General features: G+C 41.4%; 2 long non-coding RNA genes across 9 annotated transcripts; one reads left to right on the top strand and one right to left on the bottom strand.

Moving 5' to 3' along the window:
- Positions 1-15,528: 15,528 nt before the first annotated feature.
- Positions 15,529-30,416, bottom strand: LOC120401919. Of its 5 annotated transcripts, XR_005596835.1 has the most exons (6): positions 30,344-30,416; positions 30,103-30,197; positions 21,873-22,080; positions 20,454-20,626; positions 18,404-18,484; positions 15,529-15,622 (listed from the first exon to the last, which is right to left on the bottom strand). It is a non-coding gene; the product is annotated as an uncharacterized LOC120401919 (long non-coding RNA). The 5 variants fall into 5 exon arrangements; XR_005596838.1 differs by lacking the exons at positions 30,103-30,197; positions 30,344-30,416 and adding an exon at positions 29,547-29,815; XR_005596837.1 differs by lacking the exons at positions 30,103-30,197; positions 30,344-30,416 and adding an exon at positions 29,329-29,415.
- A 281-nt stretch (positions 30,417-30,697) lies between these two features.
- On the top strand, positions 30,698-43,733 carry LOC120401921. 4 transcript variants are annotated; one of them, XR_005596841.1, is made up of 5 exons: positions 30,728-30,812; positions 31,304-31,390; positions 32,126-32,210; positions 40,150-40,220; positions 43,407-43,733. It is a non-coding gene; the product is annotated as an uncharacterized LOC120401921 (long non-coding RNA). The 4 variants fall into 4 exon arrangements; XR_005596840.1 differs by lacking the exons at positions 31,304-31,390; positions 32,126-32,210 and adding an exon at positions 36,171-36,439 and having other exon boundaries at positions 30,698-30,812; XR_005596842.1 differs by lacking the exon at positions 31,304-31,390 and having other exon boundaries at positions 30,718-30,812.
- Positions 43,734-72,089: the final 28,356 nt, after the last annotated feature.

Here is a 72,089-nt window from a genome sequence, read left to right as displayed (position 1 = left end):
AAATATATTATTTCATGATCACTGTTACTCGTATAAGAAGGAAATGTTTCTGCCAGCGAGGCCTTGACTATATTTGAACAATAGACTACCATAGCTACAGTGCTCAGGGGTGTGGAAAATCCAGGCCCAATCCTGAGTGGAGATCATTGCTCAGGGAGGTGAAATTCCTACAATGATAGAAAATAACTTTCTATCTCCATAATCTGCATCTACACTAAGGGGCTACAACAGCATAGCTATGGTGCTGTACTGATGCTGCTGTAACACCCACATGGGTTAGAGTGGTATGGAATTACCTTGTGGTGTTGTCAGCTCTCAAGCAACTGGATCTGACCTCACCTGTCAATGGTATTTTTGCCCAGTGCCTCTGGCACTAGGGGGCATTAACATAATAGTTAATGATACATGAGTGCAAAAATTAAAAGTACTACTTACATGGTACTTTAAGGAACCAATGAACCCATCAGGCAAGACCAGGGCCTGCTTTTTGTTAGAGGGAACAGCAAAGTGAATAATTCACAACTTGTATTTTATTTAATAAATTTAACCTTTGTTTATGGAATAGCTGTAAACTGATTAAGTATCTTTAGGTACATTCATGTTTATAATGATTCCTAGAATACTTTTTGCATTTATTTTATCAGATGCAGCAAGTGAAAAATACAGACCATTTTTATGTACAATAAGAATGTTATATGACAAAAGTTTTTAAAAAAAGATAAAGTGAAGAAATTAAACAAAATAAATCATAAAACCTTAAGCAGAAGAATGCTTTCTAATCTGGGTTCTTTTTCAGTATAAGAAATCAAGTGTACCACACATAGCCCACATACAAACTTTCACCAGTCTAATTAAACCAGTGCAAACCACTGTGTAGACATTCTTAATTCTGTCTACATGGCATGTTTCAGTTTATCTTAAATTTGTCCCTACTCAAATTAAACTGTCAGTGTAAATCTAATTTAAATTGAACGTGTCCACACAGCCTTTTGCACCAATTTAACTAAACTGGTTTAAAATTGCATGTTAGGTTACACTGGGATAACTCTGCATATAGACAAACCCTAAGTACTTGTCATATATATCATTTTTTTTAGATAAGTCATTTTTTCCATTGCTAAAACTTCCTACATTTTAGTAAGCTGTCTACTGTCTAGGGAGAAACAGAGCTGAGTGAAAATCAAATTTTCATCTTGTAGAAAACTCCAATATTTCACCATGTGCTTTCCTCCTGAATTGGCATGAAAAGTTGAAATGTCAATATTTTTCACAGCATGACATTTAAAAAAAATTATCTGGAAATTACAAAACACTTCATTTCAGCATTTTCAGTAGAAACATTGCCAAACTGAAACATTTCTGTTTGTTTTGTTGAAATGGCCTGAAACAGTTCAACATGAGCTGGGTCAGTTCAATGTTAAAAACATTTCCCTAAAGTGCTACATTTTCAAGCAGATTGTTTTCAGACATACTATGGGTTTCAGATATGTGGTATTTCAAGTTCAAGGAGGAAAGCAGCCAAATAGGGCACACTTTCTCTCCCTGTCAACAGATGCAGGGGGAAATGGTCAGTTCACAGTCATCCTTTGGGGCCCATGAAGCTAGCAGATGCAGGAACCTGCTGATTTGGGGACCCTAAAAATGTCCCGGCTAAAGTATATCTCAACTTCCTCTTTTAGATAAGAAATTCTCTAGCTCATTCCATTAAGGAGATGATCCCAAAAATATAAACCAATCACCAGGGTTAAAAATTTACTGTAGTGCTTTTCTTTAAATGCATTTATTATTCACTCACCTCTATAGCTCCCAGGGCTGGCCCCTGAGGCCTGTGAAATCCATAGCCATGGGTCCCTCAACCGTGAAGGGAGAAACCACCTCAAAGGATGACAAGATAAGGGGAAAGGATATTCAGTTCTTGGTCTTTTGTTGAGACTGAAAACAAGGTTGCCAGTAGTGGGGGTTTCTGTGTTTCTGGTTTGTCCAGTCAGAACAGAAAAAAACGGTTTCATGATCTACATATGTCCAGAACAATGGACAAGGTGGAAATCCCCACCTGCCCCTGCTCTCCATATTCGTGCCTGACAAACTGAAATGAACTTTCTAAGCTCTGGTCTGGCAGGCATCAACATTTTTGACATTGTGCCTGCTCAAAAACTGAGCTGAAATGCCACGAAAGCGGGCAGTGGGTTCTTGGTAGGATCCTTTCCAAATAAAAGTGTTTTACTTTTATTTCTAGTGTGTTTATCATGCTTTAGATCAGTCCATCTTAAAGTAAGGAAATCATGTTGTATTCTAGCAGAGAGGAGAATGGTGGCAGTTCAAAGCACTGTGAATGCCTGCCAGATGGTTCAAAACACATGTAAAACATGACACAATTAAAAAGCTGTCACTAGTTGATTTAGTCTCAGAAGTCTGAGACTATTTTTTACTTGATATTGATGCAGGAAAAATAGACCAAGTAATCAGCTCTGTGCACTATTTACTGCTGTTTTCTCATAATTATAGCACTACAGATAATATTTTTTTTTATTTAAACTACAGAGTGAGTCATTCAACCCATTTCAGCATAATTATTTTTACACTAAGTTCAAAAACCCCAAACAAACTTGTTATACAGGAGGTGGCTATCTCATATGTTCTGTGGCTTGTTAGGCTTACAGGGGAGAGGGATAGCTCAGTGGTTTGAGCAGTGGCTTACTAAACCCAGGACTGTGAGCTCAATTCTTGAGGGGGCCACTTAGGGACTGGGGTAAAAATCAGTACTTCATCCTGCTAATGAAGGCAGGGGGCTGGACTCAATGACCTTTCAAGGTCCCTTCCTGTTCTAGGAGATAGGTACATCTCCTCTTATTATTATATGTTTTGCAGCTGGTCCACCTGATTTCTGCAGCAGAATTCTGCAACAAGCCGAACATTCTGACAGCAGGGTGAAAGTTATTTTAAATTCCATGAAAATTCTCTTCTTAGTGATTACCCTCCATCCCATTTATGGTATGCTTCTGCAACAGTTGTAATCCCAGGAAGAATTAGTATTTGCACAACAATGCATGTTAGCAGTTTTCAATCTGGGGGTGGAGCGGGGAGGGAGAGAAACTGGGATGGAGGGGGGCTTGAATAGTTTGAGCAGTAGGTTTGGAGATCACAAGAAGATTTTTTGGCAGCTGAAAGGGAAGGAGGTTGACTCAGGAGTCATGTTACATCAGGAGGTTTGGAATTTAGGAGTCAAATTCAGGACTTTTGTTACTGGAAGCTCATTGTCATTGGTAAGCGCATTTCTTACTTTCTGGCCAGCCTTCCGCCCACCCTCTCCTCCACATCCTTAGGGCATAGGTTGATTGCTTCTTATTCCTGGGAGGTCCCCATGACTCCTTCCCCTGCCACATGGTCAGTTTGTACAGTGTTGTCCAATTTGACTAAGCAGGTTGTTCTTCTGTATTTGTCATTCTGCTGATGCTTTCTGGGCTAGGCAGAGTCAGTGGAATATCAGTCCCAGTGGTGTTTCCACGCATAGTGAGAGCTGGGAGCACTCAAGTAGGCATGTGGTGGGAGGTAAAGTACTGTCATGGATTAGAAATTAGCTAAGAGTCAAAAAAAGAGGGAGTAAATGATCAGTGTTTAATATGGAAAAAATGTTAATACTGGGATTCCAGTAGATCAGCATTTAATACATTAATTCATAATCTAAAGAAAGGGGTGAATAGTTGGGTTGCAAAATTTGCTAAAAATTTGAGTTGATCAAACCTGAAGAGGACTATGAAGGGACTATTCCCAGCCAATGGGAGCTGCAGATCTGGCGCTCGGGGTGGCTAGTGGAGCCTCCCTAGCCACCCTTGCTCCTAGGGGCCACAGGGACATGCCGAACACTTCCAGGAGCTGCTGACCAGAGCTGCCAGGGTCCCTTTTTGACTGGGCATTCACTGGATGCCTGGCAAACCTAGTCACAACCCACAAGTCATTAGGAAGGTTGTAGGTGAGTAGGAGGAGTGTTGGAGAAAGAGCCTGCCCCAAACTCACAGCTCCTGTCCCGTGAGGCTGGGCCTGGCTCCCCACTTCGGGTGCTGCAACCTAGTGCATGGGGTTGCAGTGCCACTCAGATATGGCCGCACTGCTCCTCTCTCACATCAGATGGGTGGTTGGGCCAAACCCAAGTGGCACTGTGACTCCATTCACCAGGTCTCAATGTCTGGAGCAGGGAGCCAGGCCAAGCTCTGTGGGACAGGAGGTGCTGCTGTAGGGATGTGCGTGTGTGTCACGGGTGGAAGCTCACTCTCCAAATCCTTCTCCCACTTTGGGGCCTCTTCTCCATGCTGGGCCAGGATTAGAGTTGTGATGAGAGGAAGGAGGGTGCTGCTGTGGGTAGTTGGTATCCCTTCAGCAAGGTGAGGAGAAGGAGGAGGAGGAGAGGGATGCTGGCCTCTGATTTTGCACACTCTCCCCACAGTGACTTTGGACCTCAGGTGAGTCTCAAAAAAAAAAGACAAAATGCAGTTGGTGGATTGACTCAGTGAAAAGCATGGGAATCAATGCTCCAGCTTACAAACTGAAGAGAACAGCTTGGGCTGCACAACATTGTCACAAAGGACCTTTCTTGGTCCTGATCCCAATTAAGGAATCACAGCATGGATTACTGACTACAAGCTGGTCAGAATTAGAAAAAAGGGGGTGGGGAGAAGAGTCAAGAGTTTGTCTCCATTTTTTGACCAGCTATTGATGTGGTTGAATTTTTTTTTAAATTGAAACCATTTAGTTTTGAAGGAAAAAAACTTTATTTGGGACATTTCCAACCAGCTCTATCGATAAGCTCAAGGAAAACATCATCTTCTCTTTGGGTAGTGGTGGTCAAAAAGAACAGACAAATAATATTAAGAGAGATAAATAAATCAATAGTGAAAATATTTAAAGTACTATTATATAAAGCAGCAGTATACCCTCATCAGCCTCGTCTCAGAAAAGAAGAAACAGGGGTCCAGAGATGAGCAGTGAAAATAAGAGGCCTGGAGAAAGTTCCATATGTTGAGATATTAGAAAGGTTTAAGGGTTAGTTTAGAAGAACTTAAGGTGACCTTCAGTGAAATTGAACTAAACCAAATTTAAAACCAATCAAAATAAAAAGAAACTTTTTTACCCAATGCATAATTAGTCTGTGGAAGACATTGCTACAAATTACTACAGCCATGAGCCCAAGAGGATTCGAAAAAGGATTAAGCATTTATATGTATGAGGCCATCCACAGTTACATAAGAAAGTATAAACATTTGAAAGGGATATAAATCCTCATGCTTTAGCACATAAGTCAAACACTAACTAATGGGGGTTAGAAACTCCCCCTCTGGACTTATGTCATTATAATACTTTATTACTGGGTTTCTTGCCCCTTTCTCTGAAGCATCTGGTTCTGATCTAGCAATGCCTATACATCTGTGATCAGAACTCCACTGACTCTTTAGACAACCAGTCACAATGCTTCCTCCACCTGCAGTGCCAAACTGTGCAAGGAATCCCAGGGCAGAGTAGGGATGCATTTTTGTGCAGAGCCATGAGCGTTCACAAAGCCCTGAATATTTTATGAGAATGAGACAAGTTATCATCTTCATGTCTTTTACCTACGATCTCGGAAGGTGCAGTGAACAGCTACATATACCTGATGCTAATTAAAAGTCATTTATTATATGGAACTGATGTAGCCCCTTTCCATGAAAGGTTCCAAGGAACTCAACAAAATATGTAAACTCACCTCTGCAATGAAGCCATTTCTGAAGTCAGAAGCAGCAGCATTTATGCAGCACACAACAGGACCAGTTAAGGAAAGGAAATGAAGAAATAACAATGTGCAGAGAGCCCTCCGCTCTAGTTATCCCTTCCTTCTAATGCAGACAGCTATATGCACCTCTCTCAGGATCTGTGGGTGAAATCAGCACCTAAATGAAGAAGAGTTGGCTGAAATGTAACCATAGCAAAATAGATATTATACTAGTAGGAAGAATTTGTTACCACCATGATATGACCTCCTATTGAGAGCAGCTATATGGTGCTCAGATGGAAGTGCGAGCAGGACAAGAGGCAATGGGTTCAAACTACAGCACAGCAGATTTAGATTAAATCTCAAGAAAAACTTCTTAACTGTAAGAACAGCAGGGCAATGGAACAGACTGCCTAGGGAGGTTGTGGAAGCTCCTTCATGCGAGGGTTTCAAAAGGAGGCTGAATAGCCATCTGTCTTGGATGATTTAGACACAACAAATTCTGCATCTTGGCAGGGGGTATTTTATTGTTTTTATTTTTTTTAAATCACTACTATTTTAGCTCCAGGTAGAAGGTAATAAGCTGTGGCCTTACTGTGTGTTTGTATAAAAGTTACCATTTACCTATGGATTCTTTTCAACCACAAGCCAAATATTATGCGCTGCATATTAATATACACTTTTTAGTACTAATCTGCATGAGCATGTATTGCCTCATGTATTATTTCCTGCTAGATTCATCCACATTCCCTTCCTCCACTTGCATTTGTTTTTTCTTCACCAAGTGTCTTTCCACACAGTGGAGAGCAAAACTATAACAATACACTCGTGCCTTCACCTGAACCCTGTTGAGGAGATGCACTTATACTTGCACTTCCCTTATAATCTACCTCCCAATTTTTCCTTTGCTCTGGGGTAGAAGCGTTCCTGCTGCAGCTATGGTATGTGGTGAGAGGCCCCTGTAAGGGGAGTCAGGGCCTAGGCTACCCATGACTGCCTTCTGAAGGCCTGGGAGTAACTGACTGCCCCGGTCTGTTTAATGGTTAATTGGTAAACTAACACCTGGCCCTAACAAAGAGGTTACCCGAGCTCAGTTAGGGTAGGTACTCTCAGGGACAAGGGACTCATGGAGAAATGTTCCCGGAGAAGGGAAGAGGAGAAGGAACTTGGAGAGGGACTTCCCAGGTAGCTAGCAGTAAGAGGGGTAGCTGGCAGAATACCCTGGGAGAGGCCTTGACTCCAGTTGAGGAATTCAGTGTGAGCTAAAGTGTCAAGTCATAAGACTGAGTAACCCAGATATTGCAGTGGGGTAGCTGAGCAAAGGTTTTGCTTATACTTTGAGTTGGTCTTTTTTGTTAATAAATGAGACCTGCAAAGGGAGTGCTATTTGGTACATGAAGGCTTGCTTGGACTTGTTTATAGCCTGGTGAGGGAAAATCAAGGCAAGGCTCACCCAGGATGCCACACCCAACCACAAGGGGTGCGCAGGGATGGCCTGTGCGATAACAAGCATACCTTCCCCTGGTGTAGCTATACTGGCTGGCTCATGCGGCTGTGGAGTCAAAACTCTGCCTCTTTCTACCCTCGGGCAGGGGTGGGGGAGGATGTAACATCTTTTATGGGGCTGCTCTCACTGCTGCACAGCTACCCAAGATACGGGTTAGCCACCCTGGAAAATAAGATGTCACTCTACATCCCCCTATTTCCCTGTGTGGCTGTGCAAGGCTGGTCACAATTGGACCCTTACTTTTCTTTCTCCCTACGGCTATCTCCTATTCTCTCCAACACTTTCACCTTACCATTCCCTTTGTCTCCTTTCTGCTTCAGGCCTTCTCTCCTGTTCCCATCCATTCTGTGCCCAGAATACTCCCCTTGTCTTCATCTGCCAAACACCTTCTCTCTCTCTCCATATTCAAATACCTCCTTACACTACAATTTCAAGTATTTCTTCATTCTCTTTAATAATCCCTACATCTCCCCCTCTCCGAAACTTTCATCCTGTGTCCTGAGTTATTTATATTGTAAGTTCTCTGGGGGCAGTGAACATGGCTTATCTAAGCTGTAAAGCAACATACACATTGATAACATTATGTAAATGTCTCATCATGATGAGATTAGGTTCAAGTTCAAAATAAAACTTGAAAAAGCTCCGCAATCAACATATAATAAGTAAGGCTATGGTTATGTCACAGAGGTCACAGAAGTTACGGAATCCATGTCTTCCAAAGACATCTGTGACTTCAGCCCTGATGGCTGGGAGCTGCAGGGACCCACTGCCTCCCACAGTGGCAGGGATCTGTGAGGTACCCTCACTGCCTGATGCAGCGGGCCCCCAAGCTCTCAGCCACCATGGGCAGAGGGGGTACCTCACAGTTCCCTGCTGCTGCGGGGGACCCCAGCAGCTCCCTGGCTGCCACCGCGGGATAGGGGAACCTCGGCAGTGCAATAGTGAAAGACTCAGAAGTTGAAAAAGTGAAGAACTCTCTCACCACATTCAGAAAATGGACATACATGGCTGATGAATAAACTGATGCAAATGGGTGTCAAGTATTTAGTCACTGCATACGTTATCTTGATGTCAATGGTAGGCCAGTAGATGAATTTCTAGATATTCATTTTATAGAAGAGACATCGGCTGCATTTCTGACAACCCATGTCTTAGAAAAGTAAATGTTTGTAAATTGAACCTCAAAGAGATGGCTGTTTGTGCATTTGATGGAGCTGCAAACTTTTCTGGAAGACATAGTGGAGTACAAGCTTTGCTCACAGAAAAGTCTAACTCTAAATTCTCCTTTACACACTGCAGAGGCCATCTACTCCAACTAGCACTAGTATGAGCCGCAGAATGTTCAAAAGGCATTAAAAAGCTATAAATGTAATATCTTCATTATACTCTTTTTTTTCAGCAAGAGTCCAAGAGGACGCAATGTCTTGTAAAATATAGAAGATACACTGGAACTGAATTTCAAATTAGTCCAACCTGTGTAAACCTGCTAGCTTTCTCATGAGTGATCCTTGGCTGTTGTCTTAAAATTACTGCGACCATTATTATTGGCTTTGGAAAGTATCTGACAAGATGGGACGGATCTAAGTAGTGAGGCTGGTGGACTACTTTTGCTACTAAGTTCAGAGAAGACAATCACCATTGTCTCTGGTAAGTCTACTGTTGAAACCACTTGGGTCATTACACAATGCCATTCAGGCATCTGCTACAACAGTAGTAGATCTCTGTCCAGCAATGGAAGCTACACTTGGATCTATCAGAGAGAGATCCATTGAAAACATACAGGAAGAAGCAAAGACTTCATTCAGAAATTGACTAATTAGGGCACTTATATTGACTCCTTAAATGAAGAGGATATGAATTGTTTAAGCCAGCTGAAAATGTAAAGTACACAGATTTGATTCTTACATCTCTACAAGAGCAATTTCTGGATTCTATCAGCCTCTACATAGCTTTTACAGATGTCTGTCTTATAGAACACCCACAGTTGAGTGGAGTGAAGCACTACCTGAAATAGGGCTGCCATGTGATCAGGACAGAATAGAGAATTTGAACACATACAACGAACGAAGATTTGACTTCAACTTTTTCTTTATCATCACTACTGGGTCGACCCAATTTTTGTGCTATGTTTCCTGGGATGAAAGAAGTAGGAATTCATCTCTTTGTACTCCCAGTCACAACAGCTATAGCTGAGCATTCTTTTTTCTCATTGAGTAGAATTTTGTGTTCTGAAAGAAGTCACCTTCTGCGTGATCGTGAGTATATCATGAAGGACTGGAAGTACCAGGCACATGAGAAGCCACCAAAAATGAATGCACTGCATTCAAGAAGTTCATTAACAGAGTTGTGCAAAATTATAACAAGAAACAAAGAAGGATGTAGAAGTAGTGCTTCATAGTAGGCTTGTGTAGCCAACTTTAATTTGTGTGATGATTTAAAAACACGAGTTTAATTCTAATAAAATGGTCGTGAAACATTTTTCAGTTTCTACTATGGTGCCATACAGACCACCTTCGCCCTAACGGTCTCATCCCTCATTGGTCCTCACCCCCCCCATCTGTATTTTTAAACACCCCCCTAATTTTAATTCCTGGGGAAAACACTGGGCAGGGGGACCTCCGCAGCACCCCACTGCGTTGGTGGCAGGGAGATTCCCACAGCTCCCCGCCACTACGGAGGAGGACAGAGGGACACTGCAGCTTCCCTCTGCTGCTAGTGGCAGAGGGACCCTGGAGCTCTGAGCCCCCACTGGTGGTGGGGGCCCCAGAGCTCCCAGCTACCCCAGAGCTGCCCAGTCCCTTCCCATTTTACCATGGATATTTTTAGTAAAAGTCAGGGACAGGTCATGGGCTTCAGTGAATTTATCTTTATTGCCTGTGACCTGTCTGTGACTTTTACTAAAAATATCCATAACAAAATCTTATCCTTAACAATAAGAGAGCCAGAGACTGCATGATAGTCTATAAACAAACCTTCTCTTGAGAATACCTACCAATGAGCATTCTTCACCTCCTTCCTCCTGCAATTGCATTTAAGTACACAATGCTTTCTGAAATGATTATGCTTAAAAAGCTCAGATATTTTAAAGATTCTGAGCCAGATCCTCAGCGGGGGTAAATGGGTGTCTCTCTATTGAAGTCAGTGGAGCTATGCCAAATTGTGGCAGGGGAGGATCTGAACCTCAAATTGCTGTTTTATTTTGTTCATACTGGGCCATTTTAGAACATTACAACTGATTCAAGTGGTTCAAAATTGTTTGCAAATATTGAATTTGCATGATTCAAGGACTTATTTTAAAAAAGAAGAAAATAAACTTGTTTTTATCCCTACCTGCTGCAAGCAAAATGACATCTTAAGAGTACAGCAGCATCTGTATGCTAGCTCTCTATTTTGATTTGCCACTCTGTTGGGTACAAGACCTTTTCCTTTGATGCAGCAAAAGGTGGAAATAAGCCTGATGACTAACGCTGCACAACTCCAAAGTTAACTCTCATCTCCTGTAGCGCTGCTTCCATTACCATCCCAGCAGTATCTTTCCTTCCTCTGCTGTATGCAGGTAGCGGGTGATTTGTCAACATTTCTTATGCTAATCACTTTTTTTTTTTTTGCTCTCAGATGAAAGTTGACAGTGTGAGATCTTCCACTGGGAAGTCAATATTTAAAAAAAAATCTGGAGAAAAATAGTTTGGCTAGTTTTTGAATTAATAAGAGGAAATAAGACACATTTGTGCTCCATTTCCCCTCAAAACAGATTTAAAAAACAAATATTTTTAAAATAAAAGGTTCACATTCTAGTCTAATGTGATTAAGCTTCCCCCCCCACACTAAAAGACAGAAATCTAGCAGCAAAAACATTCTCTGCTATCCAGTAAATTGTTTAGTCATATAGATATTTACTATGTATAACAATTACATGTTGGCCTTAAAAATCTCCTTCAGACTTATCAGGGGCTCCTGTAAGATGTCACCCTTTAAAAAAATATTCAAGATGAAGCAACATTTTCCAGCTGTACCGTATTGAGTATTTATAAAATATAGCCTTCGTGTTACTGCATTCCTCATATTCCCCTTTCTTCATTACCTGTTCTTTTCCATCAGACAGGCAAGTAGTTAACTATTGCTGCTGCTAATGATGTCACACTCAGATAGGAAAATAATCCTATTTCCTGTCTTTCACCCAACGCACGTTACAAGTTAATAAGCATGCGTCCCGATAGGGACATTGGGACTCATGACTTTTAAAATAAAGTGTGAAGGGATTGACCCACTCAAGTCAATGGTAGTTTTTCCACTGGCTTGAATGGGAGCAGGACCAAACTCTATATGGTGCATATTTGTCTGTTTTTTCACCTTGTTATACTTCCATAAATACAAGGGCATTGACAAGAAAACTAGATGAGCCTGGAGTCATTGTGTGGCTCCAATCCTTAAAAAACTCAGTATGTCCATTACTTTACTTCCATGAGTAGTCCTGTTGAAGTCTAGTCCTTCACGGGGCTAAATTAGTCCATTTGAAAGCTAAGCTCTTCATTTTAAAGTTGTAGTCAATAAGCCTGTAGGCTGACTATAGCTGTACTGAAAGCATTTCATAATTCTAACCAGTACCATGATTTATTAAATATAGCTGCATAGAATTCTGCCACTCCATCCTCTGGTTGAAGAGTTGAAATATAATTAAATAATTCATTGGAATTCCTGCCTGAGTATAAGATACAGAATTAGGTTGAATTAAGTTGGATATGTAAGAGACAATTCCTTTTAACTTTGGTTGCATTTATTTGGTTGGAAGTTTGGAGCCACTACCTGTAATAATGCCATTGGATTCCCGTGGGGAAAAAATGGCTCCTCTTTCAGATGGTCTATCAGTGAGCTCTAAGCAAAGCCAAGGAGCAGGCCTAGGAATGGTCTCTGAATTCATGCAGTGTTGCCCTTTCAATCTTGCAGCAAAAAACTTCAAACCACCTGTCATGGAGTGGTTTAGCTTTAGCTTTCCAGCTGCCTATGACTTTGAGTCTCATGTGAGGCTTAAAAACAATGTCTCTGTATTCACTGTTAGTTGCAAATCCTAGAGAAAGAAATTTGCTTGTAGGTCACAGGAGTGGAGCGGATGTTTAATTCCCAGGGTTTTTTTTTTCTTTTTTTTAATGCCATAGCAGTAGATTACATGGTTCTGTCTGTTTACACAGACATAGCACTTTCAACCTATTTAAACTTGCTTTGTGTCATTTACGTCCAGGGGAAGATTCTGAATGTGTTCTCCTTTCGGCGAGGAGCCCAGCTGAAAATTTTTGCAGAAGCTATTTCTGAACTGTCAAGGTTACTGTCATCTGTAGCAGCCTCTGATGCTATCTTGGGCACTTGTATATTAAGCCCTTTATGGCAGATTGTATTTTATGGTGATGGCCTCACTTTTGTGACCTGTCTTAAGAAACAAGCAGTATAAATAAGAATAATAATGACTTGTACTTAAATAGAAACCTTACTGCAAAGAACTTACAGGATTTAATTAAAGAACTCACATCACTCCTGTGAAAGAGATAGGAGCAGTGTATATAACTAGTTCTTGCCTGTGCTCTTAACACTAGACACACCATCACCTCTCTGAAATGAGATCTAGGACTCAATAGGAAAACGGACCAAACATTCACCTAGGAGCATCAATTCAACTGTCCCACATAGGATGCATGAAGTGCTGTGCCACGTTAGTGTAATGGTTCAGTAGCACATCATCAGGGTAGTTAGTAATTTCTATTAATACCAGAGCTACATTGATGCTGTGGACCATAGTGTTATTACTTATTTGCATTACATCATTCTGAATCTCTATTGCTGCTATAGTTATACAAGGGCTGGCAATGAGTTTAGCTTCTATCATTCATATTCAGCCAAGAGCTTTCCCTAGAGTGCCAGTGTACTGAATCAGAGAATGAAAATGCATTGTGAAACATTTAGGAGAGAGTACCCATATTAAGCAACCACCTGTCTTCAGAGACAACTCCAAAGTATCTGTGAAACATCCCAAGTACAGTTCTGCTCCATTCTGATTGCAAGATTGCCTTCATTAAGCAATCAATCTTTTTGGTCCATTGGGTGGTCACTGAAGACACATATCGCTGTACTTTTCAGGAGTTAAAAAAAGCTAATTTAAAGAATGTGTGGTCCTGAGTGCCTTCTCTACTTGTATGAATCAGAGGTAAACTATAATGAATTTAGTGATGTTACACTCATGTTACAACTAGAGTAGGTTAGAGGAAAATGAGGCTCTGTGTCTGTTTTTCTTTATAACCTCCTTTGCCTGTGTTTGAATCAGATACTAACTATTGGAATCTCTACAGAGAGAGAGAGAGAGTGCTTTATATAAACTCCTCTTACATGTGTTTAACTCAGTAACAGTAATCATTGTTATACATGTATATTAAAGGGGAAAATATATCCTCCTTGCTAAAAGCAGAAAACACTATAAAGCAGGTATAGTTAGTAAGATATAGTTGAATAAATATTGGCTAAAAAGCTTCTGGAACATTTGACCATAATGTACACATCATCTCAGGCCACTTATTTTCTGAATTTACTCATGCTTACTTCAAGGAATCAGGAGTTCAAGAAAATTCCACTTGTTTCTATGAGAAAAAGTGAATGGAGGAAATTGGGCAAAATTTATTTTCAGCATACCTTAAAAATTCAAAATACCCTCTTAGTTCTGGTCAGTGCAGTGCTAGATCTGTCCCAAGAAGTACAGTGAGAAAAGGAAGCCAGGAGAAAGAGACAGAAAGAGAAACGTGAGTTAAGCTGCAGGCCCTTTGTAACTTTTTATGGAACAATGAAATTTCAATATTCAACTTGTTCCATCAAGATCAATGGCCTAGGCAGAGAAACCAAACTGTAAATTAGTTATGTTTGCAGCGACATTAGATGTGAGTGAGGAACATGCAGCTGGACAAGCAGCAAGTAAACTCCAAGAGAAATTGAATCTGCTTTGGGGCTGACACATGGCAAATGAAATAATGACATTGACAAATGTAGAGCAATATGCATTGTTCACAGAAATGAAAATACAAGTACAAAAATTAATGGAATGAAAGTAACCAAGAAAGCAAAGGCGAACTTCAGAAAAGGCTTTGATGCCATCCTTAATCCTTGCTCTATTTTGTCATGTCTAGATGTTGAAGGGGAAAAGAAAAATAATTGGGGGAGTAGGAAATGCTAGAATTATTCACTGGAATATTGGTGAAACAGTGCACTTTAAACAATCTAGTGTAGTTGTGACTTGAGTTTGCTAACTGGTCATTGTCTATAAATACAAAGCCAGATTCTACAACCTTCATTTATGACTAATCCCATTGTAGTCAATTGGCTGTAAAATACTCAAACTGAGAGTAAAGTGAGAGAATTTGGTCCCAATTCAATGGGAGGTTGGATACCTAACTCCTGTACAACCCACTGAAAATACCAGCCTAAAACATCATGGTTTGTGGTGTGAGACTTGTAAAGGAGCAACAATTTGCTTTTGTTGGGGGCGGGAGGCAGAGTAAAGGTAGCTTTTGAATTGTTGCCTATGCTAGGCACTGAGGATGAGTGGGGGTATTGTGTTTATTATTTAGTCACCCACCATCAATCTTATTCCCTAGCTTCTCACGTCCACCCAGTAAGACCCATCCCAAATATTGTTTAGTTCAGCTAACTGATGGATTTCTTTAGATTTACTGGTTTCAGAGTAGCAGCCTTGTTAGTCTGTATCTGCAAAAAGGAGTACTTTTGGCACCTTAGAAACTAACAAATTTATTTGAGCATAAGCTTTTGTGGGCTACAGACCACTTCATCAGATGCATATAATGGAACATATAGTAAGAAGATATATATACATACAGTGAACATGTTAGTCTCTAAGGTGCCACAAGTACTCCTGTTCTTTTTTAGATTTACTAGCAGTAGAAAGAACCACAATGATAGCAAAAATTTGGGTCATTATGGAATGATAAAATACTAGTTTTACCCTGGGAAGATAAGGTGATTGAGTGGGGCAGAAAGGATTGGCTTTGTAGTGGAAATCAATAAGCATGTGGGGTGAGAAGAGTCTGAACCAAAACCTCCAATTCAGATTTTGAAGGAATTTGGACTCCAAATCCATGTCTGAATTTGCAACTGGCCCCATTCCTTATACTGAACTGGATCAAAATCCAGGATGTGAACAATGAAGAACACTCAGATCTGAATTGTGTGGCTTGATACCATTTTTAATAACAAAGAGAGAGGCTTAAACTTGAGGGCTCCAGTCTACTTGAGCCAATGTCCTGGGTCCCCTATTATTAACTTCAGGAAGTTAGAGTCCTGGAAGTGGCTTAGATGTTCAGACATTTGAGACACAGTCACCTCTCCTAATTGGAAAAAAAACAACACATCAAGCAAAATCCATCAAATTAAATAAAATTGTGGCATGTACACAATACAAAAGTGACACCATCATTGTGGTTGATCCTTCCCTTGAAATGTATGATGATCCAATGGGACTAGGAGAGAGAAATTTGTGTTATTTAAACAAGGATGTAGAGAAACTATTCGGCACAGGAAAAAAATATGTATGTAGCTGAGTGACGTCAACTTGCAAGGGGACAAAAATGTAAATTAAGGGGAAAAATCAGAGCAGACAGCAAGATATCTTTTGTTCAAATGAAATCCTGTCCACTTGGCTAATAAAGGGGAAAGGGAGCAGTCCTACTTACTTTGGGGTGGGGGAAAGGTGGTTTCTACCTTAGGGGAAAATGTTTTTTGGAAAGTCTGTGGCTTGAATAATTCCTGCAGAAATATACACCCTTACTTACTAGCAAGGTTTGTTTGTTTTTTCCTTCAGTTTGAATTGTGGCAAACACTGTAGCAAATAAGAAGAGTTATCAGAGTGCCAACTGCTTCCAGGACAGAGGAAAGTCTTTAAATACTTTGTAAATAAAATTAGATAAATACAATTTCCAGATGTTATAAACACAGTATCACTTTCTGTAACAGTTTTCCAGCGTTCTGCCTTCCTGTTTACAACCTTACTAACCTATGGGGAAAGAACCCAAATGTCCGGGCAGCTCAAATAAGGAATACTGAAAAGGTCACATTTAGTTTAACACAGCATCAAATAATTCAAAGGCTATAGCAGACAAAATGGGACTTGACAATAGCTCATTACATCAAGAATTTAAAGACATACTTCCCACTTTCCCAGTAATAGGTGGCAAAATCACCTGCCTAAGGCATTTTCTATCTGTTCTCTCTCTCTCTCTCTCTCTCTCTCTCTCTCTCACACACACACACACACACACACACACACACACACACACACACACACACACACACACACACACACACACACACACTCATAGTCTTTGTGTGTACTTTAGGTTGACATATTTCTTTACAAAACTGAGCCTGGAACAGAGGGACAACCAGCATATTTGCTTTTATGATGTGCTACTGCAAAAATGAAGTGGATTATTTAATGTGTATAGACCTTTCCTTTTAATACTGCTATAAAGTGGAATGAGCCATTCTGGTACATAATATATTTATGACCTATAATTGTACTTGAAGATGTACATGCTAAGAGAGGTTGATCCAATCTTCAGGGCATCAGCTGAAAGGTCTCTCCCCCCTCTTATACTGCCTTGTACAATTGGAACAATTTGAATTTCTATGTTTGAATATTTTTGCCTTTTTCTGAAGCTTTGGGCATAGGAAGCAGCTAGAGGGAGCCTATCACATTTAAACCATTGTTCCAATCCAGTAATGTTGAATTCTGTGCTCTAGTGATGAGGCTTGTTCTTTTTAATCATTGATGAACATATGGACATTTTGAGATTTGTTTATTTGAACATATCCCAATCTCTTTGATCAAGAAATCTGACTAAAAAATCTCACAAGACCAAGACCTCTTGAGATTTTCAATGCCTCTTAGGTTTAGCTGGTAGTGAAGTGCTACAATCGTTTTACTTGTAGTATTTTTATGCTTCTGGAGCCAACCAGGAAGTAGAAGTGCATAGTGGGAAATAGGGAAGAGCTAAGTTTGTTTACTTTCCACACCTCAAAAAATGGTCCAGGATTTAGCTTTGGTGAAAGATTCAAATTGTTATTTATTTTATCAGAACCAATGTATCTATCGCTACTAATACCTAATAAAGTTGGGCAAACTCCGACATAAAAGCCTCTTAAACTTAATTGATTCCAGAAGGTTTAGTGTAGCTGTCTGTAGGTGGAAAGTGAAGTCAAAGCACATTCTCTTTTTCTTTATAGAAGCAGTAGGTAATCAGATATTAGTCTTGACATTGTTATTATTGATGAACTCATAATTATGAAACTTCTAAGCCATTTGGAACAGTGGTCTTTGTCTATATAAGTTGCTCCTGAACCTACAGTAGAGGTGGTAAACTGGGTTAGATTAAATAAGAATTGACCTGAACTCAACCTTTTTTAAAATTCGAAAAGGTTTACCAAATCATTTTGTGCACCTCACACATCCTGCTTTTAACTGGAGGTAGCTATGCTGAAATGCCATACAAGAGTCTGTTCCTGAGAAATTTCAAGCCAATGTTGCAGTTTTAAGAGCTTCTTTAAGTTACAGACAATCATTTGATCATCAGGGTGGTTATCAGAATCGAACATCTTAATTTCCAGAGATTCTTTGTCACTAATTTTGATTAAAAAGTGAAATCTAAACTAGAATCCTTTCCCTTCCTCTTGTTCTAGGGTAACTCCATTTTACAGAACATTTCTTTCCCAACATTGCACCTTGAATCCCTCTGCCTGCTTCCCCCTCCCCCACATAGCTGCTATTCCCTTCCCATCGTTAGCTCATCCCTTGACTACTGGCTTTATTAAAAATCTAGCTTCTTCAGCCTGCTACTATGGCCATTGCTGCCCTGGCCCAGTACAGTTATTTCGTACTCTGTACTATTTCCCCTGAGTTGTGCAATCTGTCCTGCAGTGTTCTGAGAGAGCACACCAGGGCACAGGATCACCTTGTAGACTCACAGGCCCAAATTGAGCAAAGCCCTTACACACATGCTGCTAAGGCCATTGGATGGGTAGAGGAGTAGGAGCAGAAGAAAAGGAAGACCTATCCAAGGCCTTCAGCTTTTCCAGTGTTTGCTTGCTTTGCGTTCCAGCAGTTCACGTACCTGTGTGCACATCCAAATCAAACAACAATTGCACTCCTCTATTTAGAGAGCTTAATCCACCTCCAACCTGCATGTCGTTTTCTTAAAAAAAAAAAAAAACTGATTATGAGCGCCTCACTAACAGCTCTAAGCATTGCTGATGTCTGTAATGAAGTAATTATATTTTAATTAAACACAGCTTCTACAAAATATTATAATGATGTAAGAAGCATTTATCTCTTGACTCTGTCTCCTTGAACATTCATTTTATGGCACTGCAGAAAGAATGTGGCCTTTGCAGCACATATCCTCCAGTGAGCCCAACTGATGGTTCTCCCTTGTGGCAAAGTATAACATTACTCTGTGTACTTAATGATGCTTACAGCTGGAATGAAATATGTAATCAGTTAAGTATGTAATGAAAAAGGTGACACAGAGAGTGGGAGGGGGAGTGAAGGGAGGTACTGAGACTCAGGAGCGGTGTGGTGGGGGGGATGTGCTCCAGGTTGGAAAGGACGGTCCCAGGGGTTCTTAGCTGCTGCTAGGCCCATTCCAGCCCTTCTGAGTCCTGTTTCCTGGCCCAATCCCAGGCCCCATGGGGGCCGCTTGAGTCCCTCTGGCTCCTGTTCTTGCCTTCATCCACCCCCCTCAACAGTGCTTGAATTTATATGGGAACAGAGCCCCCATGCTATTTCCATTGCAGAAGTGCTAGTCTCCCCTACCTGTCTCCCCAGTTTGGCCACCCCTGGGATGACATCTTCTCTCTTGAAAACCAAGCTTCTCGGTTATTTTGTCTAGGCATAAATTTTGCTTCCCCACAAAATATTCCAGGGATGCCAGAGGAAGCCCCATTTTTTCCTTTTCTTTCCACTCTTTCTGGAAAAAGAGACTTACTTTGCTGAATTTCTTTTAGACCAACACAGAATTACAAGTATGCCTGGTCTCCTCCTTCCCCCTGGGTCTGATATACAGGAGTTAATTTTGTTCATGCAATGCAGCAGCAAGCTGTTATTTCCAGTGAAAATGAGAGCTCGCAGACTAAGTGCAACACACTACTGTTTTGTCACTGTGTAACCTTTCGATGGGAGTGAAATTAGCTTGTCAATATACTTTCCCCCATCACATAAGGGATGGATAAGCTAAGGGGAAAGAAACAAGAAAGCCTGAAAATAATAATAATAAAACCCTCTGTTCAGTGTGGAATGAGGAAAGGAAGATGATCAACATCCACAAGATAGCAGGATAATTAATTTTAAGACTGGGGTAATTCTTCTGTCAAAGGGTCCCTCAGGCTTCACTCCATTCCCAGCCCATTGTTGCAATGTATTTCAGGTCAGGTTGTTGTGTGAATTAATAGATCATTTGATTTAAAGAACAGTTGTGTGGGTGCTCACATTTCTAAAATTGACCAGCTAATCAGACATTCAGTTTGTCTACCACACCCTCTCAGTCACTTGTGAAGTTACCTGTTTGTATAGAATATGTAAGGCTTTGTGTTTGTCATGAGCATGATTTTCATGATCAAAGTTATTATTTGCAAGGTTATTATTTGCTAGCTTGCTACTGAGCAAGACTGATTTTTTCCAAATGTGCCTCTCTCTATTTCCAAGGTATTGCTATGAGGGAGAGTGACTAGGATTTTTGAATGCTATCAAAATATTTTGACTGAGACTACAGGACATTTTTCTCAAAATATTGGGATCTGGGGATGTCTTGCTTTTTTTGCCTTGCATATTTTGCTATGCTAAAGCCATTCCCCCTCCTCTACCCATTAGCTATGACATACAACCACCCTTATCAATATGGAAAGAATAGCTTACAGCTGAGAACAGCTGGGAACAGAACTGCTGGCTTAGCCAGAGGGTGGCTTCCTTTTGGCTCACCTGTATCATTAGACTACAAGGGTCTTGGTCACACACTGTGCAGAATGAGACTACAACAAGTATTAAAATATGAGATTCTTGATTTATTGGTTCATCCTAAAGTCTTATGACTAAGTTGACAGACATGATATTTAGCAGCCTTTATCTTTATAAGTGTTCTAATATGGTGTCTCATCCTACATACTCACCTTCAGCCCAGTCTGCTTTACTGAGGGTTATCTTGCTACCAGAGATGAAGCTTTATCTGGCTTCAGTGAACCTAATAATCTTCTTTGACAGATGCAGGGGAAGGTAGACGAGATTGTCATCTCAGCAAAGGGGGTGTAAGGACCATCTCAGTAACAGTGGGGAGCTAAATCTCCTGGGAAGAAAATAACATATACAGTCCTATGATGACTAGAAGTGTGCAGCGGTTAATAACAAGCCATTTGACATTCCCAGCTGTTTCAGAAAGAGAGACAAAAAGTCCTAATTAGCAGTTGGGTCACTTGCTGGCTGCACACATTTTTATAAGCGGATACAATATCTAATTGTTAGACTTCTACAGTGTATTTATTGGAGACTATGAGACTTCTTCATTTAATAGAAGATAGTACTTACTTAAACCAGATCACTGTCACACGTTTGGTCATTTGTGGTAACAAATGCTGTAATAGCTATGCTTGGATTTAAAGTGAAATTCATTACTCTGGGGCCACACCTACTGCATCCTGGGTAGTACCTCAGTCTAGTACCTTTGAGGAAAAATAGTCAGTTCCTTCTAGCTTGGAAAACTGAGTCCTACAATATAAATGCCTATCCTCATTCTTGTTAAAAAGAGTTATGATTTCTCAGCATGTATCCTTGGCTGGCAATAGGACAACAACACATTACAAACCAATGGGGAGCTGGCAGGGTAGTGGAGAAAACACTTATGAATGTAATATACAATAAATGTTTGTCCATCATTTTTGGTTTTCTCTTGCTATTATTTCAGTAAAATTACTGTGTGGCAAAATGCAGATTCCATTACTGCACAGCTTCTTCTGTTTGATCCAGCTGTCAAGTCCATAATGTATTTATGACATCAGTCTGTTCTAATAAGAACAAATGTGATGTTTAGGATTGTTGTGACTTCATTGCAAAATTAAATAAGAAGAAGAGATGGGCTGGGATGGAATAAATAGTTGTTTTCAAGTGTAAACACATTGTTGCTAATCCAAAAGTGTGTCGGGAATGATTACGAAGAATGAATTGGAAATAGATTTGCCTGAAATGTTTGAGAGTCTCTCAAGCATAAAAATCTCCACTGAGGAACACTTCTCTCCGGTAACCAGGTGGCAATCAAATATACTCTGTTTTCTATAACACCTATTGCCATAATATAAGTGCCAGCCCGAGTCATGTAATGGTGTTATGTCTTTGGCAGTTTTCAATACAAATAATAACAAAATAAAATAACAATAAAATATTAGCAAGGCCTTACTCAAACATTGTTCACCTCAGTCGGTGACATACATGACAGCCCATTGGTAAAATACTCCCCTTGCCCTCCCCTCAATTTCCCTCTTACCAATTTAATACTTTTTCTCTCCCCAGTCTTAATCTGTTGTTCTTTCCATGCCCACCTTCTTGATCCATCACGTTTCCCCCTTCCCAGAAGCTTCTGAGGACTTTTCTAGGTGTCTCCACTTCCTGGCAGCTGTTCCTCACAGAAGAAGCAATGGTGGCAGGATAGTGATTCTCCAGCCTCTGCTAGGAGTAGTGGTGGCTGGTAGCTTTGTCCTGTGGCTTCTGTTAGCCTCTGCTTTCAGGGAATTATCCTGCAGGTGTGAGCTATTGGGAGCAAAATAAAAATAGGTCTTCTTCAGGAGGTGAGCAGGATTCCTCTGACTGGTAGTAACCCCTGGTTGGTGTGAGAGGACTGGGCACCAGACTTCCTCCCACTATTGCCACCTGAGTCTGGGTAGCATTGATTGGGGGAGAGCTGAGCTGCAGTATTCTCCTCTCAGTGGTACCAGCAGTAGCTTAATCCAGATTCCTTTTTTTTTTTTTTCCTGTTTCTCTTCCTTATTCGCTGCTGGAGTGGATATGGGATGGATGCAGACACTGCATAGTGTGTTCCTCCCTGCTAGGTCCTGTTATGGGGATGAAGTAGGGGAATTCCCCTTGCAGCATTTGCCTTGGCCACAGCAATAGCAGGCACACCTACAGTGTGGCAGCTGCCTCAGAGCTCAGTATCAGCTCCATCCTACCTCAGAGAGAGCTGAAAAGGTGAACAAGCAAACCTTAACAATTTTGTGCAGGCCTGTGAAGTAATTTGTAGGTGGGCCTGCAAAATGGTTCTTTCAGATACAACCTAAACTTCACTGATTTATTTTACATAAAAATGTCTTTTGACCAATTCCTCACCCCAGCCTCTTGCTGAAGAAATGGAGCCCCCTGATTCTTCTTTTCATCCGTAGCAATGGCTTTATTCTTCCAAGGTTTTCTTTGCATGGAAAAGGCTAGAAAATTACTTGATAAAGTATTTTTAAAGAGAAAACAAAGATGGTTCTTCATACTGCCTAAAGGCCATGTGTGCCAACCAATGGTTAGCACAAGCCCCCTCTAGCTTATCTCCCAAGGGACACCCAATTACCCGATGGAGGTACTGATCAATGGGAAACTGAAGGTAAAGGGAGAAATTGTTTTTGCTGTTTCTCAGACTTAAGAATATTTGAAGGACTCTCACTTCAGAAATAAATGTCCCAATTTTACATTCCCAGACAGTTATTTTAAGACAATGAGGAGGGAAATAATGCAGAGGAATGTTATTTAAAAATATTCTGTTTTCCTTCCTAGTCTCCTGTAAGAGGTTTATCCTGACTTGTTTCTGGTCATCCCTCTCTTCTAGAATAACAACGAATATATATATTTTTTTAAATGTAACTTTTGCAGAGACACAAGCATCTCGCCTGGAATGACTATAATAGATCACAAAAGTATAATGAAATTAGGTAGATAAAGGCATCACTGTAGGCAGTTTCTACGCTGTTCTATCTTGGGTGGTTTTTAGTTACCTTAATTGAAATCAGTCAGACCATATTATGTACTAGGCAGTGGCCAAATTTCTTTTGAAATATAAGCTCATGTTTGAGTTACTTCCCTTTGCTATTGTATATCTTAGCCCATATTTTTGAATCTATTTAAACATGGTCAGTGAGAGTTTGGGGAACAATTATCCATGGAGGAAAAGCAGAGGGAACAGAGAAGCCTGAGGGTCGTGAATGATATTATTATTTACTATTTGTAATGCAGTAGATCAGGGCCTCATTGCACTAGGTGTCTCACAAGCATAGACCAAAAATAGATAATCCCAGCCCAAAGAGCTTAATGCTTATGTAGAAGACAAGAGACAGAGGGGCACTGACAGACGAATGGGGGAATACAAGGAAACAATGATACAATAATGGTTCACCTGCCAAACACTGAGATGTTCATTTAGGATATTTAGCTTTACTTTTGTGATGGAAATCTCATGAAAACAGGGTTGTTAGTGAGACCTGCAGTATTTCCTGTCTTTAGCTGGGCTGGAAATAGAACAAGACTTACCAATTTCTCTGTATTTCTTGTTATGAGTCATCCCTCTGTTTGTAGGAAGGCAGCTATAACTATATTTTGTTCATTAAATTATCTAAAAGAGGGTTTCAAGGAAAATGGATACTGGATGCACATACACCCATCCCAGATGTATCAGGTGTTCAGTATACACAACATCAATTAACTCAATGCACTTTTTGGGGAGAAGTCTTTATTGTTCCTTTGACATACATTTTTAAGTTTCTTTATTACTGATGCTAGCTCACCTAGCAAGGGCAGACTAGGCCTGATACAGTGGTCTTTGACTTTTAATCTTTCAATGAGGATTTTGTGAAATATTCCTGCCAAAAGATAGAGTTGGTGATGAATTTGAAATGGGCTGGAGGGACAGGCCTTTGGAACTCACCTATTGGGCAACTTTGCCTGGCATCTGTGTACAAATTTCCTGACTAATACAAAGTATTTATTCTCATTTTCCAATGTCCCTCCCTTCCCTTCCCTTTATGTTTTAAATTCCATTTAGTATTTCCCTCTGTGGTATGTGTTATGTCCATTGGTGCAGAAGTTAGGAGTAAAATTTTCCAGTGTGCCTAAATTCCATTGTCAAGGTGACTTAGGTGCTTAGTTTTCCTCAGTTTCATTGAAAGTCGGTGAGACTTAGGAACACTAAGTCTATCAAGGTTCTTTCATTTTAATGCTACATCCTTTGCAACACCTGCTGGTAACTGCAATTTCATTTCCAGTGTTCTTGTTTAGGGCAAGTGTTTTTGCTGGTGAGAGTACAGCCACCAGCCTTTTCATCTAGTATCATTTTAAACAGAACAGAAAACTTAACTCTCTTCCAGCATACACTGAAAATAATTATCAGAAAAGGTTTCAGTCTTGAGGCCTTTTACAATAACATACTGTAAAGGATGGTGCATAGCTGAAGAGAGAGGATGCATCTTGTGTAAAATTAAGACTGAGGATAACTATCAATTATGTATATGGTATGGCTAAGATTTTCAAAGGATCTCAGAAGGTTTGGATGCTCCGTTCCAAGTGGGAACTAGGGATAGATTTGCAAGGGAACATGGGCATGGTGATGCTGAGCGTCACCATGCCAAACTTTTAGACAACTAGAAAATCACTGGGATACATGAAGCCTGAGTTTGGTGCCTAGACTCCCTATACAATGACTGGGAAGAGATAGGCACCTCAGAATGGGATCTACAAAAGCCAGTAGACTAGGTGGCTTCCCGCATAAGGCTAACCAATGGGAGTTGCCAAGATGTCCTAAGCTACGCCCCTCAAAGCATTTGGTGCCAACGTCCGAGCTGAAGGGAGGTGCTTCCCTCTGCTTGGAATTCTCAGCTGCAAACCCTCTGTTGAGGTTAGCTGGGTATCCTGACCACTGGGCTAAAAGTTATGAGGAAGGTCCTCCTCCTACCTTTTGTGTAGGCTCCCATTTAAGGGGCCTATATCCAGCTGGTGAGCTCTGAGTATTCCTACCAGTTGGGCCCACTATGCAAGTTAGGTGGAAGAACACCTATCTTCTGCCAGTTTGTGCATCATTCTAGGGGTTAAATGCCTATTATGAAGACTGCAGTGTGCATGCCCATGGGCAAAAACATTGGCACCTAGGGAATTTACTGCAAACATTTAGGTGCTGATGAAGTTTAGGCACCTACAGGGTTCTGCAGCAGATGAGCAGGGGTTTTATGAATCCCAGTAGAGCTGATTCTGGGCTTTAGGCACCTAAATCATTTTGAGAGTTTAGCCCAAGGTGTCCAAATCCCTTAGGCCACTTTGAAAATCTCATCCATTACATTCATTCTTTTCAGGAATGCAAAAGTTAATAGTAAATCTTTTTCTTTCATGCAAGGGCCAATAGGAACACCAGCCAACAACTATTTTCCTGTAGTCAGCATTTCAAACATAATTTGAAGGACACAAACAGAACATGGTGGTTTGTTCCAACAGGCAGGCGGCTGTGCCATAATCTCCCTTAGCACAGTCTCTAAACTGCTCTTCTCTCAAACTGAGCATGTTCATGTATGCTGATTTTTCAGCAAACATGTAACCATTTTATTTCTGCTGCAACAACAGTGCAGCTTCCAACTTTCCTTGCTTCTTCCCAGCTGATGGTTTTTAGATGTGTTCCTAAAGCCAGCACCCCAAAAGGATGATCCTTTCCCTCTCTTGTTTCTAGCATACAAAAGAATTTGTATTATGTATTAGGATAGTGACTCCCATCTACTCTTGGCAATTATACCAGTTTAGTAGGCCTGATCCAGGAAACATTTATGCACATGCTTAATGTTATGCATGTGAATGGCCCCATTGTCTTACATAGGGCTACTTACATTCATAAAGTAATGCATATATCTAAGTCAGCGGTTGGCAACCTGTGGTGCGGGCCTTGCCACCGCTTCCCGCAGCTCCCATTGGCTGGGAATGGCAAACCGCTGCCACTGGGAGCTGTGGGTGGGCATGCAAATGTAAACAAATGGTCTGGCGGCCCACCAGCTGATTACCCTGACGGACCTCATGCAGGCCGCAGGTTGCCCTTCACTGGTCTAAGTACTTACAAGACTGGGACCTATGATCTCCTTTATAGCAGCCAGTGCCAACTGCTTCCCATTCTGTGCAATTGAACCTTGGACTGCATCATGCTTAGATTTTTCTAAGGTGCAAATCGCTGATAAACCAATTCCCAGATTACAGATTAGAAGGCAGACAAGCAGTGCAGCAGAGCCCTGCAATAAGGTTAGCTATTAAGCAGGGCGGCTGAGACGCTGGAGTACCAGTCATGGTATTAGTATTATGTGAATGATTGCTCGGGAATTCCTGTGATATAAAAATATCAGGGCATTGCGTGGTCTTCAACAGAAAAGTTCAGGTGTGAAATCCTAGCTCCACTGAAATCAATGGCCAAACTCACACTGACTTCAGTGGAACCATAATTTTACTCCAGAAGCACAGTTAGAAAAAGTGCCAGTGTTGTTTTCAGAACTTCTTATCAATGTTTTTCAGCAGTGTGAGTGAGAGTATAGACATACTGTTGTGAAACCAAGAAAACCACAATTTACCTAATGCAAAAGGGGGAAGGCAGCACTTAACCCAAAACATCTCAAGATACTTGATTTGCAGCTGGCCAAAAGTTATCAGCAATACCATAACCACAGGCTTCTGCCTGCCTCATAATCTGCATGAAAAATTGACTCTCTTTGAGTTTGGGGAGTTCAGCAGCTGTGGATTAAAGTTCTAGCATAAACAAATACAAACCTGTGGCTGAGCTGGACCCAGGCAGACACAGTGTGGAGTGCGTTGTAACAAATCTGTGCTTGCTTAGGCCCCAATCCTGCTAACACTTAGGGCTTGGCTACACTTGAAAGTTGCAGCGCTGGTGGAGGCTTTCCAGCACTGCAATTAGTAACCGTCCACACCTGCAAGGCACATCCAGCGCTGCAACTCCCTGGCTGCAGCGCTGGCTGTACACCTGGTCTGGTTGGGGTGTAACGATTGCAGCGCTGGTGATCCAGCGCTGCTCGTCAAGTGTGGACACACACCAGCGCTGTTATTGGCCTCCAGGGTATTAGCAGATATCCCAGAATGCTTTTATAAATTACTCTCTTTGTTTTGTTATGCAGCCTCTCTTTGTTTTGTTGTGAACTCGGAGCTCTGGAGCTCTGTTGATCCCGGAGCTGCTTATAACACAGCTCCTGTTTGCTTTGATCAATCTGTACCTGGCTGTGAACAATGAAATGAGATAATGAGGCAGGCAGGGAGTGAGTGTTTGCTTGACAGAGAAACAGCGGGGAGTCCATTTGGATGCAGGCTGTTTGCAATTAAGAGTTAAGACTAAGGGGCCGCGAACATTTTCTGATTTTTCAAGGCAGGAAGCTAAACACACAGTGTTGGCTCCAAAAATCCACTCTCTCGCTCTCCCCCCACTCCCTGTCACACTACACCACCCCCCTCTTTTGAAAAGCACGTTGCTGCCACTTGAACGCTGGGATAGCTGCCCATAATGCATCACTCCCAACAGCGCTGCAAATGTGGCCACACACCAGCGCTGTCCCTACACAGCTGCACGACCAGCGCTGAAACTCCCAGCGCTGCAACTTTCAAGTGTAGCCAAGCCCTTAGAGAACACATGAGTCGTCCCTCTGCAGTCAGTGGAATTACTTATATACATAAAAGTAAACATTTAAGGTGCTTAGGGCCTATGGAGGAGATCTGTAGTTGGTGTTGTCATAGTTCCATTGAAGCCAATCACGCCAGCTAATGAATTGTACCTTATATATAAAACCTGTCTCTGTGTCAAAACAAACAATGCCTATGGCAGTTTTTGCTCTTTTCTAGCAGTTCTATGCACTGTCTAGTCTCTCAAGGAAATTGTGCTCTCCTGATATTTTTGCATTCAAATATATAACGTATCTTCTCAACAGTATATGCCGAGATTCACACTAACAACAGTGGAAGTTTTCTCCATAAATGTCTGCACGTTCTGTTGTTTTTATTTATCCTGTCCTAACCTTTCACCAGATGATGCTCAATGAAAAGGTCAGTTATTTTGTAAATCTGTTTTCTTTTTTTTTTTTTCACCCAAACAATTTCTTAAGAGATTTACTCCCTCTCTTCCTCAGCATCATATGCTCATTTATATTTTACATAACCTGGAAAATCAGGAGAATAGATTACCTCACTTGGTGGTTGCTACAGTGCTTTCAGAAAACAAAGTGAAGAACACAGCATATATGTACTTTGGCCAAACACTCCTGTCCTAACACTATTTTCAAAGACTATATTCAAAGAGTTTATGTTAGCATTATATTCTTAAATTCTGCTATTCAGGAGAAAGGAAGCAAAGGGCTCTTGTCCTGGAATATTGGTTTCCATATTTGTAGAGTCAATTTTTGCAAGATGTATGTATGGTGTACACCTGTGAAACAGATGGCAGAATTGTTTGCTAAGTCTATCGCTATATAGATACTTCTTATGCTGTACATTTAAAATAAGAAGGCAATTTCTGAATTACGATATCACTCATCTAATTTGTTGAATTCTGCTTAATTTGTCTCATTTTTAACTTAAAAAGAGTTTTCACAGCTGAAATTTTAGATTAATGTTTTTAAGTTAAACAAGTCCAAAAAAAGCATCTTAAATATTTTATATTTTTGCATTTATATAGTTTGAAAATGGTTAAATTATATTTTAGGGGAAATTGGCTATGCAAACACTCTCTCAGGCCAGTGGTATACAAGGAAGAAGGCAGGATCAGAGCAGTGATGATCAGACCTCCAAAGATCCAGGTCTACATTTATTATATTTATATTGGAAACCTCCTAAGAATAGGTTTTATAGTAAGAGCCCCACTTCTTCTTGGCTTTAGCTGAGCTAGATGCACCATTCAATTAGTCTGTCGCAAAGTATTTTGGTATTTCTATTACCACTCTACCCACCCATCCACCCACACTTTGGATACTTAGAATAATTTCTTGGGGTCCACAAACTTACTTGGAAATCTTGCATGTTTTCCAATGTCTGCAAGTCTTAGTATGGAAATCTTGCTTTATTCCAAGATCAGGGGAAGGCAAACTTGTCTGCCATGGGTGGAATAGATAGCCAATTACAGATCCCAGTAGGATATTATAACTAAAGGATCACCAGGTTAATGTGGTCATTTAACAGTTCAACATAAAACAGTTTTCAGCAGCTGTATATCTGTGGCTCACCTGGTCACCTTTTGAAAAAGTGCCCTTGTTTCTAAACACTTCCTCTGGCTTGGAAGGATCTCATGTGCTGCGTATGCTTACAGCATCACTGAAGAGAAGCTATCTCTGAAGATAGAGGCAGCAGCCAAGTGGACAACTAGCATGTGCCAATCCACACAACATAAGGTAGAGAAGAACTGTTAGCCAAGGCAAGAGGCCAAACTGTCTGCTATTACAAAATGTGTCTCATGGTCTTTATCATCCATGCAGAGAAAACTTTGGATTTTAAGGCCTGCTCCAAAAAAGCCACACACTCCACACTTGCAGAGTCCTCAATTTATTTGCATCAGAAAGTTGACCTCATCCCTGTCAGGATATGAAGCAGTGGCTCTAGGTAATTCAAACCTAGTGTTATGCCACTGAGTCAACCCTTGAAAAAGAAGTGCTTGTTGTAGTAATCTTGAAACAAACTGAATTTATGCCAGGGATACATTATGAAAAGCAGTTTAAGAAATGTATAATAACATAGCTTCTCCCTTCCCCCCCTCCTCCCCTGCCCATTTGTGTGTTCATTCACCTGTTGCATGTTCTCTAATTGCTAGATGTGTCTGAGGCAGGGACTGTTCTTGGTGAAGTGGGACCCTGAGTCTTTTGTGGGGTCCTTAGGCACACCTACAACAGAAATAACAATAAGCACAGGCAGTTTTACAGATTCATGTGTGAGGCAAAAGTATTCTCTGAAGAACAGAAACTGACTCCTACAGCGAGAGACATGGATTTGTAAAATCCATGCTTCAAGATTTGTCAGCCTGTCTCACCACCTGAGCAGCATTTCACAGTGCTGTTTGGCAGGCATGCGATGTGCATCAGCCTTCTAAAGCTCTCTTTCCCCTGCTGCTTTATATTTTAAGAATAGTCAAACCACAATAGGTGCTGCAACTTTTACATTAATTTGTAAAAGTCCACCTCCTCTTCTGAAAATGTGGATATCTTTTTGCTATTCCTTTCTCCCCACCACTCCCTCTTCAAATAGCTACAGGCTTGAACACAGCTGCCCTACATTTCCCATGATTTCTCTCCTAACAACTGGCCCCTTACCAATTTGTTTCCTTCCCCTGTGATGCTTGCCTTTATCTTCTCCTCCAGAAACCCTTACCTATGACTTCACTCCACAGCTTTTCTCTTGGGAGCTCTTGTAAAAATTCTGCCCTCTAACTGAAAGGAGGGCTTCCCTGCCTCTGACGGAACTAACTCCCTCTCCGGCTACAGCTATCGCAGCCTGTCAAGGTATGACATATTCCCAAGGGATCATAAAAATAGTTGAGAAGGGCAATTTTTTTTTGCCTCTGGTTCCATCTGCTAATTCCAAGTATATATTTTTCAACAAAATATTTCCCAGTGGAGGGAAAGACCTTCACTTCACTCCCAACCCCCAACCTCCATACACAGTTTTCACTTCAGATTGTACTGGCTGAACACGGCTCTACTAACATTACCTAGTATTCAATGTGTGCTACACACACCTCTCTGTGCTAGAGCAATGGTGCCAGCTAGGAGATATAGTCCTTTAGGCTCATGCACTAAGTTCTGGAGATCCTAATTCAGTCCCTGGTTGACAGGCATTGCACTCACATGCTCAGTATATTTGATCATGTGGACTTAATATAATCTGGTTTGCCAAGTGGTGTTCCTCTCTCCTTTTTTATGAAAAAGCGTTTGTATTTAAATGCAGACAGTAATGCATAGATTCTTCAGCCCTCTCACCCTTTTTTCTGCAGAACACACATCCCTCAAAGGCTAAAGGGAATTTTTTTATAAAAATGCTGGCAGCACGTCAGTGATGAGAAATGGAATCAAAGAAGAAGGTTTGTTCTTCTGTGGTAGATGATATTGTGGTAGAGGACTGGAGTGGAAAAACTGGATGGGGAGGGAAAGAAATGAGTAGTGAGATGGCTTATACAGGAATGGGGTTTCATTGAAATGTAAAAAGTTTCATTGGGGACTTTATTTCTCTGCCACCATGTTCACACTTTTAAGAAAAAACCACAGGTGTGTTTATTCAGACAAAGATGGAATAAATAGACGTTTGGATCTTTTGGGATTACTAGTGTATCTTTCTCTATTTGCATTGCATTTATGTAGTAGGTGGAAAGACTAAATAACTACAGACCCTGTAGCCATTTATGAGAACATATTTCCACCAGTGTGATTTTCTTTTCTTCAGTCAAAGCTGGAAGGAGATATTCCCTCAGTGTGAATTTAAAAAACTTGGCAGTAATGTGACCCGGTGGCTGTAAACAATTCTGCCACCTGTATTCAAATAGAATTTCTGATGTCTTGTTTTCATCTCTGCCACTGGTGTATCTTCCCTTTAGACAATATTTAATCAGACTTTTAATGAAAATGATAATGTTTATTTATGGGGTACATTTCTATGTGGCTGAGAGAGGGTTTTTTTGTATTATTAATCGAACCCCAGGCTGTTAGTGTAGCTAAATCCCTGCAAACTATATATCTACAAAAGCAAGGTGCTTCTATAGCCATAAACAAAATTTGCTAATATAATACAGACTAATAAAATGCAATTTATTTCATTGGAGGTCTTGGTGGGGATCACAAAACCGATAACGAAGCTAGGAAATGCTCGGCCAAAGCAGGATGGATGGGATTGAAATTTTTCCACAGGTATTTGCAACAAAAAGTGGACATTTATTCCCAGGGCTTTCCTTTTTCACTGTGTAACATGTTTTCAGGCACGTTGGGCCAGACTGTAGCCTTTTATGGGCTAACATCTATTATAGAGATGTGCAGTGTAATTGTAGTTGAATGGGGCAGGCGAGGGGAAGGGGAGAGATATGGATGTTCTTTTAAAACAAATACAACCCGGCTGCTGTGCAAGCTGGAGACTCTTATCAGCCCAGTGCTGACAGGTAGATGGGGATTCTGCTCTGGTGCATTCAGGGAAAGCACTGCATTTGATTTCCAAATGTTTATATATAGCTATATAGCTCTCTAGCTATCTATAGCTTCTGAGATGGTGGATTCTGAAGAGCTTTTAGTCATTATCATCACTTATTTGGTAAGTACCTAGGGACTTACCAGAAAAGAGGGGCTAATTGTACCAAGCACAGTACAAACACAGAGTAATGGACAGTCCCTGCCTTTAAGAGCTTACAATCTAAAAAGACAAGACAAGCACTGGGTGGGAAGGGCTAGAACACCCAAGCAGGGTAAGGAACATGATGGTAGCAAATGGCATGGTCAGTGCCATGACTTAGCAACATCTCTCCTCGACCTCCCTCCCCCCCCACTTTTTTTTCCAGAAAGGGATCAACAAAGTGGAAAAACAAAAGAAGGGAGAAGGATGAGGTATGGGGCAGAGTTGAAGAGGGGAGCATGGCTAGCACATGCAGTGAAGCTCAGGTGAACAGATGGCAGGAGGGGAGACAGGAAGGGGGAGAGAATGTCCACAGGGAAAACTGTACAAAACACTTTGATAGCATCAGTCTCCCAGGGTCCCTGCTGCAAAACTTGCTAAAAATGTCAGGGCTTCTAAACAAAATTTGTGCTGCCTGTGAAAAGAGGCAAAGTAGAGACTTGAACGTGGGTTTCCTATATCCCATCTGAACACCCTAACTGGCTAGTCTGAGATGTATGTGTGTGTCTGTCTCTCCCTTCCCTTCCTTCTCTCCCAGAAATCCCAGCCTGGACCCAAGAAACCTTCCCAATGAAAGTTATGTTGAAGCCAATGTTTTTGTGAAAAGCTTCTGTTTTAATGAATCTGCATTTTCCAAAGAAAATTTTTTGTTGTTAAAAAGTTTTCCCAACCAATGAGGAGAGTGGGGTAGAGTAGAACCACCGCTACTGGACAGTTCTAGGCTCAGAGGGTGCTTCAGAGAAGAATAGTTCTGTCTGGGTTCTAGCTTTCCCCTTTCCCTACCCCAGTGCTGCAGTACTTGCTGGGCTTGTTTCTGTATCTGTCCCAGCCAGCTTCAGTTTTTTTGGAAACTGAACTCACTATTCACTTACCAGGAAAATCTAACATCAACATACTCTTTAGGTGGTGTAGTAACTTCTTTGTCTCCTTTTTTTTCAGCATAGTTGTGTTGAAGTTGCTGCAAGTTGAACTTGGTCTCCTCTTCTGCTCTGTAGCAGTGAAGGGGGAGAGATATGGAAGTGAACTTTCTGTCACTAGCCTAAACCTCTGATGAGAAAACAGAGAATTCTACACCATTGGCTATTAATTTACTGCACACACATGCTCTAGGTAGTTGCAGTATTAACAACTGTGCATTTGTTAGCTGGGGCAGTTAGGATGAGGTGGGGTGGTATGTCAACTATGCAAGTGAAAAGGGTGTGTGTGTGTGTGTGTGTGCATGCAGGGGCGGCTCCAGGCACCAGCACGCCAAGCGTGTGCCTGGGACAGCAAGCCACGGGGGGGCGCTCTGCAGGGCGGCAGGCAGGCTGCCTTCGGTGGCACACCTGCGGAGGGTTCGCTGGTCCCATGGCTTCAGCGGACCTCCCGCAGGCGCGCCGCCGAATCCGCAGGACAGGGACCTCCCTCAGGCAAGCCGCTGAAGGCAGCCTGCCTGCCATGCTTAGGGCGGCAAAATACCTAGAGGTAGGGGTGTGTGTGTGTGTGTGTGTACGTGAGAGAGAGAGAGACTGAAGTGTGAGATGGGATGAGGACAATTCTTTCTGCTCTTGTAACTCTTATTGAAACAATGATATCCATGGGAACTGGGGACAGCATGGGCTTTCTGAACTGCACATATAGTGGATTCATTAGGGATTCATTCCAAGGAGATCAGTAAACCCTCCCATCCAAGTGGAGAGAACTGGGTTTATCATCTTTCTATCATAAGCGTAAAGCTTGTCTGTGCAGGAGACAGCTTTCCCGGGGTCTGTTCCAAGACTGTGAAATGAACCTGCCCAGGAGATTGATCCCAGGCAAGGTAATGATTCAGCTGACAAGGGATTTGCTTAATAAAAAACTAATGGTGGGTAATGTAGTTAATGCAAATCAACATGGGTTTATGGAAAATTGCTTCTATCAAACTAGCTTGATATCTTTTTTTGATGCGATTATAAGTTTGGTTGATAAAGGTAATAGTGTTGACATAATATACTGGTACTGCATCACGTTTCAATTAAAAAAACCCTAGAACAATATAAAATTAACATGACACACAGTAAATGGATTAAAAACTGGTAACAGGTCTCAAAATGGAATTGTAAATGGGAAATTGTTATCAAGTGGGGTCCTGCAGGGATCAGTTCTTGTCCCTACGTTATTTAACATTTTTATCAATGACCAGGAAGGAAACATAACTTTGTCAGTGATGATTTTTTCAGATGACCAAAAAATTGGAGTGATAAGTATGAAAAGGACAGGTCACTGATTCAGAGCAATCTGGATTGCTTGGTAAATTGGGCCTAAGCCCAATTTAATATGGCTTAATACTGGACTGAAGAGCTCAAGGATCTGAACATGGAGGAGGCTTGGAATCATTTTAAGTCAAAGTTGCAAGAATTGTTTCAAACCTGCATCCCAAGCAAGTCCCCCCCACCACCAAAAAAAACCTCATGGGAAGGGATGCAAACCAAACTGGATGAACATGCATCTCAAACAGGTTATTAAGAGAAAGGAATGGAATGGAATGGAATAAGAGATGGATCAGTAAGGGAAGCTAACTCTTGGAGCTCAGGAAGTGCCAGGATAAAATGAAGGTAAAGGTATAAAGTAAAGGACAAAGGTAAAGCTGTGCCAAAAGCCAAGCAGAGCTGGACCTAGCAAAGGAAATTAAAAACAATATAGCCATATACATGAAAAGAAAATGAGGAAAGAAGTGGGACTGCTAAATACTGAGGACAGGCTGGAGATTAAAGATAATCTAGGCATGGCCCAACATCTAAATGAATACTTTCTCCTTATTACAACTTGAGGCAATGAGGAGCTTGTGGGTAGTGGCAGGGTGGGAACAAGGATATGGAAGTAGAAATTACCACATCTGAGGTGGAATCCAAACCACTGAATGCAACCAAATCAGAGGGGACAGATAATCACCATCCAAGAATATTAAAGGAACTGGCACATGGAACTGCAAGACCAATAGCAAGGATTTTTAATTAATCCATAAACTCAGGGGTCATGCCCTGTGACTGGAGAACTGAAAATATAATACCTTTATTTAAGTAAGGGCGGGAGAGGGGAATGATCCAGGAAACTACAGGCCTGTTAGTTTGGCCTCAGTTGTATGCAAGGTCTTACAACAAATTTTGAAAGACAGAGTAATTAAGGGCATAGAGTTAAATGGTATTGGAATAAAATACAACATGGTTTTACAAAAGGTATATCATGCAGACCAACTTATTTTTCTTTGAGAAGATAACTGATTTTCTAGAGAAATGAAATGCAGTAGAACTAATCCACCTTATTTTCAGTAAAGCATTTGATAGTTTCACATGGGAAATTAATAGTTAAATTGGAGATGAGGATTAGACAATTAAAAGGTGGGTAAGGCATTGGTTAAAGGGGAGGCTACAATGGGTCATACTGAAAGGTTAATTGTGAGGCTGGAGGGAGGTTACTAATAGATTTTCTCAAGGATCAGTCTTGGGACTGATTTTTATTAATTTCCTAAGGTATTGCTAATGTGGAAGAGGACTGGAATATCATACCAGAAGATTTGGATGACCTTGAAAACTGAAATAATAGAAATGGAATGAAATTTAATACTGCAAAGTTCAAGGCCATGCACTTAGGGACGAACAAGAGTTTTTCCTATAAGCTGGGGACTTGCCAGTTGGAAGAGAAAGACCAGGAGAATTGTACTGGTGAATCACAGGAGAACTATGAGCCACCAGTGAGGTTTGGCCATGAAAAAGGCTAAGGTAATCCTAGGATGCATCAGGTGAGATATTTCCCTTTTGAGATAGGGAAGTGTTATTACCATTATACCAGGCACTGGTAAGACATCATCTGGAATACTGTGTGCAATTCTGGTCTTTCATGTTTAAGAAAGATGAATTCAAACTGGAACAGGTGCAGAGAAGAGCTACTAGGACTACTAGGATGATCCAAGGAATGGAGAACCTGCCTTACGAGAGGAGACTTAAGGAGCTTAGCTTGTTTAGCTGAACAAAATGAAGGCTGAGTGGATAGATATTGTTATCCCTCTGATATATTTGTAGAGAGCAAAAACCAGGTAGGGGGAGGAGTTATTTAAGGTAAGGGCCAATGTGGACACAAGAACAATGGATATAAACTGACCATCAACAAGTTTAGGCTTGAAATTAGATGAAGATTTCTAACCATCAGAGGAGAGAAGTTCTGGAAAAGCTTTTCAAAGGTGGGGGGCAAAAAAACTAACTTGTTTCAAGACTGAGCTTGATAGGTTTATGGAGGGGATGGTATGATGAGGTTGCCTACAATGGAATATGTCCTGTTCTCCTCTGCTATTAGCAAGTATCTCCAATGGCCAGTGGTGGGACACAAGATGCAGAGAGCTCTGAGTTACTACAGAGAATTCTTTCCTAAGTGTCTTGCTGGTGGATCTCACAGACATACTCAATAATTGATCTCCATATTTGGTGTCGGAAAGGAATTTTCTACCAGAACAGGCTGGCAGAGACCCTGGTGTTTTCTCGCCTTCCTTTGCAGTCAAGGGCATGAGTGACTTGGTGAGTTAAACTAGAGTAAATGGTAGATTCTCTGTAACTTGACGTCTTTAAATCAAGATCTGAGGGTTTTAGTAACTCAGCCAGAGGTTATGAGTCTATTGCAGGAGTGGGTGGTGCTCTGTGGCCTACAATGTGCAGGAGGTCAGACTAGATGATCATGATGGTTCCTTCTGGCCTTAAAGTCTATGCATCTGTAAAAGTAGCTGTACACAACTGAAAACAAATAATGTAGGCGATACTTACAGGACGGGGGGCTCTATCCTGGGAAGCAGTGACTCTGAAAAAGACTTGGTCATCGTGAATAATCAGCTGAACATGAGCTCCCCAATGTGACTTTGTGGCCAAAAGTGCTACTATGGTCCCAGGATGCATAAAAAGGGAAGTAGGAGTAGAGAGATCATTTTACCTATGTACTTGGCATTACTTTGATTTCTGCTAGAATACTGTGTCCAGTTCTGATGCCCTCAATTCAAGAAGGATGTTAATAAGTTGGAGAGGGTTCAGAGAAAAGCCACAAGAATGATTAAAGGAATAGAAAACATGCCCTATAGTGATAGACTCAAAGAGCTCAACCTATTTAGCTTAATAAAAAGAAAGGGGTGATTTTATTAGAATCTACATGTACCCACATGTAGGGGAATAAATATTGGATAATGGGTTATTTGATATAGCAGAGAAAGGTATAAAACAATCCAATAGTTAGAAGCTGAAGTTAGACAAATTCAGACTGGAAATAAAGAATGAATTTTTTACAGTCAGGGTAATTAACCATTGGAACAATTTACTAAGGTTTTTGATGGATTCCCCATTGCTGATCATTTTAAAATCAAGATTGGATTTTTTTTCTAAAAGATCTGCTCTAGGAATGATTTTGGGGAAGTTCTATGTTATATAGGTCAGACTAGATGATCACAATTGTCGCTTCTGGCCTTGGAGTCTATGAAATCTTGGTTGAGGCAAAGGCCTGATCTTCTGGCTTCTCATCCTCATTGGTAATTTGAAATATAACCTGTACATGCTGCTTCTAGAAACTTTGCTAAATTGGGATCTGTGGTTAAGGCATAGAACTGGGACTCGGGATATCTGAGTTCCATTCCTGTCTTTGCCACAGACTTTCTGCATTACCTTGGACAAGTCATTAAGCTCGTTGTGCTGATGTCTCACTTTCTGCATGTCTGAAATAGGGATACTAATATTTATCCACTTCTGGGAGTACAGAGAGTGGAAAAACCTAGTTTCCTGACAACTCATCCTAGTTCCTAGTAGGGTGGTGAAGAAATGGAATGGGTTACCTAGGGAGGTGGTGGAATCTCCTTCCTTAGAGGTTTTTAAGGTCAGGCTTGACAAATCCCTGGCTGGGATGATTTAGTTGGATTTGGTCCTGCTTTGAGCAGGGGGTTGGACTAGATGACCTCCTGAGGTCCCTTCCAACCCTGAGATTCTATGATTCTATTCTATGATTCCTTAGCAGCCTGCTTGGAAGAGTTTGCAGGAGTGCCGGATCACAGACTTGCAGCTCCTCAGCAGCCTGGGCTTTTAGGTTTCTGTCACCTCAGGAACATGGGGTCCCATAACTCAGCTCCTCAGCAGCTTGGACTTCCAGAGTGTCCAACCTTGCTGGCTCCAGGTAGACTGCCCTGGGGCTGGGAACCCGAGGGTTTCCAGGGTCCATGGAAATGGGACAGTTTGCCATGCAGACTGCCCCAGAGATGGGTCCCTCAGGGTGCCCAGGGTACCCTCTGGGGCATCCCACCAGACAAACTGCCCTAGAGCCAGGGCTCCTTTCTCTTCTGCAAAGAATTTCAACATTTTGGGTTTTATTCCAATTTTGAATTAAACTTATTTTCAGAATAATTAAATCCTCCATTCAATGTAATTACCTTTCTCCGCCCAGCTCTATTCAGGGGTGTTTTGAGGCATAACTCATGAATTTGTGCAAATGACTTTGAGATTATGTGATTGTAATCATCTGTGCCTTCATTTATTTTACTTGGTTTCACTTAGCATATGTCTTGTTGTTAATAAACTTGTTTTATTTTAATCTAAATTGAAGTTATTGTTAACTCCAGTTAAAGTGGCAAGCTGCTGGATATTGTCTCTTTAAAGGAGCAAACAAACCTTATTACAGCTGAGTGGTCCAGTAGAGGGCTGGACACTTCAGGGCGGATGCTTTGGGGAAAATTTGGGACTGAAAGCATGTTGGGGTCATCTTGCCAGGTGTAACTAAAGCTGGTGGGGCTGCTGTGCTGTGGCAGGCTGCTGGGGTCAGAAGCACTGAACCAAGACCACATAGCACACAGACACTCAAGATACCACATGCTTGTCTCCTGGATGTCCATGTCCGGGATGTGAGCCACAGCAGCAGAACATTTAAGGCACCTAGGATACAGAGATACACCTAGGATAGTGACACAACCCCTTATTGGTCTGGATTGCATCCCAAAATGTGACACCTGCCTATACCTCAGTGCATATCTATAGCTTTACTGTGTGGCTTTGTGGCCACTTGTTGTAACAGATATGGTAATTTCCTGTAATATTCTGGAGAAACTTTATTGAATTGAGTTGATTATTGAATTAAGTTTTTGTATCATTGTGGGCCAGGGAATGTATGTAATTCCATGGGGTAGGGAGACCACAGCCATCCAGGAACTAAGAACAGTGTGGGGGTGATTAGGAAAATTAAGTCAAGTTGTAACACCTCCAGAGCCTCACATATACTGGTTCAAACTGGATTATTCAGAGACCAATGATCAGAGAAAGAACTTCTGATTAAATAGCCGGAGTTAAACCTGATTCTGGGCCTTCTTTCTGATGCAACAAAAGGACAGGACCTTCTTGGTAAGGGGAGCCCAAAACCTTCCTGGGAAGTGCTGGAAGGACTTGACCCAGTCTGGGTGCTTGTTCTGTGTTAACAGCTGTTATGAACTTGTGACCACAGGAAAATGCCCAAGTGGAGTTTGAAGGACTGTTCACCAGATAGAGCTCTTGCTGGAGTTGGAGTGATCTCTGGTAAGCTTATTAGCATGTGTGTAAATTCTTTTATTGTTTTAATGTTTCCTCTGTTGTGCTTTTACCTTTAGAATAAATGGGGTGCATAAAAAGAACTGGTGGGTAATTTAATTCTGGCAATTACACCATTTACCATCTCTGAGCGGAAAAGTAAAGCAGGCCTGCATAGGCAGTCTGACTTTGCTGGGGAATTCACAGTGTTCGCAGGGGAATTCACAGTGTACGCAGGGAGCTGTGACTCCAGGAAATACCCAAGTCAGGAGGGAGAGAAGTGTGTCTCCACCCAAGATAAATCATGGCTAAGGAGCTGGGACCCTGGACTGGCAGCCCTTGCTGGAGTATTGAAGGGGTTACATGTGCCGTTGCCCTGAACTTTTACACTTGTAACTTATTGTGTCACTGGTATATCATTCTATACGGGTTTGACCCTGCAGTCCTGCACAGGGAAAACTCCCACTGAAGTTAATGGGAGTTTTGCCTCTATGGTCAGCACAGAATCTGACTGCAGAATTGACACCCTTACATATTTTCTCAGAAAAGGATGCTGTCGGAACACTTGGAGTACACTTATGCTACACATGGTCATTTAGACACCTGGGAGCAATGGGATAATTAATGAACCCCCTCCCAGTAAAAATATGCAAGAACAGTAGATAATGTAGGGCTTAATGACCTGTAAATTAGATCAGCAGAAGACACTGTGATATTACTCTCTGCAGAGTCTTGCTTGGACTCTGCTTCTGGGCCAAGAGTCAGATTTTTCTCAGTGACTTGTCTGTTTCCAGAAGTAGAGCTACCAAACCTGCCAGCCTCAAGGATAAGGAGTTAAGCAAGAGTGTAAATGCCACACGGCAGGGAGCCCGTATGCTGTCCAAGCTAGAATTTAAACTGAAAATTTCCAGGGGATAGACCCCAATCAAGGTCAAAGATGAAAGTATAAATTGCTTCCATACGTGCTATGCATACAATCTGCCTTGGTGACCTGGCATGAAGCTTCCTTTCAAATGAAATTTCTCAATTAAGGAAATAGCTTTTCCTGGCAAGCTGAGCGTTATAATTTTCCACAGAAACTTCTCTCTTAGCATGAACACAATGATACATTACTGGAGTAAATTCTCATTCATTAACTCCAAACTGAAAATCCCCTAGTAATGTTGCATTTCAAAACAGGCTCAAATGGTTTCCTCTGTCTGTATAATGCAAATGTACTATAGCACATATAGCACAAGAGACTTATACATGAGGCAGGCGTATCACTGAAAGCCCCTAAGGACTCCAATTCCCAAACAGTACTTAAAAATCAGAATTCAGTATTCATTACCATTCATCATTAGTAGGTCTCTCCATGACTCCTAGACTCCAGGAACTAGTACTCTGTTAAGTTTTATCAGCTGCTTTAAAGAGAACCCAGGCAGGCTAACACTAGCGTTGCCAACTTTCTAATCACACAAAACCGAACACCATAACCCCGCCCCTTCCCTGAGGCTCTGCCCCCACCCTGACCCTTCTCCTAGGCCTCGCCCCCACTCACTACATTCCCCCTCCCTCAGTGGCTCACTCTCCCCCACTCTCACTCACTTTCACTGGGCTGGGGCAGGGGGTTAGGGTATGGGAGTGGGTGAGGGGTCTAACTGGGGGTGCAGGCTCTGGGGTGGTGCCAGAAATGAGGGTGTGGGAGGGGGCTCTGGGCTGAGGCAGGTAGTTGAGGTGCAGGATGGGGTGAGGGCTCTGGGGTGGGGATGGGGTGAGGGGTTTGGGGTGCAGGAGGGGCTCTATGTTGGGGAGTCTCAGGGATGGGGCAGGGGGTTGGGGCTCAGGATTGAAGCACGGGCTTACCTCAGGTGGCTCCGGGTCAGCGGCACAGTGGGGCTAAGGCAGGCTCCCTGCCTGTCTTGGATCTGGGCTGCGCCCTGGCAGTGGCCAACCGCAGGTCCTGCTCCCAGGCAGGGAGCCTGGAGGCTCCGTGCGCTGCTCTCGCCCGCAGGCACTGCTACCCCCGCCAGTTCCCATTAGCCACGATTCCTGGCCAATGGGAGTGCAGAGTCAGTGCTCGGGCTGGGGGCAACACACGGAGCCTCGTGCCCCTCCTCCCCGCCTGCCTAGGAGCCGGACCTGCTGACAGCTTCTGGAGCGCAGCACAGTGCCAGGACAGGTAGGGACTAGCCTGCCTGAGCCCTGCAGCACCACCAACCAGACTTTTAATGGCCCAGTAGCGGTGCTGATCAGAACCGCCAGGGTCCCTTTTCGACCGGGTGTTCCAGTAAAAAACTGGACACCTGGCAACCCTAGCTAACATATTAGATAGCAAAAGGATTCATATCACCTTCTTACTCAAAAGCTATTGCACTTATTTCCATTTCTTTTCTCACTTCCTTCCAATACAGTCTTCCATATGTTTGGTGCATGCCCGTGCACATTTCCTGAATTCCTTTCACACATCTTTTTCTGCTTCTTTAATACCTCCCAGGATATTCTCTCTCTGGTTTTATTTATTTTTTCTTCCTCCTCTTAGTGAATATTTCAGCAGGAGTTTTGTGTGAGTTATTGCGTGATGCTGTTGTGTATGCTGTTACTCTGTGGTTGATGGTACTTTTCTTTCTCTCTAATTTCTAAAGAAATCCATCCTTCCTTCCTCCTGCCCCCCACTCCCGTTCTTTAAATACCAAGGGGGTGAGAAGGGAAGATAAATTGGTAAAAATTCATTTCTTTGGTAACAATATGGTGCTTTAGTAGGAACTGTCAACCACCCCACACTCCCTACCACCACCACCATGACATAATATAACAATGAAACCGTTTGATTTTAGATATGAATTATTTAGAGCTAGAGGCAAAACATCACAAGACAATGGAGGATGGGAGTGCATATGTAAGTTCTCAGAGGGTCACATAGCAAAGCAGGCTGCGTTTCAGAGTAGCAGCCCACAGCCTTCAGGACGTTTCATACCTGTTTCACTGCTGGGCCCCACTGATAAGAGCTTGCCTCTGTGCAAGTGTGGCGGCTTGAAATAAAAGTCACCACATGGAGAATACCATAAGCCACAATTCTGCACCTTACTGCTTGCCCATGTGTCATGCTATAAAGAAAGAGAACCTTCTCCCCTCCATCATCCTTTGCGTAGCCAGTTTACTAACTGTCAAGGTGCTTTTCCACCTGACTCAACTCTAATTTTTCACTTAATTCAGAAAAAACTAATTGCAAACAGCTGGAGTAACAGGAACGAGGATCACCTTAAGGAAACATCTGAGCTAAGAAGAACTGTGAACAAGCATTCTCATTTTAGCCTTACCATTGCCCTCAACGTGCCTATGTTTTCTTTCTTTCTCCAGCTGAGGGAGTGAGGGGTTGGGGTGAGTAGAGAATCCTCAGCATTTCTATAGGGTTGTTGGTTTTTTGCTGTTACAGTGATAAATCTTCCAGGAGACTAAGAATTCCACTGACAGATTTTAAAGTATCTGCTGCTGACATGCTTTTGCAAAAAGGACAAGGCTTTGAAATATGAATAGAATGTATTTAGGGGAAAAAATAAAATACAAAAATATGTCCCTGTACCTCTGAATTTCAGTAGCTAATAAAAAATGAGGCATATTATTGCAAAGCTACAGCTGACCTAGTTCTACTCTGAAAGCCCCATAGTTAGAACACCCCATGGCTTCTTAATTGGCATCTATAACATGGCCTCAGTGTCACACCACTGACTGCCCTGGTGAACAGTCAGGGCCTACTTCTATCTTCACTCTGCGATTAAGCTCTCCCCTTCTGATCCCAGGAAATGCCTGAGAAAAGGGGAACATCACTAATCTGGATACCAGAGCCTGCCTGCCTGTATTTTAACTTAAAGCTTGTAGGAATAAAACAAGGACATGACATTGTGGGCTAGGACTGACATACTTATTGCTTTAATGCTATAATAATATAACCTTGTTTCTTTACTTACCAGAAAGGAGATATTGAGCATTTACTGCTGTGCAAATGGCAGGTAGACCAAAACAAAGTTGAGCTCCTGTCTCCTTTGGAGCCAATCATCCTCAGAAAAACAAGAGAAGTTCTCAATATGATAATCCTGCTTTGGCATTACTGACAAAAAAAAAATTGAAGACATTTGTCCTTGTGCAAAAGCCTGCTGGGGCTGTGTAAGATTATCTCCATTCTTTGGGGCAGCAGGAAAGAAAAAAGTGCAGTCCAAAAGTTAAGGAAACCATCACATAACTCTGCTCTATACAACTTCTGAAGCTCTCAAAGCACTTTACAAACTCTAAGTCCCAATATTTCTCTGAGGTAATTATTATTCCTATTTTGAAGATGAGTGGCAAAGAGAGATCATGTTATTTGGCCAAGGTCACACAGAAATTGCTTGGTAGAATTAGGTTTCCCAACACCCAGGCCTGTGACTTAGTCACATGACCATCCATTTGTCAAACCATCCATCCCTGTAGAAGCAGAAACTTAACAGCAACTACAGCACTAACAGCAACCAACCCCAGAAATCCCAGGACAAACTACCATATTAAAATGGAGAGGGGGGTTTTTTCACCACAGTTCTCTGAATGAAGCAGTTGCATTCTGTATAGTATATGCCTATAGCACTTTGGCTTGTCTTTCCACTTAGAACTTTTGATGGCAGATGAGTCTGCATTACCAACAAATACATCACAGATATCAGCAAGATACATCTCTACGAGCATGAGGTTTGATTTGATAAATACTATGCCGGGGCACTGATCTGAGATGAAATCCTATTCTTTGGAAGAGTATGAACAATAAATAGTATTTGGCACTTACACATATGCAATTTAGAGGTCACTCATCACTAAAATAGAAATTCTGGAAATACAATCTCGATTTCATCTTTTAATTCCCTCTCCAACTTCCTCTTATTCCCCACCTCTCACAGCAATCCTCCCCACAACCTAGGAAGCCCAGTTACATCCTCCTTCCATGCCAATCTATGCAATGCAGCAGGTTCGGGACATTAGCAACATTAGCAACATTAAAACTCTCAGTCCCTACCTTATCTAACAGCCTGATCATTCTGTATCTGCTTAGCACAAAGGCTCCAGAGAATGAAGGATGAGTTTAGGACTCAAACTCTCGCTCCTCAGAGGGGGATGATGTCATACTGTCCCTAGAACCATGGACAGGCCTCCTCACTGGCTCGAAAGTTTAAATTTTCCCTGCATTGTAATGAATTACCTGTGAACCCAAGCCTGCTTAAGCCTGAAGAGTCATCCCTGAGCAGGAGAGTGTAATGATGAGTCATCAGAGTCAATTTCCTGCACATCTTGTGATAGGCCCATAACATTCAACCAGGATTCAGCCAAGACATTGGGAGTGGAGGACAGGAAATGGATCACTCAATGATTGCCTGTTCTATTCATTCCTTTCGAAGCACCTGGCAGTGAGCACTGCTGGCAGACAGGATACTGAGCTAGATGGACCATTGGTCTGACCCAGTTTGGTTGTTCTTATGTCCAATCCACAGGTGAGGACCCAGCCTGGTGATCCCAAGGCAGGTATAGAGGCTCCTAAGGGAAGCAATCTCTCCAGTCTGTTCTGTGTTACAACCTGGCTGGAAACACTCCCATTTCCTTGTAGTTTTGACAGCCTGCTTGTGTGCCTGTGCCTGTTTCCACACTAGCTCACCCCTGTATCTGTGCCTGCCTCAGCCAGCTGCCAGGGATGCTGACACCTGTTCATTAATAATGAATGTTTCAAAAGTCACTGTTTGACTTGGGGTCCTAAAATCTACAGTGTGGGTGGAAATCACCATTTATGGCTTCTTCCTCAGCCTGCCTTTGTAGTACTAAGTAGAGAGAGAAAGGATGGACTTGTGGTTCAGGAAATCTGAGTTTTTGATTTCCTCTCTGCCACACAGTACCTGTCTGACTTTTGGCAAAATGCTGAATCAGTGTGTGCCTCAGTTCTCCATCTATTAAATAAGGATAATAATACTCCCTTTCTATTTAGATTTTGAGCTCTTCAGAGAAGGAACCAGCTTACTAAGTGTATGTACAGCACCAAGCACAATGGTATCCTGATGCTGGTTGGGGTCTCTCTGTGATACTGGAGGCTAATAATAAGAACAGTAAAAAGCTTTTAAAGCTTGGCATGAAAGACCACAGCACCGAGAAACAAGTTATATTTAAAAACATTTGTAGCTCTACTTGTGCAGTCTCACAAAAAAGTATGTCATTAGGAAATGTTTTAACCTCCACAGCGGAAAGACTACAGGATTGCTCAAAAGGGCTGTATATCAACTGATTTTCATTATGCCTTCAAAATGCTTGACCAGAAGTAGACTAGATTTCAAATAGCTGATGAGATTACACAGCAACTGTGCCGCTTTCTGACTGGAACTGGTGAAGTGAAAAATATTGAAGCAGCTATATACATTTTTTTCCATCCCGGCCGAATTGAAATCCATCCTTCCCTCTCCACCCACTACTGCTCCCCACGCCAAACACACTGCTACGATATATACACCAAATAAAACACCTTAAATATTCAAATAAAAACCATGACACTAATATTGTACGAAGTAGTCTGCAGTTGAATGATACATTTAGAAACTCAAAGCACAACCTCATTCGGGATTTGCAATAGAAAGGCAAACATCAGGCTGTGCTGTGTGAGTGAGCTCCTCTCACCTTGCCATCTCTGCTACACCATAGGAGAGCTCATCCATTGCTAGCTATGTGTATGCACAAGATGATAAAATCACCATCTTTCATCAGGAGGAACTCCAGGCTGCTTCCCCAGTAGCTAAGACATGGGAAAACAGAGGAGGGGTAATGTTGGCAGCCCCAGTTTGCACACATGAAAGGGGGGCTCGTTTGGTTTGTGGCTGATGAGCTGACATGAAGTGTATGTAAAGCCTCCTTTGCCAGCGAGCTTTTTTGGGCTCCATCTCCAAGCAGCATTGCTGCAGGAGGTGCACTCTCTTCATTTCTCTCTCATTATTTTAGCAATTACATCTGACATTCAAGTTCAAGATTTTCCCTTTATCTCTTTTTTTTTAACATTTAGCTTGAAGGTTTTAATGTGCTTTGTTGGGCAATAGACTTAGGCATCAGGCCCTTAGTGGGATGCTATGCTGAGATTACTCTATTTGTATTCTGTAGAGATTCTTATATTGCCCTCATCATTGGTGTAGCTGAGCACCTTTTAGTTGTGCATTAGGCAGCATAGCTAACATCTGTCATGTAAGCTTTGTTCTTTCATCCTCTCCCCAGGAGAAGGATTGTGTGGACAGTGTTTGGTTGTGGTATGTTTTTGTTTTTCTTTGAAATCTACACATTGCTATGTCTCTATCAGAGAAGGTCAAGTTGAAGTGCGCCTCGCCCTGGGAGCGAAAGGTGGTGAGGTTTGTGATGGACCTCGATTCATACATTAAGAAACAAGAATCAGTGAAATTCAAGGTGTTTAGTGTAGTTCAAGGCATTGTATATGGTGTGACTGGAGGAAAGTAATGGACATCACGGCATATTGGTCTTGGGTGGACCCATCAGGCAACTAGGTCCCAAGAATTGGTTCTACATTTTCATAAGGCTGGCCACTGCATTAGTTAGAATTCTAAAGGTGGATAAAACCTTAGCAAAGGAAGTCCTACAAATTATTGATGCAGAGAATACCTCCCAACCTAGTTCCCAGGAAGCTTGTTCACTATACAGCCAACAATATTGACATAAATAATGCTTATCTGGATAGCAAAAACACATTCCATACAATTCCAAGTTGCTGCCTGACAAAAATGATCTGCCCCTGGTCTGATATTGAGTGATCTAGAGTCATCAAACAACAGCAAACTCATATGTTCCTGATGCAATTGACACAATCAACCAGCCAATGTAAGACATGGTATAGCTAGACTAATATTCAAGGACTGCATTTGCAAATAGTGGTACTCTAAATCTGAAGAAGACTGCCAAGCTGCAGCACAGGCAGGAGCGGTATGGCCTTTATCATTAAATGTCAAAATGGGAACCTAGTGTAGATGAACACATTTCAACCAATTGCACATGACAACAAAACCAGAAATAACTACAGTTGGATACTTGCCAATCATTCAGGCCCCCATCCATGAGCTAGATGCTCTCAGTACTGTTGTATAGAGATGTAAAACATGTTGTCAGTGCTTGGGCAGCAGGATGTGGTTCTAACTATTGATGAAGCTCTGTACTGTAAACTCATTGAACTAAAATGGGACACACCAGTGGATAGCGATTTACTTCATGATTAGGGGGCTTCCATAGCTCAATAAACTTTCATGCACATACAGGCTTCAGGGCTAGCAGATGCCTGGATTCAAAGTGGTGTTCTTGGAACAAACCCAACATAACAAGCTATAAATGGAAAGCTTTTCATGCACTGTGGTGCCTGCTTCTTCCACAACGCTTGGACTTTATAGAAATGCATGAACAATAGAACTCAAAGAGGATATTGTCAAAGCCAATCAGTTGAATTCTTATGGAGAGCTCATGTCAATTCATACTTCACAAAGATTTCAAAATCTCACCTTTCTGTGACCAGCAAAGGTGATGGTTAAGCGAACTTCAGGTGTTGGTGGCAGTACATGGAAATAGTGGCCTCTTTGGTCATGTTCAACTGTTCCGAGAGAGAAGGAAATTGGAATCTGCATCTCTTCGCCTTCAAATGAATTCTGCCACTCTTTATGAGATATGACCATAAAAACTATGCAAAGCGGGATGTCATGTGTATCACAGAAATTCATCAATGATTAGCTGAAATGCTCAAGGAGTTCCAGCAAGGGAACTTTGTTGTCAAGAGATTATCTCAGAAGTTCAACCAAGTGGACTCTGATCAGAGCCAATAGTGGCCTAATGGCATAGGAAAGAAAGGAGGTGGAATTATAGGCATAATCAAGACTCACTCAGCATATGGGCCTTGTCTTACAACCTGAGAGCCCGCATCACAGCAGACACTAGATTCATGTTGTCTAGGATTACCAATTTATTCACAGTATCAGAGGGGTAGCCGTGTTAGTCTGGATCTGTAAAAGCAACAAAGAATCCTGTGGCACCTTATAGACTAACAGACGTTTTGCAGCATGAGCTTTCGTTGGTGAATACCCACTTCTTCGGATGCAAGGATGCAACTTGCATCTGAAGAAGTGGGTATTCACCCACGAAAGCTCATGCTGCAAAACGTCTGTTACTTTTCTTGACTCATTGTGAATAAATTAAGAGAGCAATGTGATAAAGAAGATGAGGATGCACTCTTATGAACATTTCAAAGGTTCAAGATTTTATCTGGGGAAGAATGACTCACTTCATTACAAAATACCACAACAAAAGATCTGGCTACTGAAACCACGGAAGAGGCACTGTTGAATGCAAAGATCCTAGGACAAGTGAAATTGGACAGCTTTGTGGAGAAATGACTTATAACACAAGAGGGAGAGCCTGGATGTGTACACATCCACAATCTACTGCCAATAAATAATGCTCCAACTTTTTTTCATGCTGTATGAGGTGGGGAAAAAGTCAATGGAAAGGCCTCAACAATGAAGGCAGACAGAACTATTCTTTGGTGACTAATCATAGCCTATGAAACTGGCAGGACTGTGAATTTGCAAAAGATTTTGAAACATGAGTTAATGCCTGCTGCTTCGACATTAGTGCAGACAAATGGCAGTCTATGAACCAGCACAAAGCAATAATGGGTGAGGTACTGACAGCTGATGTCCATTGCCCACCAACAGTTACCCCTGCTGGGAGAACTTGTCTTGTAATAGATGCACAAGCTTTGGTACAAACCATAGGAAAGCCATCTGGAGCCAAAACATTTGGACACCTTGCAGACACATTTATAAAAACAGTACTTGGGACTGCAGCAGACGTCTACATAATAGATATTGTATTTGACAGGTAGTACAAGGAATTTCTTAAGAATGGTACAAGGCAAAAATGCTTCAGAGGTACAAGACCCATCCAAAGACTGGGGGAAGGCAGATATGTGCCTCTTCCAAGTAGATGGATGAATGCAATTGCACTTCTAGAAAATAAGAAGGACTTTGCACTATTTTTATCTGAGCAACTAATGCCACAAGCTCCACATGATAAAATCCTCATTCTGGCTGCTGGTTTTCAGGCTGTGGCTAGAATATGGTGCTCAACTGGAACATTTGGTACAATCCGCTGCGTGTTCTTCAGAAAAAAGCAGACACAAGAATGATTTTGCACTGTGTCCACAGTGATGCCAACAGTGTGATTGTTCCAGCCATGGACATTGATGTGCTCCTTCTTTTGCTGGCTTTGGACGAAAGCTGGCACATCTAAAGGAACCCAAGTATTTTCCTATTCATGTCATTTCTGAGAAAATACAATATGGACCCACTGTTGTAGAAACTTTGCTCCCATTTCATGCCCTGACAAGTTGTTATGCTACCTCTTTTATTGCTGGACACAGCAGGAAGACTGCATTGAAAGTTTCAGTGACACCATCAGTTTCTAACACATCTTGGACAGGGTGACCTGGACTCAGAGAAGGTGAAGAGTGCATAAGAGTTTATTTGTAGGATATATTTCTTGCCAGAGGTCCACAGCACTAACAAAGCACGTGCTGCTTTTGTCTTACACTTGTGGTCATCAGAAGCTCTACCCCCAATGGGTAATGCTCTTTTTTCTAATTCTTCTCCCTCCAAATATAAGTGATTGGAAACAGGAGGACAGAGGTTTGATGCCACAGCTCATGTCATTGCTACTAATACTAGCAATATTCTGTGGCTACACAACAGGATGCTGTTGTAAGAAGTGGACAGGAAAGCACGACTTGTTTGTACAGGAACGTGCAAAGGTAGACAACTGGAGCAAGATTGTGTCAATGGTACCTGATGCTTTGTCCCTAAAGACAGTACTGTAGATAACTAGATGAGTCATAGGAAGTGACCTAATAAGATGCTGATTCAATCTGCTACTGTATACAAGAATTTCTTGGAATAGTATCAAATATCAGGGGGTAGCCGTGTTAGTCTTTATCCACAAAAACAACAAGGAGTCCGGTGGCACCTTAGAGTCTAAGATGTTTATTTGGGCATAAGCTTTTGTGGATAAAAAAACCCACTTCTTCAGATGCATGGAGTGAAAATTACAAATGCAGGCATTATTATACTGACACATGAAGAGAAGGGAGTTAAAAGATGAAAAAAATCTTGATAAAACTGAAAAATAAAAAAAATAAAAAAAAGTGGAGAACCATTGTTGGCAGGGCCAATTCCATCAGGGTGGATGTAGTCCACTCCCAATAATTGATGAGGAGATGTCAATTCCAGGAGAGGCAAAGTTGCTTTTGTAGTGAACCAGCCACTCCCAGTCCCTATTCAAGCCCAAATTAATGGTGTTAAATTTGCAAATGAATTTTAGTTCTGCAGTTTCTCTTTGAAGTCTGTTTCTGAAGGTTATTTTGTTCAAGAATGTCTACTTTTAAATCTGTTATAGAATGTCCAGGAAGATTGAAGTGTTCTCCTACTGGCTTTTGTATGTTACCAATCCTGATGTCTCATTTGTGTCCATTTATTCTTTTACGTAGAGACTGTCCAGTTTGGCCACTGTACATGGCAGAGGGGCATTGCTGGCACGTGATGGCATATATTACATTAGTAGATGTGCAGGTGAATGAGTCCCTGATGGTGTGGTTGATGTGGATTGGTCCTCTGATAGTGTCGCTAGAGTAGATATTGGGACAGAGTAGAAATGAGGTTTGTTACAGGGATTGGTTCCTGGGTTAGTGTTTCCATGGTGTGGTGTGTAGTTGCTGGTGTGTATTTGCTTTAGGTTGGGGGGCTGTCTGTAAGCAAGGACTGGTCTGCCTCCATGGTCTTTGAGAGTGAGGGATCATTTTCCAGGATAGGTTGTAGATCGTTGATGATGTGCTGGAGAGGTTTTAGCTGGGGGCTGTATGTGATGGCCAGTGGTGTTCTGTTATTTTCCTTTTTGGGCCTGTCCTATAGTAGGTGACTTCTGGGTATCCATCTCACTCTATCAATCTGTTTCCTCACTTCCCCAGGTGGGTATTGTAGTTTTAAGAATGCTTGATAAAGATTCTGTAGGTGTTTGTCTCTGTCTGAGGGATTGGAGCAAATTCGGTTGTATCTTAGAGTTTGGCTGTAGATAATGGATCGTGTGATGTGTCCTGGATGGAAGCTGTAGGCATGTAGGTAAGTATAGCCATCAGTAGTTTTCCGGTATAGGGCGGTGTTTATGTGACCATCACTTATTTGCACTGTAGTGTCCAGGAAGTGGATATCTTGTGTGGACTGGTCCAGGCAGAGGTTGATGGCTGATGGAAATTGTTGAACTCTAGGTGGAATTCTTCAAGGGTCTCCTTCCCTTGGGTCCATATGATGAAGATGTCATCAATGTAGCACAAGTAGAGGAGGGGCGCTAGGGGACAAGAGCTGAGGAAGCATTGTTCTAAGTCAGCCATAAACATTTTTGGAATAGTATGATATTTACTTTTTGTGCTTAACTTGTGTATATGAAAATGTTTACTTAGTGTTTGGTCAAGAAGATATTTTCACTTGTTTTAAAAACAGGTGTTTTCAGATTGTGTTGTGTTTCGGATAGTTAAATCAGCTTTGTATTCTTTTGTTTCAAGGTACTAATACAGTACTCAAATTCTGAGTCATATAGACATGCTATTTCATGGTTGTAGAACTTTAAAAGATTTCTATTACCTATTGAAAATTTAAAAAATGAAATTCAATAGCTTTGTAAAAAGGTTATGCATAATATTTGATCACTGTTCTTACATCCTATAGCTCATTAATATCAGACTGAAGTATGTAAATCCTAAATGAAAATGAAATAAAGATTTACATTTCAGCAATTTTTGTGTGCTACTTTGTTCTCTTTGTGGAGGCCTTTATACACAAGTACGGCTTACTAACAATCATATTTGGATTCAGCACACCCTAATTATCTTAAAAAGGCTTGTTTCCAACTTTTTACAAAAATACTTCTTATATTTCACTTTTTGAAAACTGAATTAGTCTATTGGGATTCTTTTTGTTCCCAATATACTTTAAAAATCTATTTATTGTCCTTAACTCTGCTGGGCATGTTTAGAAATTCCAAGGATGTTTTAGTGCTTGCAGCATGAGACTTCCAGCATATCTCACTCAAATTGGAGTCCTCCATGATCATGCAGCTTTTCCCATACAGATTATAGACAGGTGAGCGAGGGGCCAGTCATCCTGTTCCTTAGGGTGATTTGTTGGTCTGTAACAGACACCAACTAATACTCCATTTCATACTTTTTGTGTTTGGATGCCTGTGGATCAATGTCCTGATCATTTTCTTCTGAAGATGGAGCACATTGTGCTAGGTGTTGTGCAGATAGTAAGAGACAGTCCCTGCTCTGAAGCACTTACTTACAGGGGGGAGGGATAGCTCAGTGGTTTGACATTGGGCCTAAAAAACCAGGGGTTGTGTTTTCAATCCTTGAGGGAGGCCACTAGGGATGGGGGGCAAAAATTGGTCCTGCTAGTGAAGGGGGGGGGGGACTCACTGACCTTTCAAGTCCTTCCAGTTCTCCAGGGATGGTATATCTCAATTATTATTATTATTATTATTATTACTCTCTAAATGGACAAGAGAAATGATTGGAGGGGAAACAGAGGCACAAAGCATGCCTGAGGTTACACAGCAGACTAGTGGCTGAGCCAGGGATCGATCCCATCCAGTCCTCTTCTCACTGAACCATGCATCAGTATCAGAGGTGAAATACAGTTCCACTGTTCCATTGGCACTCTAAGGGCTAGTCTACACTGCCACTTACATCACTCTGGGATGAGCCCCTGAGCAAAGTAAGTTACATCAATCTAAGTGTTGTCCACACCATTGCTATGTCGGCGGGAGATGCTCTCCCACCAACATAGCTTCCACCTCTCTTGGAGGTGAAGTAATTATGCCGATGGGAGAGAGCTCTCCCTGAGCCGACCTAGTGCTCTAGATGTAGGGCTCTGTAGACTTGCCCTAAGTGTGAGCATCTTGGCGCCTCAGCCTGGAAAACGTGTATTCTCTGTACCATACTTTACACCCCCACCCTCACCCCCCAAGTGTATATGATCACTTGATCATTACATGTTATATTCACTCCCACTGGGGCACCTGGCACTGGCCACTGTCGGTAGACAGGATACTGGGCTGGATGGACCTTTGGTCTGACCCAGTATGGCTGTTCTTATGTTCTTATTCTGTAACTTATCTCCTTTATGCTGACTTTAGATATGTCTTAGATAAATGAAAGTCTAAAGACACATACGCCACTTTTATTTAAACTAGCTATGGTTTTTATGCACTTTTCTGTCAGTCGCTTCTGTAAATAATGATATTATTATTCGGAAAGATATTCTCAGCTTGAGCTGTGGATTCAAATTAAAAGCCTGGATGGTAATCCATCTCGAGAGAAAGGATGCTGTGTATGTAAAGCCAGAAACACTCTGAGCCCAAATGATCCATCTGTCTGAACAAAAACCAGAGTGTGAAGTCCTAAATGTGGAAGAGGAGCATTCCAGAGGCATAGCTCCTTCCTTTACAGACAATCCCTCCTGTGCCTGGGGGCACAGTTACTGCCAGCATGGAGAGGCAGATGAAATCTGAGTGTCTAAGGGCTTGGCTACACTGGAGAGTTGCAGCGCTGGTGGTGGCTTTACAGTGCTGCAACTCACTCACCGTCCACACTTGCAAGGCACATACAGCGCTGTATCTCCCTGGCTACAGTGCTGGCTGTACTCCACGTCTGCCTGGGGAATAACGACTGCAGCGCTGGTGCTGCAGCGCTGGAATGCCAGTGTAAAGGGTGATTAATTTTACTACATTGTCACTGACTTCCGGAATTTTCCCATAATGCTTTTAATTAAATAACTCTCTTTGTTTTGTTATGATGCCTCTCTTTGTTTTGTTGTGAACTCGGGGCTCCCGGAGCTGCTTATCTAAAAAGCAAACACAGCTACTATTTGCTGTGAATGAGGCAGGCAGGGGGATGAATGTCCACAGCCTAGTGTTTGCTTGAGGAGAGAAACAGCACGGCGTGGGGGAGGGGGCAGGGAGTCTGTCGGAGCAGCTGCTTATCTGGTCTGCAGGCTATTTGCATTTAAGAGTGAATGAAGGGTCGGGGAAGTGGTCAGAATTTGCAAGGCAGGGAGCATGAACGAGGAGGTGAGAGGAGCCGAGGGTTGCACTGATATTGCCTTGGGCAAACTTAAAAGAAAAGAAGGGATCGGAACTTGCAAGAGAGGGAGCTGAGTGTCGGCTCCAAAAATTCACTCTCTCTCTCTCTCTCCCCCACGCTCCCTGTCACACTCCACCCCACTCCCCTCTTTTGAAAAGCACGTTGCAGCCACTTGAACGCTGGGATAGCTGCCCATAATGCACCACTCCCAGCACCGCTGCAAATGCTGCAAATGTGGCCACACTGCAGCGCTGGTAGCTGTCAGTGTGGCCACACTCCAGTGCTTTCCCTACACAGCTGTACGAAGACAGCTGTAACTCCCAGCGCTGCACACCTGCAAGTGTAGCCAAACCCTAAGCAATGTCCTCCTTTTCCCATGGCTGGCTTGTGTGAAGGAAGGGATGACTAGAAGCAGCAGCCAGGCATTGTGGGGTACATGGACAAAAGACTAGGCAGCTTTCCTTACACCATAGACAGGCTCTCGTTGCTGCCCTGTATAGAGAGACTATGTGACTTGCTCAAGGTTACACAGCAAGTCAGTGGGAGAGTTGGGAATTAAATGCTTGAGTTAGGCCAGTGCTTTAACCAAAGGACCAGCCTTCCTTCTGTCCTTCACTAGCACTGTCTAGGCCTGGCTGCTGGGAGCTGAGCAGGGTACCTAAAGTGGAGCAGGGCTGGGGAAAGGCCAGAGGAGCTGGGGAGCTCCAGCCTGGAAAACCCGCAGGCTGCAGGCCTTGTTAAAGGCCAAGAAGGGAATTGGGGTTGCAGAGGGGCAGCCCAAGGGTAGGGAGAGGCAGCAGGTCCAAACCCTCCTTGCCAATAATGAATGGCAGTTATATTGAAGTCCGCCCCAGTGAGTGGGGGCTAGATGGTGACTGGCAGAAGTCCAAGATTGAGGCAAGGTTGGGATAGGGGGTTGGGGGGTCCCCTGGGGAGGGGAAACCCAGAAAGACTGCAGGGTACTGCAGGGGCAGAACCCCAAGAGAAGGGACACCAGGATCCAGGAGGGACACCGGGGCCCCCTGTGAGGTGAGACACCAGCCTGCAGAGGGCGCTCTGGACCTGGAAATACTAATTCCCTGGATGACCAGCAGGAGGCACCACAGGGGTGAGTCTCGCAGCATTACAGACACCCTCTTCAAATAATACTTCTGCTGTGCATGATTCCTCACAATGGGACTGGGTAATGCACGAGCACAAGCAACGTGGATGAATGGATAATGAGGATGTTGACGTGTTGACACCCAGACACCATACCCCACTGGGGACATGGTACACAGGCTGATACAATAACAATTATCTCACCTAGTGCTTTGTTCAGAGTTATGGGGGATTCCTGATTACAGTAAGTGTGCAGGGAAAAAAGGTTTCATAACTCTTCTAACCTGTCCCCTTCCCCCTGGCCTTTTGGTACTGATACAGAAATAAAAGCAGAAGTTAGTCAACTATGTCTGAGAGAGGTAGAGTGGAATAAGAGAAATGATTCTTATGAGCACTCTCAAATTTCTCAAATTAGAGCCTGATATTGCTTTAGCACTTCTACTTTTGCTGTCACATCCTGCAAAATCATGCTGCAAACTCGGCTTGTAATCCTAAATCACTAGTTGGGTCCTTTCTGCACTCTTCATGTGTCGTCACCAATAACAATTCTGCACTCTCAGATTATTTAGCAACAATTCTATTGGTGTTGCCCAAGCTGCAGTGGAATCCCACTCATTCTAAGAACATAAGAACAGCCATACTGGGTCAGACCAAAGGTCCATCCAGCCCAGTATCCTGTCTACCGACAGTGGCCAATGCCAGGTGCCCTGTATCTGTGTTCACTCTGCAATGTAACAGGAATAAAAAATACTAAGAACTCCTTTAAGTCAGTAAACTGATAAGACTATGAATATACACAGGAACATTTCTATTGAGTAGGAATTTTTATTTTTACATAGTAATTTTTCAGAAAAAGAATGCACTTTAAGTGTCTAATTTTCAATAGTGCTAAAATGCAACACCCCAGTTCAAGTTAATAAGATCTGCAAGTGTCCAATAAAAGAGAGAATCTGAAAATCTGCCCCTTGGTGGTCAGTTTCATCCTGTTTACTGAGAACAGTATCTAGGCTGATGCAGTTTGGTATTTAATAAATACATATTTCAAAGGAAAAGTGAACTGGGGCTGGAGCAGTAAGTACTTACTATAGTCTCATCACTGTCTGAGACTCAGAAACAAATCAAAGTCTGTGTTTTTTCTAGGTTTTATTTCTCCTCACTCTCCCACACAAACACTTCTTGGCCTTTATAAAAAAAGAGAGAGAGATTACAAGGCATGAAATAGTAGAAAGTCTCAGAGCCTACTCAGACACCTGATGAATTAAAGCATAGAATTAGTCAGAACTCATGATTGCCAAAAAGCCACTGAAATACTTCTTTTTGATGTTCCAGTGAGCTGAACTGAACAAGATTCTTCTCTGTTCTGAAATGTTCAGAAACATTTTGTGAACTTGCCAGGTCCATCAGGAAACCCAAAATCCTCTTTTAATCCTCACCATGGTCTCTAACATCAAGTTGAGTTTGACATTTCCTTCTGTGTTGAGTGCTCAACTGCATAGTGGCTCATGATGACTCTTCCTTTTAATGTGCCCTATTGGGTATTAATAGTGCTTAGTGTTATTTTCCATAATTTAGAGGTTGCCTTATAAAATATTTAATTGCTTATTAATGTTTGGAAAAGTGGCAGAGGAGCTAATACATATTACAGGCAGCACGCTGCTGATCAGCCACATACTAATTAGCTACACACAGAAAATATGCACAAAATGCTGCTCTTACTGTACAAGTGCAGGCAGGAGAACAAGACTAACTCTCTGTCTCTTTATAAATTGCACAGCTGGAGTTAAAGGTCTCCTGTCAGATATTTCCCAGGACAGGAGGATGAAGCTTTCTCCATCCTTTTGTTGGAGAAACAAGTTCCCACATATTATGACCAAAGCTAGATACTTACAGCACACTTCTCCTACCAGGGGCAATTAAAATAAAACTTGCTAGCTATATTCAATTTATAAAAGGAATTTTATTTTCTAGCAGAGAAACTTAATTATCTAAGAAACAACTTTCAAACAACTTCTCTTACACCAGTCAGCATGTATATGAAATATAAGAAAACAAAGCACAAATGAACTCCGTATTTTTTAGATCGCATCTTAGAACACAAATTTATCTAGTGTTCACTAGGTTTATTTATTCTGATGATGAAAATGGTTATTGTGAATCTTGTGAAAGCATAAATCCTTTGGATGCAGTAGAGATTAGTACCAGGTCCTGCAAAAATGTTGTGGAGCTATGATACTTCTGTGCGGAAGCTTCCAGTTCAAAGAAAAATAATTAAGATGGCATCGGTTTACAACCCAGTGTTTGGTATCACTTTAATAAGAACAATACTTAGCACATTTCATCTACAGATCTCAAAGTGCTCTATGAAGGTGAGTAAACTGAGGCTCACAAAGGCAAAAGTTCACACAGCAAGTCAGTAGCAGAGCCCGAAACAGGACTTTTGTCTCCATGTCTCAATTCCTATTGAAACATATTTCCTCATCTTCTATTTCAAGCTGGCAGGAGAGTGATAATTCCATTTTACAACAACTTTTAAGATTTCAAAATTTGTTTTCATTCCATTTTTGAAAATGTTCTCTCTCTCTCTCTCTCTTGCTCTCTCAGTGGCCGGATTTGGACCTCAGAAATCTTCCTCTCAAAAGCTTAGTGAAAACTAATATATCTCCACAAAACGTTTTGATTTTGCCAAAAAGCCTCGTGGCTAACATGGTCAGACCAGCTGTGTCTATATTACATCCAGGAAGTGTTAATTTGAATTCAAAGACTCAACAGAAGGCAAATTTGTGGCTTTATATTGAGAAGAATTTGACAATACTTGTTTTATTGCTAATCTGGGTGGCTATCCTTTGTCAAATGTTTGAGAATATATTTATAGATGCTGTACTATGGAGACTCATCAGGGAGACCAGGATACTTAAAAATGAAAGAGCAGTGCCCTTTCAGAGAAGTGTACTTTGTATCTGGGAAAATGTCAACCACAGAGTGGAATTTGTGGTGGGGATTTTTCAATATTTAATGGGATATGTTACCTCTTGAGTGGAAGTATGACTTATTTGTGTTAATGGGGGTTGCATGTGATCATTGAGAAGAGACTATAGGCCCTCAGACTGCAAGACATTCCAAATCTTTCATACTGGGTGTTAGAGTCTCTCAGAATAAAGTTTTTGACACCTCCATTATTGGCATGAGAGGATTCATATTTCTAAAATCTGCTAGACCCTTTGTTCCTCTCAGGCCCTGAATTTTCAGTGAAACTTAAGGGTAAATAAACTGAAGAAATTGTAGTAATATTTCCCAGTACATATTTATTTCTGCATGTATCTCTCTGGCTCTCTTTCCTGGAAGATTTGTTAGCGGACTACTGCCCCCTATTGTAGAGAAGTGAATTAAGGAAAGGAATACAACAACTGAAGCAAAGACAAATGAAAGACGAACAACCTTGATAGCCTGATTAAACCACAGGCAGGGCAACGTGTGGTATACTAGAGATCAAGAAGGAGGAGTTTATTCACCTTGCATTTGCTGGGAATTCTTGCTTGCAGGTTCGAGGGCTGCAGAGTGAATTTATGGAGTTGACTATTGCTGCTGCTCACATTTTGCATGTTAATGTCATAGACAGAAGATTAGATTGAAATGAACTGAGCATTTGATATGGGGATAAGAGGAAACGTAAACATACATAAGTAGGTGTGTACAGTGTGGGGCAGTAAAGGCAATGGGGAGGCATCTGTAAAGGGTTTGTGTTAAGAGGTGTAAGCATTGCATTGAAAATCATCTGTGTAGTGAGGGAAAAACTAAGTAAAAATGCTGCTGTCTAGCCTCTGCTTTGCACTTTTATTTTAGAAATATGCAGCTTGATTGTTTAAATACAGCTTGATTCATATGTTCTGGGCAGTGCAAATTAGACTGCCCCTTAGTGCTGTCATAACATTTGTGGGTTTTTTTCTTCTCTATATTATCAGCTTTGACAACTCTGTCTGTTGTGAATCTCAGTATTCTTCTCCTGTTTACGCAGCCAGTCAGAAAATCTTTCCCTTTTGGAGGCAGAAGAAGAAAATCTCACCACCCCTTTCAAAAAAAAATTACTAACAATCAACATCCCAGGCAAGCCCCATTTGTAGCTTATCACATGCCTGGAATTGGAGGGATAGAATATTTTCTCGTATAAAGTGTCTCTGTGATAGAATGAACCCCCTAAAGGAAAACATGTAGCTTATTCTTTTCCCTTGTGTTCTGGTTCTAAAAAGATCTGGCAAAACAAGCCCAGTCTGTGAGGAGGAGAGGGATTCTCCCATGGCATTTTACCAAATTATTCTCAATCTGTTTTTTTCTTACTTCCAAATAATAGCATAGTTAGAGGCCCTGGGGAGCAATGGCAAAAGTCCCACTGCCAGGATTTCACCAAGCTGCATATGCAAGTCAGTTAACCTCTCTGTGCCTCAGTGTGTCCCTCTAACAAATGTGGATAACACTTACTTACTATGTAGGGATGTTGTCAGGTTCAGGGCTTATAAAGTACTTTGAGATCCTCAGAATAAAGATTCTCTATATAGTAAGGGGAAAACTACTTTTATTTTAAAAGCATGTGTGATACAGCATGGCCAGAGGGCAGCAGAAGAGTGTTAGCAGGGAGCATTATTCCCTGCAAGGGGTGGAAGGTTTGCAATAAATTAACTAGAGCACCTGAAGCCAATTAGAGCACCTGAAGCCAATTAGAGTACCAGCAGTGAGTCACATGATATAAATCCCTGCTTCAGGTCAGACAGGGTGGGTTGTTGGAGCAAGAAGGTTTGGTTGGAGCAGAGAGCGGTTTGAAGGAGTTGAAACAGAGAACAGTTTTGAAGAGAGACAAAAGGAAAGTTTGTAAGAGTGCTGCGGTGGGCTGAGAAGTCCAAAAAACCCTAGTAAGGGGCACCTGGCTTGTGTAGAAGGAAGGCAAGAAGCCCATCCACAAGCTGAAGGGCAGGAGAGGGAAGTAACCCAGGGGAAGGAACCACCAGTACAAGTGGTTCACCACTAACCTCAGGGCCCCTGGGTTGGGACCTGGAGAAGAGGGTGGGTGTAGGTCCCTCCCTCTCCACTCCACTCCTCAAGGACACTAGTGGGGTAATTAAAAATACTGGTTCAGAGGCAAACAATGGTGCTCTGAACCTTCCCCAATGAAGAGAAAGTGCGAGACCCAGCATAACAGTACCGGCAATTTGCCACACATGACAGACTTACTTGTTTGCAGATTAAAAAAAAACAAACAAACAAAAAAAACCCACCCTCATTTCCCCTACTTCTTATGGGATACTTAGTAAAATGTCCTCTGTGGTTATTTTGAAAGATGATAGAGGCTGAGGCCTTTGTCATCCTTTTACTAGCTTCCTCCCAGGGTCTATGAGAATAGAGCGCCTCAAGGAAGAAGACAGAAGGATTTTGGATAAGTGAGGCTGCAAGAATAAAGCACGGGGATGGGGGGGGGTGGGGACAGTGGGCTGCACCTGTGTAAAATAGCCAGTTGGAGGAAAGTATGGCAGCAATCTGGGACTTGGCATTTGTGTTTCTTTTCACTTCTACCACGGTACCGTGTTGTAAGAGGGAAGATATCTGTAGCAGACTCCCTCCCTCCTCTCTGTCTTCAAGATAACTGCTTTCCTCGAAGTGGGAGATCATACAACAGCCATACCTTTCTGAGGCAAGGGCAGTGCAGGGAGATGAATAAAACTTTGATTTTATTTGTCTTATATATGCACAATTTTGGCTCTTACTGAGCTCAGGAAGATGATGAGTGCTAGAAAATCACTATGTAGCAAATCTCTATTTTAGAGAAAATCCCTCATACATGTAGATGTTAAAAAAAAATCTACCAATATAAAAATAAAATACCCTAGAAGCTTGCAGACTTCACTTGAGTGACCAGCCTGAAGGGAGGTCACATCAGACGGAAGCTACTCTAGCCTGGGAGAATGAAGTCCTCACCATAATGGCAAGTACAACAGTACTAATCAACTGATATGCTGACTGAAGCTGCATTTAATCTCCTGCAACCCACTCCCAGTCTGGTATTAGATTTGGGTTTCCGGTGTTGGTTTTAGGTTTGGGTTTCCATTTATTTAAAAAACTTGTCATGTTTGAAGGTTAAAAGAATCCCTTTTTGAAGATCATCCTTTGCAAGCCCATAACCAGTCACCTTTTACATAGCTGCTGTGATTGTTTTATATATATAAAACAATGCTATATATTGCCATCCTACAGCCTGTGCCATAACTGTCCTATCAGTAGCTAGAAGACTTCAGTTTCCTCTTCAAGGTGCTCAGTTTGCCTTGGATTTCACTTGTTCTGTATTCTCTTAGTCTTAGATCACTGGCCATTTCTCAGGGGGGTGTCACATGAGAACAGGGTATTTTAAGGGAATAAGAAGCTGGTCTTATGTGAGTGGAACTCACTCCTGTGATTTATGTTGCATACGGAATTACATGTGCTGAACAAAATCAACCAGCTTCCTTCTCCAGCGATCAGAAACCCTCTTCTGCTCCTTCCCGGTGGTCCATCTTGTTCCCTCAAACATGTTAAAATGTCTTACTTGCCTAACTTTTGCTGCAGGTCTTGTAAATTCATCTGACAAGGGGTACAACTGGCAGCCACATTTACATTGCACCAAGTACAATGCAATCCTGCTCCCCACTTCTTCAGGTCTGGCCTATTAAGAACGATATTTGTACACATTAGCAGTTGTATAAATGGCATGTCTTTGTTAAAATGGCATGCCTAGTGGATAAGAAGGGTGTTCCGTTGCATTTCTCAGCTGATCATCAATGTGATTAAACAACACCTTTATAATTTTAAGGAGTGAATAACAACATGTTTTGGAGAGTGAGAGAGAGTTGTGCAGATTTCTTTTGGATTAAAAGTTAGGCACAGTGTTTGCTTTACTCTTTCTACCTGACCAAAAAAACAAACAAACCCACAATCTTTTTTCAGTTAAAGCTGCTCAGAGCATAAATAGGATACATTCTACTACCTGGGGTGAGGGGAAGGTGGCAAAGAATATTGCTACAATACTAAAATCCCATAACATTTCTTGCAGGAGTAGATGTGTAAACAAGTGTCCTGGCCAAATTCCATCTTAAGTAAATACATTTTGCTACTCAGAATTTCCCCTGTTGTGTGTGGGTTGTTGATTTTTTTAAACAAATAATATAATCTTTACTTCTAACCTAAACAGTTGTGTTGCATTACCCATGTGGTATTAACTAGCTGCTTTACAATTGCATTTCAGTAGTGGGTGAAGTGATTTCTAAATATAATTTGTAAACCACTTTATACAGCATATTACAATCCAAAAGGAGTTATTTACACTGTTACCAAATCTTCTGTAAAAGGAAAGGCAATTGACTGACATGCTTTCACAAAAGCCAAGTAGTTAATTCTTCTCCAAATTCATTGAGGACGGGTGGGGATTTAAAAGCTCACACAATGCTTGCTTTATCCGCATAAAGTAGTCCTTTCTTGGGACACACAAGGCTACTGCAGTAAAACGGCCATTTACATTGAATTGAACCCCCATGGGAGAGCTAACAACCTCTCTTTCATGACACCCAGAACTCTCACCCTCCTCCCTAGATCAAGTTCTAACAAGTGCATCAGTGCACTCTAAAAAGCAAGAGACTGTAATTTACATATGACATTTAATTGTGTTAACTTCTAATCAGTGTAGGTTAAATTGAAAACAGGTGTATAATTGAAAACGTGGGATCTTTAAACCAAAGTAATTTCCTTCCTCTTTTACTAAGATGCTGAACAGGTGTGTTTCAGGGTGTTAGTGTTTCAGAGAGGATCTTATTTTTTTATGATTGGATCATGTTGTAAATATATGTCTGAAGCTAATATTGGTATTCTGTTACTTTTACTATTTCAATGAAAAGTCATTTATATGTTCCTTTGCTGGAAATGGCTGTATCTCATCTTCCAGCTGCTATTGCTAAAGCACTTTTTTGGATTCTCAGGACTCTTGGACTTGGTCTTAATTAGACTCAGTTTTTAGAATTAAAGGCAGCACACAAAAAATCTTAAGGCATTAATTCAAAGTAGTTGTCATACTTGTCAAATGTCCAAGACCGCACAATTAAGGGCCCTTCAGGGAAAAAACACCATTTGAAAGAGAATTTAAAATGAAAGAGAATTTTATTTTAAACAATTGGTTGGATGCTAATGAGGTCAGGAGAAGCAGGAAGGAGTGAATATTTTTGCTTGGTAGTTACTGTAAGAATACTTGAATCACATCAAGAGGAAATGGAGAAGCTTAAAAATCAGCCCCTGTTTTGTGCAACTTCTGATAAGTCCCTCTCCAGAGCTCCACATGTTTCCTCCTGGGGCAGCTGAGAGAAGGCAGCATGTCCTCCCAAGAGTCCCCCAGCAAGCTTCATGTCCCTAATCAGAAATCTAAATTCATCCTTCCTCAGGGCTTTGGGGTTTTTTATTTTGTTTTTAAACAGGCTGGATAAAACATTTCTAAATCTAAATTTCTGATCTAAATGTACAGTTAACATTTAGAAATGATAGAAATTGTCATATGAGTTTTAAGTTTCATCTTTAACCGTAGGGAAGAGGCAGAAATTAAACCCTTCCCAGTTTACATCTTGAGAAACTTATGTTTCCACTGCAGGAGAAAAAGCTTTCTTAAAGCAGTGATCTATTTTTCTGTATAAAATATGAATAATGAATATTCCCCCTTCTCCTCATTTTTCTTGCCTCAGGGATGCTGGATAATAATAAACAATTTCAGAGAAGCCACTTTATGATTATCTAAACCTTTCTGGGACAAGCACACACTTAATCAGCCAGATGTCTGACTAGAATCGGCAGAACAAAATTCAACCTCACAAGATTTGCCTCCAAATATTTATGCAGCACTAGATAGTGAATTGGTATATAGGATGTGGCCATTCTACAATTAAACTAAGTTATTTTATAGGATTTTTTTTTCATTTTTGTCTTCATCACAGGGCTGTGATTTCCATGATACTCTTATCATTTAAATTCCCTTCCAACAGGCAAAAGATGAAAGTTGTGACTTCCTATTCAGCTTTAAAAAATAGACTAGACTAGAAAAAAATGTGAGTTTTTCTTTCATATTTGGCAGCTTTTATATTCCACGTATTTCAAAGAACTTCATAGAATGATACAGAGGGAGGGAAATACAGAATCTGTGGAAGTTAATAGAGCAACTAAATATTGAACAATAGTTTGCATGCACAGCTTTAAATATTAGCCTCTAAATTTTCAAAGCACTGCATGAGGTTGTAGCCACATGAACACTGTAAGTAAACCCCATCATCAGTGGCGTAGAAATTCATGACTGGAACCAAATGTATCGAGAGAAAGCATGTTGTTTAGGATTCACAAGTAGAGTCAGGCAATTTGTGGGCTTGTTTTGTTTTGGGTATTCTTTTTGTGAATATGCACCAGTGTTTTTGTTTTTGATTTAGGCCTTTTCAGAAGAGCGAAGGATAGAATCATAAAATGCCATTATCAATCATAGTGACAATTCATAGTCATTCATGATGAAAGTGAAAAGTCACTTCATCAAAAGAGTGAGTGTGACTCGATAGCCTGGGGATTAGGGCATACAGCTGGACTATAGGAGATCAAGTTGCTGTTCCAGTAACTATTTAGCTATGTGTGCAAAATGGAACTGCTTCAATAAGACAGACTGAGCAAATGCCATAGCCCAGTGGCTAGAACACTCTTCTGTAGAGGGGCAGACACATATTCAACTCAATTCTCCACCTCAGACAAAGGTGGAAATTAAACCTGGGTGGCCTATATCCCATGAGAGTACCCTAATCACTGAACTAAAGGTTATAAGGAAAGTTGTCTTCCATTTTGTGAATCTAGTCCTGGCAAATGCCCAAGTTGAAATGCAAAATGTTTTGTTTTGACCCAACCAGACACAAAATTTTGTCAACTTTTGAAAAATTCCATTTTTGGTTTGACCGGTAACTATTTTTATTTGTTTATTTATTTATTTATTTGTTATATTTTATTTTACTTTATTTTTATTTTGGATTTTCCAGCAAACCAAAAAATACATTATTCTCCCAGCCCCACCCACAAGTTACCGCATTATCTTTTTTTGCAATTTGTCATGGGGTCATCTGGACTCATCTGTATGCAGGGGAGAGAAGCTGGATGAATTAGCCTCCACATGTGCAGATGAGAAATTGTCAGCACCCTTCTCTGGATCTCCAGAGAGGAAAGAGTGAACCCACTTCTATCTCCAAAGAGTTAAATCTTATATCTGGCTCTGCTTTATATCTAGTGCCCGAGAAACATCCCATCCTCCACAATATAGTATACAATAAGTGGCAATTTGTGCCCTTTTAACTTAGCTTTAGTCTTATCATCTTAAGTGATCTTGAAGACTGTGAGTTTGGTAACATGTCCCTCATGAAATTGTGATCTCTTGCTGATATATGTTTTGTAATTGCCTTCCAGGGTAGTGTCATCTTTAGAACAATGCAATATGCCATATAAAGCACTCTGGAAAATATGTATTGTAAACCAAGGCAAATGTACTCTCAGTCAGAAAGGAGAGTAATAAATCCTACACCGAGAAGCAACTGCTAATGTTTACATCTATATTTTTTAAAATAAGTGATTTGGCACTGTATGTAACATCCTGTGTTGTGGTGCTGAAAGGGAATCAAGATAATTGACTCTTTCCTGTGAAATTAATTAACACATGCTTAGGACACCGGTTAACTAGAGAATCTTGTCCAGGTAATCGTAAACAATCATATTTGTCTTCCTGTTCAGAGCAGTGGGGAATTATTTTAGGTATGCTCTACTGAGATGGAGATAAAAATGTCCCTGTTTAGTGCATCTCCCTCATACAAGATAGTATAGATTTTGTCTGTTTTTGTTTGTTCGCTTCAATACCTCAGTGGGATCATGGCTAATCATCCTGTGACTTCTTCTAAAAGGGAAGTCCAGAGTTAGAAGGATTTGTTTTATCTTGAGATCAATTGCACTTGAGTACTAATGAGCAGTATCTTCTAAAAGTGTTCTATTACATCTTGATTAGAGAAGAATCAATGTTAAGTTGTATTATCTGTTTACTTTCTTATGCATATGGAGGTGTAGTGAAACATCAGTGCCAGAGGGAGTACTGTAACCCTGGATGCTGAAACAAGAAGTGATTTTCAGATTGTATACCATAGATGCTGTAATTCTAGTCACAGAGGACGAAGGGATGAACTAGGAACAAAAATTGCTTTCCATGCCCTTTCAAGGACCAACAACAAACAGCTTTTATAAAGCACGCCCTCTGGTTAAATGTTGTAGACAAAGTACTGAAGTGTGTGTGTGTGAGAGCTCAGTTACACAGATTTGGTCTCTCTCACATGCTGGCTGAAAATCTCTCTCTTTCTCTCTGTTTTTCTTTCACAGTCTAATTTTCCTACTTCCAAACTCCTTTTGTTTTTGCGGGGAGAAGGACATTGGTATCATGGTTGTATGCAGCACAAATAGAAGGGAAATGTTCTTCTAGCTTAAAAGAGTGTATTTGGTTGTAGGTTTTTCCTTTTTTCCCACTCTTAAAATAACTATTTTCAGCCAAGAAGGCAAACATATATTTTCTTATTTTTTAAAAAAATGAATGAATGGAGTATCACAAAAAATCAATGTGTACAATCTAGTTTTTGGAGGTAACTTCTGGACAACTGTTTGAAATGATTGCTTTTCAGTTTTATTAGTACTGTATTCATGTATAAAAATGAGAATTCCGCCCACAGAAAGAGCAATTTGTTTCCACGGAAATGCAGAAGTGAGGTCACAAAATGCTTTGCTCTTTCAGAAATCTAAGGAAATAAATGATGTTCCTTATAGTTTTGCTGATAGTGGCTCATAGAACTATAATAACCTGGTAGTAAAGTTAGCAAATTCTTACAAGGCATGTTGATCATAAGTACCGTTAACACCTACAGACAACTTAAAAACATCATAGGAAAAAATAAAATACATCTACATTAATGCAGTGTTGAGGATAAAAAGTAATCACATAAGTAAATGTTCCCACAGGCACCTTAAACAAGGCAATGATTTTATGATGTTTGTTATTATTACAGAAAGAGCAACAGTAACCACTATAGATAAGATTGTATAATAGTTTCCATTCTCACCCCCTTTTTTTAGCTGTCTGTACATTTCTGAATCATTCACCTTTAGCTGAAATGTTTAAAGTTTCTGTCTCTGCCTAAAGCTCCTTTGGAAAGTTTGAGAAAAAACGGTGCTGCTGTTTTATTTATTTATTTTACACACCTTGCATGTGGAAAAATGACAACTTTGATTGTTTTGTTTTAAAATATTTCTAGTCCTGAAAATGCTGGAATTTCACAGGGTACTAAGCCCATCTGTATGAAACTTATTTTTAACTTGACTGAGCTAGAGCACGTTGAAAATTGCATTTTGCATGTCTGTAGTATAATTTGCACATAGCTTACTCACTAAGGGCCTTTTGCCACCCTTGCCTGTATAGAGTAGTAGTTTAGTCCCATCTCAATGGGACTACTTGTGGAATAAGGTCCTACTCTGTCATTAAAGATTGCAGATCAAGCCCTATATTTGTAAAGTGCTGTGTTAAGGAAGCAGTTTTGACAATCTCAAGTTTTCAAAAATCCTGAGTCAGACCCCCCAAAATCAATAGATTGGCTTTAAAATCATCAGATTAAAAAGGGGGGAGGGCATCTTTTTATTTTTCTTCTGTTTTTTGGGGGGGGGCTTTAGGGTTCATGTTCTCAAGCTTTTTTTCACAACCATGAGGGCTAAAAAAGTACTTTTTAAAAAATAAAATCTGAGATTCTAGTGTAATCACATGACTACAGGCTTTAATATAAATATCAAATCATGTGAGACTATGGATAAAATCACCGAGGAAGGAAAAGCTGCATCTACATGGTTACTTTAGCTGTGCAGTGCAGTGAAAAATTTGGAGGCAGTACACAATGAATTATGTTAATAGGATACATTATGCCCTATATACATAGACAGTCTTTGTGGACTAGAAGAAGTACCTCACTAAACTTTGCAGTATGTTTTATCTTTAGGCCTATTATATATGTGTTTTGAATTTTTTTATACTGTGAGCAAAGCGTTATCTTAGAACAGTGATGGGCAACCTGTGGCCCGCGGGCCACACGTGGCCCATCAGTGCAAGCCGCTGGTGGGCCACCAGACCATTTGTTTACATTTGCATGGCTGCCTGCAGCTCCCAGTGGCTGTGGTCCGCCGTTCCTGGCCAATGAGAACTGCGTGAAGTGGAGGGGCCTGGCCACTGCTTCCTGCAGCTCCCATTGTCCGGGATCGGTGGACCGCGCCACTGACAGCTGTGGGAGGCTGTGCAAATGTAAACAAATGGTCTGGTGGCCCACAAGTGGCTTGTATTGATGGGCCACATGCGGCCCACGAGCCACAGGTTGCCCACCACTGTCTTAGAATGTATTTACTTGGAGTAGGCAGAAATTCATGGGAGCTACTGTTGTCTTACCAGAAAGAAGTGCTTAATCATAAGCAAAAACAAAACAAAAACTATACATTGTTGCAATTAATGTTCTAACATACACCTTTGTTTAAACTGGAAAGAAAAAATTAGAAAGAACAGCAGCTTTTGAAAGCTAGTGAGACTGCTGATTTGAGCGCATTTGATTTGGTTTTCTACATTTAATTAAAGGCTGCATATTTCATGAAGGAAGACCATTTTGCTCTTTTACTTTTTAATTAGGGCTGATGGAAAAAATTTCTGTCAAAAAATTTGCAATGAAAAATTAGGTTTTTGACTAAATACAATTTTTCACAAAAACTGTCTGCTGTCCGCAGTAAACTTCAATTTTTCATTTAAAAAACCCCAGAGTGCCTGAAAACCAACTTAATTTTCCATGATGCATCACTGCACTGCCTCCTGTCACTCAGGAAATAAGACTGTGGTTCATCATAGGAGATGTAGTTCAATATGAGAGTCTAGCCCAGGGATTGGCAACCTTTCGCACTCAGCCCATCTGGGAAATCCACTGGCGGGCCAGGAGGGTTTGTTTACCTGCAGCGTCCGCAGCTTCGGCCAATCGCAGCTCCCACTGGCCACGGTTCACTGTTCCAGGCTAATGGGGGCTGCGGGAAGTGGAGCGGGCCGAGGGATTTGCTGGCCACTGCTTACCACAGAAGCATGAAGCATGAGATACTGAACTACAACTCCTACGAGATGCTGCAGTGGCATTTCAGAATTAAAATATTTTGGATTTGGATTTTTTACCAAAACTCAATATTTCATGTGGAAGAATTCAGTGGAAATGTGTTTTTTCTTTTTGTCAAAATTTTCTCTGTGGAAAAAAATTTCTGACCACCTCAATTTTTAATGGGTGAGTAACCCATGCTGGAATGATATCAGAACTTAAGCAGTTATCAGAAGGAGAGAGAGAGTGTTCTGTGTCATGTAAGTGCAATTTTTTTGACTAGCTATAAGACTGGATCAATGGAACCCAGTCACTAGGGTAAAATGCTAAGATTACTTCATGTGATTGGTTTCCGTTGAGCTTGTGTGCATTTGAACATTTTATTGTGCTTAAACATGATTGAGACGTTAGAGAGTTCAGTTTAGATTATTGATCAACAGGACATCAAATAGCCAAACTCAATCAAGTTTTATTAAATAAAAATAGGTCAGCACAATGCAGAAAGGGTTAATAGCTTATCTAAACCGGGGTGCAGGTTTGCAGCTTTGACTCTGTGCCTAATTGTTTATAATTCCATGGGTTTTTATACATTAGTTGTTTACCTCTTTCTATAGTGTGCAGGTAACTGCACACCTATCATCATCCAATCACCAGCAAATGTCACCCTTGCAATCAATGCTCTAGACAGCTGCATATTAACTCATAGGTTCCACTATACTCTTAATATACTAATTTTCCAGATTGACATATCTACAAAAGATCACAATGGTTTAGCGCAGAGGTTCACAATGGTTTAGCTGTGAGCTCCGTTCAGGTGGTCTGCAGATAGTTCCTGCTAAGGTGCACGCCTGGGTGGCCACACACAAGAGAATGAAGGGTCGCTCACCTAATTAGTGGATTCGCGCAGGTGTGGCTCCACTAATTAGGTACCTGGACCCTGGAGAAGACATACATGTATGGTGAGGGGGTGGCCTTGGGGAGAACAGGGGGTAGGTGGGAGGGGGCAGTGGGGTGAGAAGAGGGGGTGGGAGAGATTTGGGACATAGGGTTGTGGCAGCCAGAGAAAGAGGTGACTTTCCCCAGCTCCAGGGCTGTGGCTGCTGGGGAGAAATGGCCCTGTTTCCCAGCTTCAGCTCTGTGGCTGCTGTGGTGGGGGAGAGATCCCCCTCCTTTCCAGCCCCTGCTCGAGGACCGTCATGATGGAAGAGAGAGGGCACATCCATCGCATTAGACTACTGATATTAAAATATGAGTTGTGTGCTTTTATTTGTAGAACAAAAAACATTTATTATTTTGGTTTTTTTATATAGCACTTTATCCAAAGCGCTTTACAATAGTTAGCTAATGGTACAAACATTTGGAAAGATC

The sequence above is a fragment of the Mauremys reevesii genome, linkage group 3 (assembly GCF_016161935.1).
Source record: "Mauremys reevesii isolate NIE-2019 linkage group 3, ASM1616193v1, whole genome shotgun sequence".
In the NCBI taxonomy this organism is placed as follows: Eukaryota; Metazoa; Chordata; order Testudines; family Geoemydidae; genus Mauremys; species Mauremys reevesii.
This window is presented reverse-complemented; position numbering and strand designations above follow the sequence as displayed.